The sequence below is a fragment of the Diadema antillarum genome, unplaced genomic scaffold (genome assembly GCF_040938485.1).
Source record: "Diadema antillarum isolate AM-2024a unplaced genomic scaffold, OU_Dant_1.0 seq00000126_RagTag, whole genome shotgun sequence".
NCBI classification, from domain to species: domain Eukaryota; kingdom Metazoa; phylum Echinodermata; class Echinoidea; order Diadematoida; family Diadematidae; genus Diadema; species Diadema antillarum.
The window spans coordinates 656,508-718,936 of NW_027271205.1; the positions used below are offsets into that span (position 1 = coordinate 656,508).

Here is a 62,429-nt window from a genome sequence, read left to right on the forward strand (position 1 = left end):
TTCAATACACCAACAGAAAGGTGATTCTTCAACCATTGAAGATGAAGTGTATATGGGGTCAAATTCGGGATGAAATTCCACCAATTGTTCCCTCTTCCAGCGTTTTATCGAGCCTGTAAAAAAAGGACGAGTGATCTGTATCTAACACAGCCATCTTTGCATTTAAATGAATACAAATGGACATTTCAAGAGAAACAGATGACCTTTATAACCTTATCCTAATAACGTTGCAGACACGAAAGCACGAAGAGGATCTGATGTTTATGAAAAAAAATATTTTAACAAAGTGAATTTTACCATGTAAGACCGTTTTCAAATAGGCTACTGATCGTTTCTTTGCATATTTGCTATTGTTTTGGGAGGGACAAATTTTATTTATTTCTTTTTTTAATGGGACGGAAAACCTATTCCAAATATGTTAAAAGAAATTCAGGTTTAATTTCGATTGAATTGCAATGTACATGAAATAAAATAAAATATGCTCTTCAGTGACTTACATGGCCTTCAAATCTTGGCGGAGATCAAGAACATAGCTTATCCTGTCGGATAAATGGGCATGTTTTTCATAATTACGTTATTACTCCCAATAAGCACGTCGGTGAAACATAGGGACATATATGGGCTAACCGTTCTCTTTAAAATAAAGATCAGGCTCAGAAATCAAAACTAAAAGAACAAGAAATAAGTTCAGCGGAGGAATCGTCGGAAATTGATGTCAGAAGTTTCCCCGTTCCTAGGGAATAATTTCAATTTGCCCCTGCTTCCGGCGCGTGGAGCAACACGATTTCCACTTTGACTCAAACACGAGGTAGAAAGCGCAGTATGTCTCCGGGGGCTGGGATTTGAAACCAGGAACTCTCCTTGGAAACACACGTCAGCGTGAGGCTTTAAAGTGAAGGGTTCGTACTAATGTAGAATAGCCAAACCTCTATCTAAACATAATCGTAGTGTTCAATTTTTTTTTTTTACGTGATCATCATGATGATTTTAGTAAAAATACTATACGGCAAACTGGAACGTCGGGTTAGCCCGTGGTTGTTGCAAATCTTTATGACAAAGCAGTAAGCGAAAAAAAAAGCAAATACAAATACAAATACATACTAGTATACCCCTCCTTTTGAAAACTGACAGACGATATTTTTACCCCCCCCCCCCCAAAAAAAAAAAAAAAATCGTCCACATGAGAAATGTACGAAAACTTAGAGAGTTTTCTTTAATCATGTTTACGTGATTTCATTGCAAGCCTATTCAATCACAGATTGGAGTGAGGAAGACATTAAAATGCAGAACTGTTTTTTTTTTTTTTTTGGGGGGGGGGGGGAGTGGGGGTTGACATCTGCGTAGTCCTTGCCAAAACTTTGGTCCTTCGGTGGATGTAAATAAATACTGATGACTAGCTTGCTATTTCCGGCAGTTGTCTTTTTGTTCAGTTAGTTTTCTTTTTCTTTTTTTTTTTGCGATATATGATCACACCACCTTTTTGTGAGCAATAAGTGATGATGCTGCAAGGCGAGACTTTGCCACGTTGGGAGTTGTTCTTCCATGGATTTGGATGAAGTTATCCTAGTCAAAACAGGAGCAGATGATGATACGCAAAGAAAGGAAAAATCATCACATTTCATTTGGTGGAAGCAAGACGTAGACTGATAATGATAATGCATGACTTATATTGCGCCAAATCCATTCTGTAGAGTGCTCTAGGCGCATACATACTACATATTATTACCCTGGTTACGATGCATCGATGCAATTCAGTATTGTTGCCGTGTCAAGCGCTCCGCAATACTGCAAAACCAGACAATTTCGCGTGCATGAAAGATTCGCAGAAAGTGAAATATATATAATTATACGCAAAGTGTTTGTCTCCATAATGCACCGAATGGCAGTAGCGATTCGCGAAAGTCTCGTGCCGCGAAAAAAGGATGTCGGCTCCAATTCGCGAAAGTTTCATGCTGCTGATATTTTTGGCTTCACCATGCAGAAGAGAAGTTCCTATACTCAAAGAATAACGATTAGCTTTACAACGTGATTCATGTACCGGCCTTTATAAATGAGGTCGTAATTTTCCCCCTACAAATTAAGGGGTCCCTGGATTGAGATCCAGAAAAGAAATCAAATTCCACACTCACGAGCTTTGCAGCGTGATCCGTCTATTACCGGTCTTTGTAAATTATGTGTGTTTTATTTTCTTTGCACAAGGTAAGGGGTCCCACATATGGGGGTCCAGGAAGGATATCAAATTCTAACAGGTCGATTTGAAACCTTATGAACCCGAAAAAGAAGAAAAAAAAAACAACAAACAAACACTGAGGCCATAACAATAATGAGTACAATGAATCACCGACATGAGACTTTCCATTTATTTCAACAGTTGGGTGTGGGGTGCAACACCTTTGGTAAATGTGTCTTGGGCGATAGACACTGAAGTAAAGGTCAAGAACTGTAACTTATCTCTCCTTTCAAACCAAGGAGGGGGGGGGGGGGGTAATTTGAAATAACCTCTCTTAACCTGTTCATGAGAATTAAAGAGACCCCCGTGCAAAACAATTTAGATCCGCCCCATATCACAGATACTATAGGAAATCGATCGGGGATAAGATGACATTAGATTGATGAGACCAAGGTAGTATGATGTGAACGCAGACTAAAACCTACAAAAGCCATCTGATGTAGGGGATCACCCGGTTCTTTTTGCAGATGTTAAAGGCATAATTTACCATTCGCAGATGAAACAAAAACCCAGCTTTCTTGCTTCAAAATAGTTCTAAAATGTGAGTTAGGAATAGAAACAACCAATGTAAAATTTTGAGTCAGTATGATTAATGATAAGTACTGTTAGATATACAAAATGTGAACAATAGTTATAACACAAATGTTTCGAGATCTGTGTTCGAAAAATGGGGGTACAGATAGTAATGAGTTACACATTGTGTTCGATGTTGAAGCTTGCAATTTTGTATTAAGGGATCTAGCAAACTTACATAAATTTCATCATTATAAATCGCTTCCGTCATGTACCTGCTTTGTTGAGAGACGATGAATATGACTGGAATTGAATGTGTGAAGGCATTTTTATTTCAGACTTCTAATCAGAATATTCGGAGACTGTTGTCCGTTGTAAATGAGAGTTTTTTTTTTGTGTGTGTATTGTATTTTTAGTATAAAGGTCTATTCTGAAGTCTCTTTGGTTAGTGGTATGCATGTCTTTGTTTTGTAGAGCACAGTATTATACAACATGACGTGTACATGAAAAGTATGCCTGCGGACTGTTCATTCATTTACAGTATATTACAGTATAGTATATATCTGTTTTATGAAATAGCTATGCGACAAATTGAATGTTCTTATTTTGTATTGCAGTAACTAACAATGTTGGCAAGTTTTCTCAAATAAAACGTGAGCAATGATTGCAATATCTCTGTCACTCCAACCATCTATAATGTTCGTATATAACAAATGTATAATTACCATGCACGACAATCAGTAAGGTCTACACATTCTAACTTTTTTTAAACCTCCTGCATTTATTTCAATTTCAGTTCAATTTATTATCTGTTTATTATTCATTCATGTTTTCCTGAAGAAGAAAGGTCGCACAGTCAGTTTGCTAACTGTTTTAAAATGGTGCCCTCTTGATATACATGCACACACATTGACTGACAGGTATAGAAATAACATGATACAATTAAATTCAAAAGAACGCCACGAAAAAGAGAAATAAGATATAAGAAATAAACTACAATACTGTACATGTATACATCGAAGGTAGAACAGAAGTGATAAAAGGAAGAGTAACTAAGGAATGTCTAATTTTTGTCCATCCGTGTGGAAATTCTGTTTGCTTCAAGTCAATACGCATAACGCATAAAGCTGCATTAAACAACACCTACGATAATACACAGAAAAGAAGACTGATCATTTAAAACGATATCAATCATTGATGGCAATTACTCTTTGTGACTCATGATCTATTAAATCATAACTTGAAAAACAATGCGGTTGTGCACTTATAGGTCAGTTTTTCTACCTCACAATCTCACAGTGCCTCTTCCGGCTGTGGCTGCAGTGTGCAGAGATACATCATCATGACATGTATATTGAGAGGGGGACTACATCTGCGATGAATGATGAGCGATGGTGGGAGAGACGGACATGGGTATGTGTGTGATGATCTTGTCGTATGGCAAGAGGCCCAACCTTCTCAGAAAAAGGTCGTCTGCTACTAACAGGGGCAACCCGTTGTATAAGCGTATGGATAATTGTGTAATAATTATTATGATAATGTATTAGAGTAGAGTGCAAAAAAAAGTTGATATCATTATGATTGTATCCATGTTTTGTTGAAATTTCCCTCATTAATGTGATTCAAAGTTACTTAAAATATTATGTACTCATGTAAGCGTTATCGTCATTGCTTTGTATTGCTTCAAGTGAAAATAAAATCATTTTAATTGAAAAAAGATTGAACAACTCGTAATACTCGTAATGTTGTCAGCCAATGTATATAATCAGCATTCTAAACATTTCAAAAGCTTGTTATCAATGAATTTACAAACTATGGATGCGTTTATACCCTAACAAACAATTCAAACAAAAAACTGAAGAATGTAATTTTCCTGTAAAATGAAGTGTACCATCGAAATAATGCTGATTGAAACATTTAAGTATCCATTGGGACGTTAAGACATAATTATTCACGACAAAAAACCCAGCAACTTTGTTCTTGTTCTTTTAGGGCCTATATATGGGAGAGTGAAAGGATCTAATAATTATTGCAACTTCTTCATGTATCATAATTATAACAGGCTGATGACATGAAAATTCATATCTCACGAAAAGGGAAACTGTTTCGTTATCATAAAGGAAAAAATTTGACAGAAGGTATACGGTACAAGCAATAATTCCTTGGTTGTGAATGATCCTATGGCAAGATTTGTGTGCTATGCCGTCTGCGAATAGTGTTGTCAAAGTGACAAAGAAGACCATATTACACTATCTTCCTTTGAATCCGTGAAAAAAAAAATAACGTTTTCATTTCACAAAATTGACCTGTACATAGGACTCAGGGTATGAGTGATCTATATTTATAGATTGTGGGAGAAAGAACTGCAATCTGTATCATCTATACACATTGATGACCCACGCTGATTATCCGAGACCACTACTCTTATTCCTATTACTCATCACACTAAACATTTCAAAAGCTGAATGCTATCATTAAACACAAGCATCAATACATTTATACACTAGAGTACAGCTAATTTGATATTAGTTCTATACAATATTGCTGACTTTATATGAATGCATGAATAGTTTATGAACAGTTGAAGAAACTTCTACAAAATGGCCAGACTACTATGAAACTACTATAATATGAACGCTTGAATAGTTTGAACAGTTGAAGAAACTTCAACAAAATGACCATAGCGCGACTACTATGAACAGTTATCAACAATCATAGAATGACATAATATTCGCTCAAGCGTTCCAAGTAATACAGGTACATCCGGTGTATAGATTACTATCCCCCAAATTATGCTAGACGTGCACTTGTAGATCTGCCAATTTACCTGCATTTACCTGCAAGTCGCAAGAGATGATTGAGGCATATTAGGGAAAGTTCTCCTATACTACTCTTTACGTATACCCTGGAACGCTAGTGCTGTGTAGTATTTTGTCATAAATCTGACACTTACGGGGGTATCATGTGAGAAAGTAGCTTTGGGTTCCAACGTTACAAGTTTGAATGTAAAGCAAGCCTAAATACGACAATCCCATTATGTTTCTTGTTAAAGTTCTGAATTGTTAATTCTTAATAACGTTTATGACGGTGTCCTACGTTTGGTCCTACAACGATTAAGTCCCTTGAACAGATTCGGAAATCCAGTGAAAGTTGGGCAGAAAGGCACAAGTCTGGTCCATTTCCACCGTCGGACGGCGGCCATTCCAAAGGGAAAGTCGTAACACTTGTTTGCACGGTGGATGACGTGATCTTCAGTCTCATCGCTGTCGCCCTCAACGTTGAACTCATTGTCGGTTGGGAGTTGCATCGCACGGAACTGTATCATTCCTCGCTCCTCCGGGGTCCCTTGATATCCAAAGAATTCAGGCACATACAAAAGGATATTTAGTAATAAACAATATCAAAGATGATTTATGTTAATGATCTCTTCTAGATTTCAGTAAGGCTTACTTGATTGCGTTCATCCGGTTAGCTCTTCAATCTACTGCTAGAAATCAGACACTGCGGAAAACAATATTATGGAGTGACGCATTCAAATGTACACTGTAAAGTTCGCTTCTAGAATCGAACGTGATGACACAATCAAGCTGTTTTCCATCTCAATAACTCAATCTACTTTGACAAATTTTGTACATACTAAATACTTGTACATTGTACATGTATTTTGGTCTGAATGAGAGATTTACGAAAATTGCAAAAGAGTTTTGATTCAACATGCAGAACAGCAAAACTTATCGAAAATCTAATTGATGCTTTGACAACCTCTGTTCGGAGCTTAAGCGAGTAAATTCTTATACTTGTCGGTTGTCACCATGCATGCCATATAAGTGCAGGTATTAAAGAACGCTGTTATCTTTAGTTTTGTTTTGAGACGAGTCGGAGAAAGTTTCTAGCATTGGTCAGTGGTTTTTTTTAACCACGTTTGAGTGAAATATTCAGTATAAAAGATGATACCACAAATAAACTTATTATTTTGCGTTCCTATCTCGCATGCCTATAAATCATTGTCTTCCTCCCCTGACTCGTAACGTCATCTTATAAAGTGTTACACTGCAGATAGAATCACAGTAAGGGCCTTGAGTTTCTGAGAACATCGCTTCTGTGGTTAGTATCGTGACATCTGTTCATTGACGTCATTACCTGGAGCCGTATTGTCCAAAATGCATCCAACGGCTCCCCCAAGAAACATGCTATTGCCCAGAATGATTATCAATATCTGGTCAAAAGTCTCAGAGCCTGAAAAGAGAGAGATAATATTAAAAAAAAATGAAGTAAAGAACATCATCCATAAATTCATTGCGGGTGGTCAATCCTACTTGCAGTACTACAACAACAATAATTAAAACAAAATGCCCCTCTGTCGTCACACGTCGTAACCTGTTAATTTCCAGATCTTAGAGCAACAATTTTCGTCTTTGCTGGCACGTCGCATCAAACAGTGCATGGTTGTCATAAGTCTATACCCGATTTTGAAAGTGAGAGTTCAAGCTCTTTTTCTGTCTTTTTGTAGGGTTTGATGACATCCATGCATATTTTCGCATCCTGAAAATCTAGAGATTCTTTTCTGCTGTGACTTCCTATGAATCAGATACATGTATATACCTTAGTCCAATAATATTATAGTCGTTGTTTGCATTCAATCTTTGACTCACTTCTCAGAACATTAATTGTTTGTGCGACAGTAAAAAGCTCTCCTTCCTGCCCCTAAATAAAAATTCTCTGACACAGATACTCGAATTTGTAATCATATTGGAAATAGATGAAAAAACAAAAACAAAACAAACGTGCAGCCTCTGTGTACATCTAAAATACACATACACGCTGCATACACCCTCACACACGCACACAGACTGACATGAGAACACAAATAATAGGCCTACGTACAATGAGAGATACTTAAAAATGTACTTTAAAATATGACTACATCAACAGAATATCACCTCCCCCCCCCCCCAAAAAAAAAAAAAGAAAAGAAAAGAAACAATAGAAGAAAATTGATGTGGAAATAAGAGAAGGCTGTTCGGGCTCATAGCTTGTTGCCTCGATCCCCGCAAGGTACCCGTGTCTATAGAATCGGTGTGCGCATTGACGTAAGCTGGAACGGCCATCCCGATGTAGAACGAGGTGCCGATGATGAAGAGGTTTCGGGGCGAGTTGAGGTCGACGAATTGAAGGTTGGAGAACCCGACGGCAACCACCATACCTAGAGAACCGGGTAATGAAACATTGGAATCCAGCATTTGTAGAGACACATAAATCATCTCCCATTTTTCCGTCATTTTTCAAGACTTAACCTGTTATTTATATTAATGTTGAAGATAATGGTCTGATATTCAATATAATTCTGACTCTTTTTAAGTGTATTTTAGTAGAATGTTAATACTATGGTAAAAAAAAAACACCTATTAAAATAGGCCCAAGGTGTTGCCAACTTGAGATTTAATAGTGAACGGTATATAGTATAGAGACATGAAGATGGAGCGGTAAATCTGTAACATATAGATATAATTATGATAGATGGTGTGGACGGTCATTTTGATTTGGTCTGTTGAGGAATATCGAGCTTCTCTGTACCACTTGCGGCATTTTTCGAAAAGAGAGACAGAACATCAACCCCGACGTCTACGTACTTTCGTACATCATAATAGTTTATAGCCACGTGGTCTACTATCAGATGGACTACTTCCCAGTTCGTCTAACACCACTACGACTAAACTCACTTGGTCTACTGTGAATTTCGTCTAATGTCCGTTTGGTCTACTTCTCACTTGGTCTATTGCCCAGTTTGGCTATTTATCGTTTCGTCTAATGATCAGTTAGATTTATGGTCTAATTGCAGTCTTGTCTTCTTGGACTTTTTCTCATTTTGTCTAATAAACTGCAATGTGGGTATTAGACAAGGTGGGCATAGCCCATCTGGGAGTAGACCAACTGGTAATGAGGCAAAGTAGCAATTGGACTAAATAGTCATTAGACGAACTGGTTTTAGACAAAACAGGATTAGACCATGTGGGTTGAGACTAATGGCTATGAGACAAAGTGGGAGTAGACCAAAGTGATAGATCACCCATCATAATTGTGAGCCAAGCAAAGTTTATATACAGTGCATTAGTCTCTATCATTGTCTATTGGGGATATTCCAAGGTAGGCTACTAGGACGTATTTAATTTTGTACTATAATATAATCGACAATTGTCCTTTCAAGAAATACATGTTTGGCTTCGATAGACGCATACATACACACACACACACACACACACACACTCACACACACACATTATAGGGCCTACCTAAACGATTACACTTATGTATTTAAGACTAGTGTGTCATCTAGACCATCTGCCTGTTTTAATTTGCTTCCAGGAGTAGGCACCTATTAACTCTCTTTCTAACGACGAAAGAAGTATAGTAAGTTCAGCAAGATGGTTCCACTGATTTCTTACATAGAGATCAGTAGGATGGTTCTGCCTTATGTGGTACAGGGACGAGTAATGTTGGCAATAAGTCTGGAAAGTCAGACTAACATGAGGGCTAAACGTACCCAACGTTGCAGCCAATACACCACCTATGACTGGTGCTGGCATGGAAACGATCAGAGCGCCCGCTTTCTGCCACAGCCCGAGAATGAGCAGAATGACACACATGACTTGTACTACGAATCGACTTCCGACCTGGAGTTTTAAAATCAGGGTAGAAAGAATATTGGAAGTTGACAAACGATCGATCATCGATCATCACGTATAAGCAACGTTCTACGTACCAACCACTGAGCGGGGAGGGCGCTTCAGGAATAAAAGTCGGTATGCCGATTTTTGTTATTTTCACATTTTTTTTTAAATTTCAAAATACCACAAGAAATAGCTCATTATCTCGGTAAATCGCATCAGCGAGACAAGTGTTTTGGGAGAGCTTTCCCATGTAGGCCTATTACCAGTAAAGTCGAGTTGGTGAAAGATGCATTTTAAGCCCTTGCAAGTAAGCTTACTATGTTTTACCTTTAATGCACTTGATAATCTATTTTCAGTTTAAATATATTTACCTTTGTAATACCTATGACTCCTATATTCTGACTATACGAAGTAGCACCCATCCCGGTTCCCCACAAGGCCGAGATTATACCTCCGACACCTTCCATTCCTATCCCACGGTTGACCGCGTGTGGAGGAAGTGGAGGCGCGCCCGCTATTCTGGCGCATGCGTAGTAGTCGCCGATGGACTCGACGATGGAAGCGGTGCAGCCAACAATCATACCCAGAACTCCTGGCGCAGTTATCTTTGGTGGTCCCCATTGCCCTACGAAAAGAGCAGGAACGTTTCTGGTCAATTCCAGGAAAATGGGACGACGGATGTTATAGAAACGCTCCACAAAATGCAAATCATCATATTCGAAGAAAGTGATGACATGACTGGAAAAAGAAATAAACAACAAAAAGAATCTGTCAACAGTAAAGTTTAGACTTAAGACCACCGCACACTATGATTATGAATTTCGTTCGCACGACTGATTGAGTTTAGATCTGAAATAAACAAGTGTATTTATTCAGACGCTGTTGTGAATTATTTCGGATCTAAATTTGGTTAGTCGTATGACCGAAAGTCGTATAGTGTGCAAAGGCCCTTGGACATTCAGGGCTGTTGCAACCACACGTGACGATGTTAACGTTTATTCATTTTCTCTCATTCATTTGAATTTTTTCACATATCATTAGCTACTTACAATTTTTTGATGAATTACTAGCAAAGAAATGAATAAAAAGATTTCAAAAAGCCTCGTTTCGAGGTCGAAATAACCATGAAGTGAACTCACTTTAGTAAATTATCTATAGTCTATTCTCTTTCGTATTGTAGCAGTCTTACCTGGGTATGGAATGTAATACCAGGGAGTGGAAGCTAGTTGCTTGTCGTTCAGATCGGTTCTGGCCCCGTATCCACTGGACGACTCGTCGTCAGGAAACACATTCGTTACGGTTAGAATGTAGCAAAACAGCCACGATATAAGGAGCGCTGAGCACCACCTGAAGAAAAAAAAAAAAATGTTTTGGACGAAAAAATTAGCTATGGAAAAACTACTTAGAGTCAGAGTCTACAATCATTTATCAATCTAATTCAATGAATTTGCTATTGAAAAAAAAAAAAGAAAACTAGCTGAATGAGTTGCGGCTTTCCATTAAAAGCAAAGAGTTGGCTTAACAGGAAAACGACCAGGAAGAGTTTTGAGTGTCCATTGAAAGCACTGTAGACTGTATGGAAAAAAAAAATACAACGACCGACTTGTGCTCTTACTGAAATCATAATTATGTTGGAATCTGCTATCGATGCGATAGATATGAGTATTGGCCGGCAAGGCATCAGCCGAGGTGGGTTCTGTGAGAATGAAGTCTAGTTCAACGGCCGCAGGTGCTACAACGAAAGGACCCCGAAGAAGTGGATATCTGTCTCCAGGGCCCCGTTTCATGAAACTTATCAATAAGAAGTTACGATAGTAGTCATAAGCTACTGAAATCCTTGCATCTGATTGGCTGAGAGCAAATTTGTCATAGAAATGTGGCAGTTGTTACTGATAAGTTTTACGAGACGGGACCCAGGTCTCCTTCGTTGACCGGATGCCGATTGCCCTCTTGTGTACACTGGTGCCACCTAAAGAGCTCTGTCATAGGCAGTACACGTATCTTGCTTCCCAAGACTTCACACACTGAAACTGCAGCTCGTAGGGTTTGCTTTCACAGGGTCTTTGTACCTCTTCAAGAGTCTTCCCTAACCATGGTGCCCACGTTGTAACTGTCCATGCAGTAGCATATATATCTTTGGAATCCTGTCGTCTTTCATGCTGAAAACATGTCCTGTTCATCTCAGTTGGCACTCGATGATCAGGCATTGGATGGTGGGGATGCCACACTTTTCCAGAACCTTGAGGTTGGACACTCTGTCCTATCACTTGATACTACAGATCCTTCGCAGACATCGCTGGTGAAATTACTCTAGCACCTGGATGTGCCGGCGGTACGTGGTCCACGTCTCGCAGGAGTAGAGGAGAGCACTCAGGACCACAGCTTCGGGTACACGGCAATCTTGGTAGAGTGTCGGAAGCTATGGACTTACCAGCTTAGAGTCTCTTTGTCAGTTAGCCAAAGGGGCCACTCATCTCTCCAAGGGACTGCATCACCTCAGTATCCACGGATCCGGTGTTCTGCTACACAGGTAGCAAAACCTTCCCACAGTATTAATCTCTCTGTTCTTGATGATCACAGGAAGAGGATGTGGTGCATTGGCAGTATGTGACGCGCTGAGGGCTAAAACATGGCTTCAGTCTTTTCAAGATTGATCACCTGTCCGAATCGTGTGCAGTCAGCGGCAAAGCGATCATTCAAGAACTGTACGTCTTCGTGGGAGTGGGAAACCAATGCACGATCATCCGTGTATAGATAAACACACACAAGGGTGGCCTTAAACAATTTGGTTTTGTTTGTTTCATTTTCCACCCGAGAAGATGGCTGGACAGCCCATATTCAGGTGCACTATTAAATAGGTGGTATTCGATGGGATCCAGTTGGATGTGAGGTGGGACTACTTCAACGGGTTATGCACCCTGCTCTGTGCGATGGATGAGTGAATTAGCAGGATCTTTTACGTGCATGAGTTTTCACTCTCTCACACGTTGAACCTCCGTTTTTATGTCGTGTGTTTTGCTTCTCACTAGACAACTGCTAGAGAGGAAGGTATGATTACACACAACATTGCTCAGTTAGACTGGGGAATCGAATACGGTCCTTTGGATCCGGAGGCAGGCTGAGCCAACTCACCGCTCTTCCCATCAGTGCGAACCTGGATTTACATTGTGCAATCATAAAAACCTAACGAATTCTACACGAAGGCGAGGGATGCCTTTGTGTGATTGTTCATCACTCTATTCGCTGCGGATTCTAGTGTGGGGACACTAAGAAATGTTGGTAAAGGATGCCTAAGATTCCCGACTCTTCCTTAGGAGTAGAGGACATCAGGCGGTAAAGTCCTTCCCACTACTCACATATCTGGACAAGATTTTTCATCCACAATGTCCATCTTGTGCAAGATGCAAAACGTGGTACCTCGCAATGAACAGTTATGATAATGCACGAGCCGTAGCTCTTAAAAAGAAGACTGAAGAAAATCACAACAAAACCAATGACTTCCGAGGGTCCCACCGGGGATGTTTTCCCGTTGATTGGTGGGGGATACCATGACCCTTGACCCCCTCCCGCAACGGCCCCTGGAATGGCAAGGTCCTGTGGATGAGTGTGGGTGTACCATTAGTTGATAAGATGCTCGTTTCTGTATAAAGTAGCGGAGAGGGGATGTACAGAATGAGGTCACATTACAACAAAAATAATAAATGTACATTGCAACAAACAATTACAATCATAACATGGCTTCTGTGTCAAACTACGGTGACTGCGTATACCGGAAATAATTTGAAGAGCGGGAACCAGGCCACTTTGAATCTCTTCGTTTTCCCGAGCCCGAGACAGGGAACGTTAACGCGGTCTAAATACTGCGAGAAGATACCGATGAGAGCCAGCGTACTGCAAGGGAGACAAAATTTGTAAGATAGTTTAGAGGAAAGTAATGCAAAAAAAAAAAAAAAAATCGTTTCGCGTCGGAGAAGGAAAGATTAAGAATACATTCATCTCGATATAGATGCCACTGAATATTGTTGTGTATAATTATCTTGAAGCCTGTTCAAAGTAAACTGATGTAGCCTTCTTCTTTTTCTTCCCGTGCAGATACATTTTCTTTTCAATCGATTTCTCCCATATGCTACAAACTGACAGGGAGAGCCTATAGCGATTTTGAGATATTCTGCTCAATATTTTGAAATGTCATATTCGTTTCTGCATTACAATGATATACTGAAACTACATTCGTATATAGGTTTGCGTGGGTACCTATAGCCCCCTGTAAGTTCTAGCAGTTGGATGTTGGATGTATTCGTTATACATAACTCTCAAAGGAAATACATTCCCATCCCACATGTTGTGTATAATGATCTTCTAATGCTGGAAAGGCACAAACGTAATTATGTGACAAAATAGTCTATGCCCACTCACAATTTGAAAAGCTAATGAAGATATGTTTTTAGACCCTTAACTTTTTGTCAGGATCATTACAAACTCTTCGTACGGGTCACTCTCTTTGTATCCTCCCACACCAATATCAATGTGTTACGTATATCTAAACGTATATATATATATATATATATATACATATTATGTATATATAAATCTGTGTGTGTGCGTGTGTGTGTGTGTGTGTGTGTGTGTGTGATATGACTTGCTGCATGGTATGCCATTAAGCTAACTCACAGCCCAGCTATGCCCCAGTGCTGGCTCGCGTTAGAAGACACCATGTCGAACAGCGACATTCCGATCAAAGCTATCGTAGGAGCGATAGTCAGTGGTCCGATGAAGCGCAGAAACAGGCTGGTGATGCCCGCGAAGCCGACGACGATCTCGAAAATGGAGGCGACAAGGACAGCCCCACTCAGCTGCCATTGAAAACACGCAATAATGCAAAACAGCTTCAGCAATTATGATATTATGAAGATACTGTGGTTATCAAAATCATCATGATTATTACAAAGGTACACCTACTTCTGTCATTGGACAGATAAAATCCGAAATCTGACCGTGAGTATAAAAAAAAGAATATTTGACTTAACTTGGTAGTAAAATAGGCTGAGTGTGGCTGAGTTTTGCAACCCTGGTCGCGGCAGGTAACTGAAATGAAAACATAACTTTGTATTTCCCGGTATGTATACATAATTTATCTTTATTAGTTTGTTGATTATCGTTTATCCTTCGTACTTTGTAATGCATATATGCTTATGATGGAATTCTTGCTTTATCTTGTGTTATGTTTTGTTGAAAAAGATGAGAATGAAATAAATGAATTGAATTGAATGCATGCGTGTAGTTAATAAGCACTGAGCAGCGAGTTATTTTCCCTTCTTCTGGATAAGAAAAACATAGAAATACAATAAGTACACACTTACAAATTTTGATGACCCGATCGATCCTCAAAAGAAAAAAAAAATCTCTCTTAAAAATTGGTTGCCCTACGGCTTACATCTACATACGTATATAATTACGCTTTTAAAAAAACATTTTTTTCTTGCACAATATTACATGTGTGTGTGCGTGTGAACGACAAGTGTGCGCGTGCGTGAGCTTATTTCCTTATAGAGACAATATAATAACTATTTTTTTTATCTTTCATTTTTTTTATTTCCATCCTTTCACAAAAACAATAATAATCATTGTACATAATCATACATAACAAAAACCAAAACAGACAAAAAAGAGGGAAAAATAGCAGGTGCACACAAGTTTGTGGTTTTTTTTTTTAAATTTCACATATAACATATTGAATTATGCTATCCATATCACATACCAAAGAAAAGTAACAGCCAGAATGTCATGTCAAGGAGGCATGCAGATTTATCCACTTCCTTTCAAATTTACATAGTTGTCTATTTTGAAAACCAATTTGCTTCTCAGTCACATATATAATTTTTAGCTTTGACCAGAACAGTTCAAATGTTGGCAAAATACCCAAATGTCTACATGCATATATCATCTGTTTGGCTATAACCATACAGTGATTCAAAAGGGGCCTATATAATAATATAATAAAATAATTATTTGCCAAACTTGCCTCCTGCATGCGGGCTCGGAACTCCATTCTCGCTTCCTCTGAAAATTCGGAGGAATTGGTAGCATTAGCTGGAGAATGAAATGGTAAGAACATAACGTGAGTGTGTTGATTCATTTCTTATTTTTTTAAAGCTTCATAAGACAAGCCTGATATACTCGTATAGCTGGTGATGGGTGCATGGAAGGCAACGACAGCAATGACTACAATGAGTCTTCTGATGAAAAATAATTATATCAAGATTCAGTATTTACATTATCCCTATAGTAGGATTATATATATGTGTGGTTTTTTTTTAAAGAAACCATCTTTTTGGAGCTTTTTTGTAATGCGCTGAAGCGTGTTTTCTTCTATTTTTATTTTATTATTTTTTGTGTTTGTCAGCCGATGAAACCCGGAAGTGGCACCAGAAATATTTTTTGCCCCCCCCCCTTTTGTGGAATTCCTGGATCCGCCCTTCTGAATATCCTTGCTTCTCACATTTTGATTGCAACTTGTCCTGATATTCAACCAAAAGTGTACACCAGGGCCCCGTTTCATAAAACTTGTTATCAGTGGCAAGTTGTGATAGTTGTTACAAGCTATACTGAAATCCTTGCATCTGATTGGATGAGAGGAAACTTGTCATAGAAAAGTGGCAGTTGTCACTGATAACAAGTTTTATGAAACAGGACCCAAATCGTTGAATTTCAATTCTAAAACGCAAAACTTTGGCACATATTCGTTCTCACCTACATGAACCACCGGGCATTCCCCGCGTAGGTTCATCAGAGAGAAGGCGGGAAGAAGAAAGGCAAACGAAGGACCTTGAACGATAGGAAGTCTACGGGAAACAGACAGGAGGAAAAGGTGTTATGTCGGTCACTCTGGTAGCAAGGTATGCAGTACAAGACGTATGTGCTGCAGCTACTAGAGGGGTCATACAGGGTTAATATTATAGCTTCAAAACACATCGAGAGGGCTATATTTCCAATGCAGACAATACTTGTTTTGGAAGAACAATTATGATATATTATGTAATACTACTTGTCTGGGAAGAACAATTATGATATATTATTATTCATAACAAAATATACCTGGTACATGTGCATAGCCGGTCGGACGGCATATTCCCGAAGCGAATGGAAAAGTTTTTACTAAATAACACACTCAAAAACATATCTTTATATGCATGCACACCCGAGGAAAACGTTGTACTGAAGAAATCGCGCGTCTTTACCCCGTGTCAGTTTGCCAATTACGAGACGAATTACATTACGTAAATTTACAACTACAGTTGTATCATGGAGACGTTCATGTCTCAGATATGGGATGTGCATCAATGGTTCCATATTGTTGTCAGTTCCGACGCGCCACCCATCTTATCTGAACGATTTTAATGATTTTACCTCATTTTTTATTTCTATTTTATGATAGCCATATTGCTTTTGAACTTTGTCCTTTGATGTTATGTCTCTTCTGACGATTTTGTTCTTTGACAAGCACCTGGATCCAAACGTCGTCTGCAAGAAGGTCTGGAGACCAGCAACTACGAACTGCGTGGATACCAGCTTAGAGATGATGTCAAGGTTGCCATGGATACAGAGGTAAGGGGCAAAGATGAGAGGCACTGTGAAGAAAGTGCTGAAATCTGAGAGGAAATGCTGGAAGAAGCAGTTTAAAAAGGAACATAGAAAGGGAAAAAGAGGGGAATTAAGAAAAGATTGAAAGGGAGTGTGACAGAGAGAGAGAGAGAGAGAGAGGAAAGATGACTTTAAATCATACATAAAAATATTACTTTAGAAACAATACCATCTGATATGATACACGAGAAAATTCTTAACACGGAAAAAAAAGACCGAAAAAGGAGCCATGGGTTTGGTAGTGTCAGCAATACGTCTGCGCCTTTTATGGCCCTTCCTTATCAGCTTATGGCACCATAAAATGAGTGAGTGGAAATGTAAGGCTTTTCTTTCATCCTTACGACAAATTCACCTCCATGTTCAAGTGAGTTCAATTAAAGCAGAATAAACGGAGTAAAGTGAAAGAAATAACAATATTCCCAATATAGCAAAATTTTATTGTGATCGCCCAACATCGCCTTCTTGTATTTTGATATCTTATGAAATCATTCGTTTCATCAATGATTTTGCATCTATCACTCCCTTAATATACAAAGTCGTCTTTGCGAGATTGTTGAAATTCTAGAACAGTCGTTGAGTGAGATTTGTTCTTCTCTGATTTCCGTAATCAAAGCTATCTAAAGTTGGATGAAGTGTGCAAGTAAAAGGGATCGAGCCTGTCTTGTGAGGTCATGACCTTCTTACTTCGTCTCATTTGCATATTGGATTGTGACTTATATTGATATTTTGTGGCGACATGTTAAAGGGATATGCGCTGCAAAATTAATGGCCTGATTATCATTTATGTGTGCCCAAAGAATATCCAAATAATATGCCATTTATTTCATAACAATCTCCCTAATATTTTTCTTAAGATTGCTTGAATACGCACAGAAAAACAAACAAACAAACAAACAAACAAAACAAAGTACTTTAGTACTTTATCATTGATCATGTTGATTGACAGATGTCACAGGCAGAATCTTGGTTTGGATTGTTTGTGTGTGTGTGTGTGTGTGTGTATGTGTGTGTGTGTGTGTGTGTGTGTATGTGTGTGTGTGTATGTGTATATGTGTGTATGTGTATGTGTGTGTGAGAGTATCCGAGTATAATCTGAGGACAAGTAGTATATAATCATTATAAAACATATGACACGTAAGTAAATATTCTTTTTGACACAAGAATGGGGATCATGGTATTATGAATCAACACAGATCAACATACATTTGCATTGCATAATCCATTTAAACTTTGAAGAACTACATTTTTGTTTTTCATATTTCTAAATGTCTGCATTTGTCTGTAGCCTATAATGATATTGCTCGCAAAGTATAGGACCGTGATAAGCTTTTCATATTGTTGTTGTTGCTGTTTAGATGTTTAGATTGTTGTTGCTGTTTAGATTAGACATTTAGAAATATGAAAAACAAAAATGTAGTTCTTTGTGTCAACAAGTTTATGTAATACCCACTGTTCTGAAACTTTTTCACAATGGCTGAGTCAAATAGTGTGAATGATATGAATAATGGAATCGTTGTTATGTCTGCTTATGCACAAGACAAAGAGGATGTACCCGTACATGCCACAAATAGCGAAGAGGGTAAGAACCCTGATATAATTAGTTTTTTGAACTCACAAGCTCACGAACTGATACTTGATTCTGATGTAAACGACACCAGTCGTCAAACACCACCTACAGAATACCACATTGAAGACGACATAATTTCATTATCTCATTCTAATCCAAACCAATTTTTTATTTCGCACTTTAACATAAGGAGTATAAACAAAAACTTTGATCAATTCAATATGTTCGTGAATCAAGTTAAATTTGATAGTCAGGTTATCGGAATCAGTGAAACCTGGTTAAATGAAACATCACCTTCTTCGCTATTTACCATTGATGGCTTCACACTTTTGACAAAAAACAGGGCAGGTAAAAAAGGCGGCGGAGTTGGGCTTTACGTCACTCAGAATTTGAATTATGAACTCTTAGACGAATTCAGTTTAATGTCTGAAGTTATTGAGAGTATTTTCATTGAAATTAGGGTTCCAAATAGAAAAAGTATTGTTGTCGGTGAAATATACAGACCTCCAAATACAAGCCCCACTGAATTTATTGAATCTTTATCCGTACTTTTAGCTGATAAATATTTGGAGAATAAAAGTTGTTTCATCATGGGTGACTTCAATTTCAACCTTTTAGACTGTCATACCAACTCCGCATGCCAAGATTTCCTCAATGTGATGTTATCCGAGTCCTTTTCACCTCTTATAAAGAAGCCCACTCGAATTTCAGATGTCACAGCAACTCTAATTGACAACATTTTTGTTAATAGTTCTCTTTCCAATATCACGTTTGGTGTAATAGTGTCTGATGTATCCGATCATTTTCCGATTTTCGCTGTTCTGCCCAATGTTAACATAAGTAATGCCTCTTTTTATTCGCCCAATTCTGGTTTTCGAGAAATGTCAGAAACTAATCTTAATAGACTTAGGGAGAGACTAGGATCCGTTAATTGGTCAATTGTTAATAACCAAAGTGATGCAAATTTAGCTTTTGAACACTTTTCACAAATATTATCATCCGCATTCAATTCCATTATACCCGTTAAGCCATTTACTCGTTTAAACCGTAAAAAGGTTCCAAAGAAACCATGGATTACGAAATCTCTCCTGAGGTCTATTAACCGTAAAAATGCTCTTTTCTACAAATACCGAAGTGATCCTAACAGTCGAACTCGGTCTCGGTATGTGCATTATCGCAACGTTCTTACATCATCCATACGTTTAGCCAAACGAATGCATTTTTCAAAGCAATTTATCAAGCATAAAAATGACATCAAGAGTACGTGGAAGGTGATAAATGAAGCGCTGAACACTAAAAATAACATCGAACCACCTAGGCATATTATTAATAATGATAAGTACATTGAAGATGAAGCTGATGTGGCAGAAGTATTCAATGAATACTTTGTAAGCATAGGACCTAATCTTGCCAGCAGTATTCCGCATTCAAATACTGATTTTTATTACTTTCTAAAAGACCAGAATCAGCAGTCTCTTTTTTTTGAACCTGTCATTGAAGAAGAAATCAAAGATATCGTGCAAAACTTTAACACTAAGAAAAGCTCTGGATGTGATGGAATCACCAATTTTCTCCTTAAAAACATCATTAATGAAATAGTTATACCATTAACACACATTTTTAATTTATCGTTATCTACTGGCATAGTTCCACAAAAAATGAAAATAGCTAAAGTAGTACCAATTTTTAAAAAAGGACAAAAAGAATCTGTGACAAATTATCGCCCTATATCTTTGTTAACTTCATTTTCAAAACTTCTTGAAAGGTTGGTATATACGCGCACACACAAATTTCTCGAAAAGTGTGAAGTTTTTTGTAACTCCCAGTTTGGTTTTAGGAAAAACCACAGTACGACCCATGCCTTACTCACTTTTATCCATAAAGTTGCTCATGCTATAGATGATGTCTCCCACACTATTGGAGTTTTTCTTGATTTTTCGAAGGCCTTCGACACAATTGACCACGATATTTTGATTTACAAGCTACGACATTATGGTATACGTGGGAAGGCTTTGGACTGGTTTCGAGATTATTTATCAAACAGAAAACAATTTGTGAGTATAAATGGCCGTGATTCTCAGTTAAAGTTAATTTCATGTGGTGTTCCACAGGGCTCCTTACTAGGCCCACTATTGTTCATTTTGTACATTAACGATCTTCCTAGTTCCTCGCCAATTCTTTCCTTTATATGTTTTGCTGACGACTCCAATCTGTTTTTTACACACAGAGATCCTTATACTCTTGTTAACACAGTGAATAAAGAACTTAAATCTGTGCAATCTTGGATATACGCCAACAAATTGTCACTTAATATTGATAAAACTCATTGTATGCTTTTTAGCAATAGTCTTAAAACCCTTCCTTTTCATATTAAGTTTAATGAAACTGAATTAAATCAAGTCAGTAGTATAAAATTTTTAGGGCTTTTTATTGATAGTGATTTATCTTGGAAATCCCACGTTAGTTATTTAAGTAATATTCTTTCTAAAAATACGGGTGTTCTTAATAAACTTAAGAGTGTTTTTCCAAGTCAAATTCTGCTTAATCTTTATTCTACTTTGATTACTCCGTACCTTAATTATGGTATTCTTGTGTGGGGGAATGCAACTAGAAATCTTCTTGATATACTGTTCCGTATTCAAAAACGTGCCATCAGAAATATCAACCATGTCGGATATTTGTCCCACACGAATGATTTATTTTTGAAAAATAAAATACTGAAAATATCAGATCTGTTCAGTTACAACGTCGGCATATTTATGTACAAATTTTCTGCCAACGAGTTACCGGATGTTTTTACTAGCATGTTCAGAAAAAACTATTTGATTCACAATTATCCTACCCGCCAAAGTGACGCATTTCACCTTCCACGTACTCGAACAATTTTTGCTAAAAAAACGATAATGTATACGGGCCCTAGATACTGGAATGACCTCTCCCCCGAAATAACAAGCTGCTCGTCTTTATATTCCTTTAAACGTAAATTAAAAGAGTTTTTATTGAGTGCATATTTTGCAGACACTGAACAGTCGTAATGTCTTATGTAATACTGTGGTATGTTATTGTCCAATCAAACATTTTGTCAACACGTTACAGATTCCATTTAGGGTCTTGCCATGGGGCTCTCTGAATTCATCATTAGCAATTCCACACTCTACTTCGTTTCCCTCTCTTCCTCTTTCCCTCTGCCCCTCTCTAACCTTCTATGCAGAGCTTGACGGCAGGCACCAAATGGCTTAATAGTTGTACATGAGCTTACTTCGTTCCTTCGGGTGTTCGCGTTCGCGTCGGGTGGTCGCGTTACCCGACATTTCGGAGATTAGGTGCCCTAATATACGAAGGGTCGGGTAAGGAGGGGTAAAATATTCAAAATTTAATACAGATAATCCTTGACAGAAGGCTGATCGTTTAACGCGACTATACGTAAAAAAATGTCATTCAAGTGACGAAGTATCGGGTTAATCAGGGACGGCGAAACCAGTGAATAAATCAAAGCAAAAGACATCAAACAGGCCACAAAATAGCACAAAAATGGCACTAACAAATATTAAAAAGAGTATAAAATATCCTCAGAAACATAATTTTATGGCTAAATAAAACAAAAGCATTACAGGATGGAGAATATGAATATCTAAACTTCCGATCAAAACAGCAAATCTATAAGCGTTACCATGAAGAGTTTTATTGCAAAACGCGCTAACTCCATTCTTGTTTATTTGATTGATTGGTTGATTGATTGATTGATTGATTGATTGATTCATTCATTCATTCATTCATTTATTGTCCACTCTGGAAATTCTTTGTACATTGGATATCACAGCAAAATAAACATTAATTACATAGCAGGTATACCACAGATATGTCACAGAATACAAATGAAACTAACTCATACTAACATATACAATATATATAATATATATATATATATATATATATATATATATATATATAGCATATGCAGGGCTCGCTCCACACTAACTTTTATTTTTTGGTGGCTCGAAAGTAAATTCTGGTGGCCTGAAAAAAAAAAATCAAGAAAAACTAAATCGGTCCTACTAAACATATAGAAAAAGAAATATTAGGTATTACTGAAGTGATACAGGTACCCATGGCATGTCTGAAATAAATGAATAAAAAAATCAATCATCTTACCGTTATTCTGAGTTCTAAGATTTAGCAAATGGGCTTATAGATTGTAAAAGTTGAAGCCTATATTAAGTGGTCAAAACTTACATTTGAAATGATAAAGTGGGAGCATTGCAGATATCGGTAAACATTTGACATTTTGTTTTGGCATTGTAAAGAGCCGAAAGTTACCGTTAATCATTTAAAAAAAATGTAAAAGCAAACAAATGAAATTTCATTTTAGCATCATACGGAGCTGAATATTACCGTTATTCATTTCCAAATTTAAGAGCAAACATCCGACATTTATTTCATTATCGTACGGAGCCGAATGTTACTGCTGTCCACTTCCGAAAGTGAAATGAATCATCTGACGATTATTTTAGCATCTTACAAAACCGAATGTTACTGTTTTTCATTTTTGAACGTCAAGGCAGACATCAGACATTTATTTTACCATCAAACACCGCTGAATGTTACTTTTATTCATTTCGAAATGTAATAGCAAATATCCGACATTTATTTTAGCATCGTATGGAGAAGAATATTACCGCCATTTACTTCCGAATAAAACGTCGAAGCAAACATTCGACATTCATTTGAGCATCTTCCAGAGCCGAAAGCTATCTTTGTTCATTTCCAAACGCAAAATCAAATATTTAACATTAATTTTAGCATCCTACGGAGCTGAATCTTACCGTTATTCATTTCCAAAAGTATAAGCAAGCATCCGACATTTATTTTAGTATCATAACGGAGTGGAATATTACCGTTATTCATTTCCAAAATTAAAAGCAAGCATCTGACATTTATTTTGGCATCTTACGGAGCCGATTGTTACCGCTGTCCATTTCCAAAAGTAAAAGGCAAACATATCCGACTTTTTTTTTTTTGATGGCCCGATTGGGACACCAAAATCTTCATTTCTCAAATTTTGGTGGCCCGACGTGCTTTTTTGGTGGCCCCGGGCCACCGTGAATGTTGAGCCCTGGTATATGTACCATAACACCATAATACATTAACCCGATCCACATTTACAACTAAACTATCAATATATATCACTTTTATACAAGGATTATTCAACACATAAATATATTCATTATACTATGGTTTCCTGCATCATCATTATATTCACCAAACAGTATATCACCTACATATCCCAATGTATATGTTTTTTCCTAAAGCCTTCGAATCAATCACAAGTCCCCAAATCAATCGCAACTTGCATTGAAGCTCACATAAAACTTGCGATTGATTCCTATCACAAGTCTTTATAAGACAGGCCCCAGATCGTTGTATGTAATCCACGAGTCATCGAGACAACTAAAATTTTCGCCGCTCGTACTGTACATTATGAATGGCCGTCCATTGAAACCTGCATTATCACTTTATCGCAAGCGAGCGTATCGCTTTGCCATAGTTATGCACGGCGAGCATTACGTGCTGCTAGCCTTGTATACAAACGCTTGTGATAATTTTTTCAGAGTAAAAACATAGGAACACAATCGCGTATTCGGAGATAAAACACGCGAACGTTCGTAAATTTGCATTGGCCTTTTCTCGAAGATTCGGGTAAGCTGTACCCGATACTTCGTAAATAATAGGGGTCTAATTCTCAAATGCTCCACCCGACCCTTCGTATATTAGGGCATATAATCTACGAAAGGTCGTGTATCGCGACCACCCGACCCGAACGCGATCACCCGATGAAACGAAGTAAGCCTTGTACATGTTACTTTTTGTGTCTTACTGATCATATCCTGGTGAAAGTTTTAATGCAACAATAGTTTATAGTATATACACCAAAGTAGGCTGTATAATAATGATGGCTCGGTCACAGTAAGTTCATATTAATGTATAGTTTGTTTGTTTTTCTTCTACTTCTTTTTCTTCTTCTTTTTTATTACATAAAATTTGGCAACCTTACATCATCATCCTGGTCTTCTATCCGTTCTCCGTTTCTTTTTCACAAACACTGATTACTCGGGGCTTACAGCCAAACAAGCTAGCTTTCATGTAGGTCCCGTCATACTTCTCTTTGATCAACCCCATTTCGATTTCGATTTTGACCAGTTATCATTACATGTAATTACTGTGTTATCACCATGTATATTGTTTGTTTTCTGCACATTGTTCACAAGGTAAAAGAACTTGTCTGGTTTCTGTTGTAATGTTCATAAATGAGAAGTATGAAAATAAAATGAATTGAAAAAATGAATTGAATTGAATTGAAAATTTTACGTGCATCATTCGTCAGGTGTGATAAATGTTCATGACGTCCGTGTAAAGATGTGCCCTACTTTGCAATGTATTGTTATGTTGTGAGTTCACCAGGTACGGATGGTCTCGTTTCCATATAGAACCCGTGTTTCTATCGATCAAAAAAAAAACAACAACCACACACACACAAACAAAACAAAACACGCCCCTATCTCAAAAGATTAACTTGATAGTGCACGTACAGTGTGCATTCCTTTGCAAAGAAAGCCTGTTGTTTGAGCACGTTCGTACAAACATTGAACCTGCAAGCACGTTACTGGTATATGACATTGTGTAGTTGTTTCATTCTATTTCATTCACCCGTCTCTCAGTTTTTCACAAGCAAAATGTTACAAAGAAAATACATATAAAAGCATGATGAAATTAAAAGGGTACATTTCTCGACCAGTTAAAAGTTTGTCTGAAAAGAATGAATGACATCTTATAAGCACAGCAGTGAAGATTTGATCAAAATCGTTTAAAATAGTAATGAGATTAAAGTGTGTGATTATTATTTTATAGAGGGTTATTATTGTGTTTGTTTGTACCGACGATTTCTGTAAGTTTTTTTTTTTGCCATCTGTTTCTAATGATATTAGGTACCCATGTATGGAATAATAGGCCTACATGTACACTGTATTTGCAAGTTCACATACCTACATGCACTTGGATCAAATGATTTTTTTTTTTTTGGTTGCTATTATTCTGGTCCGCAGAGTTTATTGTTTTTTGTGAGTTTATAAGATAATAATTACAGTTTTAGTTCAGTGTATTTGTAAGCATCAGTCTATTGGATTATATATCCGAAGTGTTGACTGCAAAAGTAAGATTTAATGCATGTATTTCATTTCAGAGTTTTATATTGATATACCCGTAACTCTGTTAAGAACATAGTATTTTTTGAATTAGGGATACAGTATAAGTGATATGTTGAGTGTTACAGTCGAGTGTATATTTGTGGCACAAGCATTTGCAAGTTCATCCAGGTGTTGACTGCAAATGTAAAACTGGGCTGTGGGTCGGAGGCCAGGGCAAGCCACATCGGAATGGGGTTTGAGGAAGAGTAAGTGGTACAGAAGTGACTAATGTCTTGGTATGAACAAACAACATGGTATGACTTGCTATCAAAAAACATGATCTTTGTCAATCAATAGTAAATTCAAGTCATTATTTTTTTAAATTGTATTTATTTTTATTGGGGGTGGAGATGGATTTTTTGAGGAAATTTCACTGCAGTGGTGAAATGCTCTATACATGTACAGTAGTACGCAAAATGGTATGTGCTGAAACAGACATACATGTACGCGCGTACACACGCACACACACACACACGCATATGTAAACACACGAATACAGTATATGATTTGGACCATGCAGCACGCACGTGTGTGTAGACCCTATGTTTGATCATATTTGCACATTGGAGGCAGCTCTGATGGTATTTGGCAACGAAAATAGTATACACTGTACAATTTACAACCAAATTAATGCAGTTATTACTTCTGTAGACGAATGATAGTCTATGTCATTGGATGGAACCAAAGATGACCATATAGTACAATTGTATTTTGAATATGTTTTATAGGGAATCCTATACATGCAATTACCCCACGGGGGAATAAAAGAAGAAAGGCGAATGACTTATTGGCTTTACAAATTGTACAACATACCAATATCATTTTCAATGTAGGCCCTCTCCACTCATTGACTACTCTGAATCACATCTCCATGCCCTTTTTCTCCCTCCCCCATTTTGGGCTTTCATTCAGTAAGGTTCGATTTATTTAGCCTCTTGGACCCTCACAACATGGAATGCACAAAACCTGGTGCAATTTGTAAACTATTTATGCACGTGTAATCATGTTGCATGTATGCATAGGCCTAAAACGGTCGACCTTGTCTGAGCGTCGGTGGAAATAAAGTAATTAGAAATATTCTTTATTTTTATGGTTTGTGAAACTGGAATTCATGTGCCTAATTGGAAACTATAGCTTTCCTCCCTGACACCACGAATCAAGCAGAGACTCCAACTTTTCCGCTTTCGATGGGAGATCTCCCGCCGAAAGCCCATTTTTGCAAAATCTCCGTTCTCCCGCTTGAAATGATTTCTTACTTAGTGTCATCGAAAAATAAGCCTTAGATAGCAAGAGATAACATCTAGAACCCTAGAGGTGGACCCCGGCCACAAGGAACTTCGCGCTTCGAGCACATCAAGTTAGAGTCTCCCGTTTGCTAGGGGTTCCGGGCGGGAGAATCTCCAGATCAGAAGGTGCTTGGGGTTGGAGTCTCTGCGAATGACGATTCTCGAAGCTTGTACATGTATTGTACATGTGCAGCAGTCAGTGCAGAATAGCAGGGTGTACAATGTACAGTCTACTACATTGTGCCGTCGGAACTTGACAGGTCAATGAACTTCTGGTCTTAGCGATGAGGCACAGACACAATGTGCTCGTGTGTGGGGCTTGTGTGTGTGTGTGTGTGTGTGTGTGCCCGTTTGTGCGTGTTACCCCAATGGATGATTATAAGCAAGTTGAAACTGGAGGCAGAAACCTGGTGAGGATTAGTAGGCGGGTTGGGTGCACAGAACGAGCTCTGTGGTTGGGCGGCTGTCTGTAAATCTTCGTAATAAAGTCGTAACGTACGTGTGTGTGTGTGAATGTGTGTGTGTGTGTGTTTGTTGTCACCGCCGTCTCCTTTGGCCGAACACCAAGGCGCAGGCACGTGTGTGCGATAACCGGCCAAGGAGGTATGAGAGAACCAGGCGGTGAAGGTCATTCGCTCGTCTGGAGTACAAACTATAGTACAACTACATGTATACATCAGCATATCAGCAAAGAAGTACAGCTGTTGTACCAGAACACACTGCTTGTGTACCGATTCATACACTTCTGTTGTATCATAATTATGAATCTCACATTTGTTTCAAACTTTTGCTTCTAAGTCAGTGCAATGATGAATAAAGAGAGAAGATCGAGACAGAGTTGCTAGAGAGTAGGGAGAGGGATTTGGATATTGTTATAGGCTATATTTCATAAAATTAGGTTTTCTCTAGCAACCGCTGAAAACTGTGGTCTTGATTCACATAAACAAGGAATCTTTCCTGTATTTAAATTCTATATAATTCTATAATTCTATATATATATATATATATATATATATATATATATATATATGTGTGTGTGTGTGTGTGTGTGTGTGTTATCTCTAAATACATATACATAGAATCTATACAATAATGTATAGGGTCTAATTATGCATAATTGTATGTATAAGAAAGATAAATGTGTTGCTTGAAGGATTGCATGGTGCAGTACATGAGGGAGAGAGGTAATTTGCGGTGACACCATGAGTGTAGTCCTTTTCCGGATCTTTGCATGGCAGAATAGCCCAGAAAGAGGAGTGGGGTTATAAGGAGGGCAAAAAGTGAAGAGTTGGGGACAGCAATGATGGGCTAGAAGTTGTAGTTGCACTGGTGGAGACGGTAAGAAAGGGTTCAACGTTGTGAGGAAGAATAGAGTGAGGATCAACAATCGAGTAAAGATGTTTGGACATCGTTGGGAGAGGAAGATGAAATAGCAGGGAAGAGGGAGGATTTGAATAACTTTGGAAAATCATGGAAATAGGGGAAAGAGGTGAAGATTCATCGAACCAAAGAGAAAAATGAAGTCAGCGAACAATGTGGAATGTGGAATCAAACGGAGAAAAGATGAATACATCCGTGAAGGAAAGGTAAGTCGAGGAGAGATGAGACTATAGTTGAGGGGGGGGGGGAGAAAACTAAGAGGATCAAGAAGACGAAAAAGAAGAATAAAAGTTGAGAACATGAAGCGTAAAGGGGAGGAAACTTGAGTAGATCCTAGAAATAAATGCTTCAGAGAGAAAATTGTGGAGAGGATAATTCATGGCAGTGAAATCCTGAAGAGGTTCCTGTAGGAGGGAAAGGGAAAGAATAAATAGGCCTACAAGTGTAGTCTTGAGGGGAGAAGGCAAGAGAAATATAAACCTGAAAGAAACATGTGAATTGATATGTTGGTCCTCAAAAGGACCGTTGGGTTGTATGGATTGGAAGCAAAACAATTTTACATGATTTCACTCTCTATACCCAGTCATTGGGCTACAGTGAGAAAGCGAAAGCTCCAAAGCAGTTGTAATACACTGTAATTTGTACAGTACGGGCTGCAGATGTGCATAAAAAGACATGAATAATACAACATTCCTGTATTGCACCAATTGTGGATACCTAGTTATTGTACTGTACTATGCTGTACGTAGTATCTCTTTCTGGTACCAAGGTCCAAGGAGGTATACCTCCTAGCTAGTACAGTAGTGTATCAAGTACACTGGAGTACAATATTGTAAACTAAAACTAGTAGTGCCTTCGCAGTCAGCTGCGTTCATCAAGTATCGACAAAATGCCTCCCCCTTTTTATAATTTTTGGGGACAATTTGCGAAGCCCTAAACACAACGGTTCTCGTTTATAGTCGGATCCCAAGATCCCATCGGCATCGTATCGGACTTGCGTTGATACATACGCTAAATTGCACGCACGGGACTACGGCGCTGCAGTAACAAACCGATAATTTCTATAAAAGTCGGGTTAGTTTTTGCCCTCCAAAATAGAATGATATGTAGAGCATATCAACATTGTTCGTTGCCGAAACATGCTGAAACATACTCAGAGAACACACACGCACACAGTACATGTAGGCGTACATGAACCAGCATACGACTGTGCAGCGCACCAAACGCGAACAGCTCGTCAGACTGGATGGACGAAAGTCGAAATGCCAACTGCAGCATGTAACAAGCTTGCAGCGCATAACACACAGCGCGGGTACGGTACCTGTTTGCTATGCGTGTATCAATGCAACACAGTAGCTTCTATGGGAAGCATCGTATACCACGGCGTTGGGTTACGTACTTCCACGGCGGATAGTACGGATGGATAGCGAGTGGAGCTCCGCTGTAAGTGATCACCCCTACGGTGGCGCTCTTCAATAAGCTTCAAAATTTGTGGATTGACCGTTAGAAAACTCCTGAATTCAGTAAATAGTATGCCTACATTTTACGTATTTTAAATTACTTAACATTACTCATACTGATTAAGATTTTCACAGTGGTGATTTTAATCCTTAACTCACACTTTGGAACCTGATACAAAAGGAAAACTTGTACTGAACCAAAGGAAAACTGGCACTTTAATATATGTATTTCATTTCAGAGTTTTATTGGTATACCCGTAACTCTGTTAAGAACATCGTATTTTTTAAATTAGGGATGTAAGTGATATGGTGAGTGTTCAAGTCGAGTGTACATACTATTTCCGGCAAAAGCATTTGCAAGTTCATCAAGGTGTTGATGCAAAAGTAAGATTTAATACATGTATTTCATTTCAGAGTTGTATTTGATATACCCGTAATTCTGTAAAGAACATCGTATTATATTGAATTATAGTAATGATAACAATAGTTTAAGTGATATGTTTATGATATATGATATGTGATATATTGAGTGTTCAAGTCGAGTGTACATAATCTATTTCTGGCACAAGCATTTGCAAGTTCATCCAGGTGTTGACTGCAAAACCCCTAAGAATTAATACATGTATTTCATTTCAAATACATTTTTTTTCATTTCAGAGTTTTATTTGATATACCCGTAACTATGTTACGAACATGGTATATGTTTTGAATTAGGGATATAAACGATATGTTGAGTGTTCAAGTTGAGTGTAAATAATGTGTTTTTGGCACATGCATTTGCAAGTACATGTTCATGTATTAGATACTTGTGTAAAGAGGAAAGAGGAAAGTATGTTGATTATGGTTTATTTGTTGTTGTTGCTGTTGTTGTTGTTGTTGTTAACATTATCTATCGGCGGTGGTTATAGGGGTCACACGGGTAAATATTTCCCCATAGGGACGTTTGTCAAAATTCAGAATTCAACAAATTCTGGAAAATAGCTGGGAAAATGAGGTGTTTCATCGTCATTAACTTGAAAAAGTGAGGTATACCCTTTCATCCATCAAATTTCCAAGGGGGATTTTTCAGCTCAAACTCTGTTCAATGGTTCGCAAAGCAAGACTACGAGTTCTCTGTACATGCACCTTATCAAATATGTGTGGCGCCCCGACGAAATGAGTCATAAGTCGCACGGGGAGTCAGGCCCCTGGGAGCAACTTTTTTCACAGGGGTGCTGAACCCCTGACCCACCCGTTCGGTTGCAGGACCATATTAGCAGCGTTTCAGTATTGGGGGGGGGGGATGCATAGGCCATACAAGCACTGTCAACATTTTTTTTTTTCGGGGGGGGGGGGTGGGGGGACAGTGGGAGGTGAAGGGAGGGATAGAGACATTGAAGCGAGGGCGAAAAAAGCCCTCTGCCACACAAGGAAACTTCTGCATTTTTAGTGAAATTCAACAATCTTGTAAACACTTTATGTGGTAAATTTTGAAATTCTCCAATCAAAACAGAAAGAAAACTATGTTCATGGATAAAATGTTTTTGAACATGGTATTTGTTATCTCTTGATCCATGTGTGAGCCTTCACTTTGTAAAAGTCCATAGAAGGGGACCTAAAGGGGGAGGGTGTGAGGAAGATTTTGAATTTTCAGACCTGAAATTCAGCGTTCTGGTGCACACTTTTGGTGAAATTTTTAAAGAAGTATGAAAAATAAATAATCACAGAAATGTGAATGACCATTAAATCGGGGTATATAATCAGCTATTGTTCCGCGTGTGGGTCATCACTGTTTAATAATTATATTGAACTTGATGAGGCAGGGATGGGATGGGTAGCCCCCTCCAACACGATGGAGCTTTTGCATTTTTAGAATTGAAATACAATGTACAAAGATCTGATGCAAACTCTCGGTGGAATATCCCAATTTTTTTATCAGAGAAGTGTGTGTGGGTCTTTTCACTTTGTATAAGTCCATAGACGGGGACCTAAAGGGGAGGGTGTGGGAGGGGGATACCCCCTCCCACTTGAGGGAGATTTTGAATTTTCAGACCTGAAATTCAGCGTCCTTGTGCATACTTTTGGTGAAATTTTTAAAGAAGTATGAAACATGAATAATCACAGAAATCAGAATGACCATTAAATCGGGGTATACCGGGTGTCCCAAAAAAAAGCGGAACGGTGGATTTTCAGTACCTTGCGTTCTAAAAGTGATATATTTTTTGACATCATTAGAAAGAGCATCTTCCGCAAAAGACCATGATGCCAAAATTATTAAATTTGGTTGAGCACTTTTTATTCTACGCCAATTTCTGTAAATGCAGTCATTTTCAATTTTTTGCTACTTATGAGATAATAATTTGGGCGCGACACGCGTTCCATACGGTGAATTGTGTTAGCTCGTTGATCCATGTCAACAAAAGATAACGCTTTCATATTGGGAGCGCGCGCACACACACACACACACACACACACTGTTTTTTTTTTTCCTGGCCCGTGCCCAATGTGAAAGCTGTATCTTTTGGTGACATGGATCACCGAGCTTACACAATATTCACCGTATGGATCGCGTGTCGCACTCAAATTATTATCTCATAAGTCGCAAAAATCTGGCGAAATTTGACAATCACTGCATTTTCAGAAATTGGTGTGGAATAAAAAGTACTGAACCAAATTAAATGATTTTGGTATCATAGTATTCTGCGGAAGATGCTCTTTTTAATGATGTCAAAAGATATATAACTTTTAGACCGCAAGGTGCTGAAAATTCACCGTTCCGCTTTTTTTGGGACACCCGGTATAGTCAGCTCTTGATCCGCGTGTGCGTCATCACTGTGTAATAAATATATGGCAGTTGATGAGGCAGGGATGGGATGGGTAGCCCCCTCCAACACGATGGAGCTTTTGCATTTTTAGAATTGAAATACAATGTACAACGATATGATGCACTCTCGTTGTGGAATATCCCAAAATCTTTATAAGAGAAGTGTGTGTGGGTCTTTCACTTTGTGTAAGTCCATAGAAGGGGACCTAAAGGGGGAGGGTGTGGGAGGGGATATCACCCTCCAACTCGAAGGAGATTTTGAATTTTCAGACCTGAAATTCAGCGTTCTGGTGTGCACTTTTGGTGAAATTTTTAAAGAAGTATGAAAAATAAATAATCACAGAAATGTGAATGACCATTAAATCGGGGTATATAATCAGCTATTGTTCCGCGTGTGGGTCATCACTGTTTAATAATTGTATTGAACTTGATGAGGCGGGGATGGGATGGGTAGCCCTCTCCAACACGATGGAGCTTTTGCATTTTTAGAATTGAAATACAATGTACAAAGATCTGATGCAAACTCTTGGTGGAATATCCCAAATTTTTTATCAGAGAAGTGTGTGTGGGTCTTTTCACTTTGTATAAGTCCATAGAAGGAGACCTAAAGGGGAGGATGTGGGAGGGGGATACCCCCTCCCACTTGAGGGAGATTTTGAATTTTCAGACCTGAAATTCAGCGTCCTTGTGCATACTTTTGGTGAAATTTTTAAAGAAGTATGAAAAATGAATAATCACAGAAATCAGAATGACCATTAAATCGGGGTATATAATCAGCTCTTGATCCGCGTGTGCGTCATCACTGCGTAATAAATATATGGCAGTTGATGAGGCAGGGATGGGAGAGGTAGCCCTCTCCCACACAACGGAGCTTTTGCATTTTTAGAATTGAAATACAATGTGCAACGATCTGATGCACACTCTTGGTGGAATATCCTGAAATTTGTATCAGACGATAGTAAGTCATCTATGGAGGGAGACGAAGCGAGGGAAGGATGTGATGTGAGGATTTATCCCCCTCCTGCATGAGAGAGCTTTTGCATCTTTATGATTGCAATTCAAAGATCTGGAATTTCTGGCGCACACTTCTGGTGGAATTTGTAAATATCTAACATAGCCACAATCAATGCATGGGTGGAGGCTAATATACAGTAGCATATGGGGGAGGGTTTTGGAAGGGGGTGTCCCTTACCCCTCCCATTCGAGAGAGCCTTCGGATTTTGAGGATTGAAATGAAAATATATTGTTTATACTCAATTATAGTAATTTATGATGGAATATTTGAAAAAAAAATGTCAAATAAAGAAGCATGAAGCTACTAAATGTAGTGGGGGAATAAAAGTAAACTGAAAGAAGACATCCCCCTTTCGAAATTAAGGAACTTTTGGTGACAGATCTGGTGCGCACTTTTTGATGAAATATTCTGAAAGTGTCAATCTCATAAGTCTATACTAAGTGTATGGAAGTTGGCCTAACGGGGTAGAGTGTGGGAGGGGGTATCCCTCCCACGCTAGGGACATTTTCCATTTTCAGAATTGAAATTAAACAAAATGGTGCACTTTTGGTGAAATATGTGGACAGTTAGCAAGATTGTGGGGATTTTTTTTTTGGGGGGGGGGGCGGGGTAGGGGGATGGAGAGGGTGGGGGTAAAGTGATGTGTTTGCACAACCCCTACCCAATATTTTTATGCGAGGATTGATGCCATTTAATACAAGGAAACTGTGGCATTTTTGGAGTTCATGTGTCATTATCTCGTAAACAAATTTTTGATGGAATTTGGGAAATTATCAATACCTGAAGTGTACTGCTACAAAGTATATGGAGGGGAACTAAGCGGGGAAATGGTTAAGGCCTAAATGAAAGGAGGATATTATTCCCACACAAGGGAACTTTTACATTTTTTGAACTGAAATGACAGATCTTTTTATGACTTTGATGAAATAATCATTCGGAAATATGTCAATCTAAAAATATGTACTAAATCCATGGGAAAGGATAAAAGGGGGCGGGCTATCCCCCTCCCACGCGAGAGAGATATTGTATTTTCAGAATTGAACTGCAACAATTCCTTGCATAGTTTCGGTACAATATTTGGACAGTTTTCCATCAAAAAAGCAAGAAAATCTCTGACATCCCGAAAATTATGGGGGGGGGGGGGTAATATTATGGCAACTGCCTCGCACCCCTGCATACGAGGGAGCTTTTGAATACTCTAGAATAGACAGGAAAATATCGTGGGAAGGGGTATTTCCCTGTAACACGACGGAGATTTCGCATTTTCAGAATTGACTGGTGCACACTTTGGGTAAAAGATTGGGATAGTTTCAACAACAACAAAAATCCTCATCTTGGAAATGTTTGCTCCCCCGCCACCTCCATCGACGCTCCCATGGAGGGGGTACCCTCCCCCTAAATGAAGGAACTTCTGTATTTTTAGAATTGAAATTCAGTAATCTAGTGAGCCTTTCAGGTAGCATATTTGAAAAAAAAATTTCAACAAAAAAGTAAGAAAAGTAAATATCCAGGGACAATTGGAATGCTTAAATAGTGCTGTCTGCGTTTATATAAGCTTGTTCTGTGTGGGAGGGGGCCACGCGCCTCCCACTCTATGGAGATTCTGCATTTTCAGAAATGAAATTCAGTGATTTGATGCACACTTTGGGTGGGATATTTGGACAGTTTTCTATAAAAAAGAAACAAACAATTTTCCCTGTAAAAAAGATAAAAGTTGGGGGTGCGGAAGCACCCCCAACTTTTATTTTTCATAGGGGTGCTACGCCCCCCTGCTCCAAAAAGTCAGGGGTGCTGCAGCACCCCAGCACCCCCGGCTCCCAGGGGCTTGCGGGGAGTTTTCCCGTAATGAGCCGAAAATGAAGGGGAAGCACTGCTCTGGTCGAATTTTTTTATTACGGATTTTGATTCCTTGATGTTTTATCTGTTTGTACAGAAAATTTCAGCGTGTAAGAATGAGTACAAGTGTCCCAAATCACAGTTTTTCTGAGACAATTTTTTTCGGTTACATTTTTTTCGAACGCTCGCCTTTGCGTTGCGTTTCGCACCTATTGTTCTTGCCCGATCGAGACTCCGCCTCCGTTGCTAGGGTGTATGCTAATGAGGCATTGCTCTTGACCCCATTGAAGACAAAACAAAGCATGATGCGCGCGGCGGCGTCGGCGGCCAAGCGGCGAGGGCTTTAGAATATTACGCAATAATAGTGAGCTGACCAAGGCTATCGATTGCATGACCAGCGAGTTTCGTTTTATACATGCCCTCCATTTCATGAAGTGGTGATTGATGTGACGCACAAATCGCGCTGAATAAAATAATTCCATCGAACGATCACGCAAAATTTATGATACTTTATCTATGAGCCAATACAATGATCATATATCGAACTTGAAACCTCTTTATGCGAGTGTGTACTTTTACAACGGTTTTTAATTGGCCTCATTAATGAATTCATTCAAATAATCATAACTTTCTTTCCCTGGTATGTGACTTGCTGTTTAAAGTTCATCTCTGGAGATATAGTAGGGCCTAAGTTGTCAATTAAATGTATTATCGTTTTTATAAAGTCGACAATTCGTGTGATAATTCGCCAAATGTATGTAATGCGTACTATTATTTCCCTGGTTAATAAAACTTATTGCCCTATTTCTTATGATGGTTTGGGCCGTGACGGCATGGAGAGAAATCGGAAGACAAACATTATTAACGCCCAAATAGGTCGTGTTCCCTTTTGAGGATATTCTGACTCTTGTCATCTGTGTATTTTTTAGAAGTAGGACCTAATTGAGAAAGGGACAGAAAGCTGTGTCGCTACTCAAAAGTGTGTTTTTTCATTTTGTTTTGTTTTTTGATCAGAATGTGTGTAATGATAGCTGTTTTTCGTGTATTGCGTGTAGCTGACATGTGAGAGGTCAAGTCTGCAAAGAATTTGGCTAACAGCTTTGCGAAGTAGCAGCGCTAATTGCCCATTGAATTGCGTATTCTGAGGAATTTCGAATGAAAGAACTCGGACGACACTGTTCACGCCTTGTATCCGAATAAACCCCGCATCAACGAAGCCTTAAACAATGAAAGGTAAACTTCCTGCTATCAAGGGGTGGATAATCACGCAACCAGTATTCTTTCGTCGCCATTGATAGCAGAATCAGTGACGGAATGGAGTAACAGTGTTGGAGGATCGGCATTATGTCTGCTAATTTGCAAAAGAATTTTTCAGTCCCCTTTTGTCTTCAGAACCACAGTCAGGGACGCTAACTTACTCTATCTCCTACAAGCTGTCGTTACTATCTTAAAACGTGAATTTTATGAAAGGTTAAAAGTGATCGCGGAATCAGTTCTTCTGCGTGACACATGCAGGCTTTTATAATAGCATACCAAGCTTAAATCGTTTACCTGTATAGAAAGGGCAGGGATACACACTTATCGCAATCATCCGGATTTGAGAGTGATACACCGTCTACTACTTTTCTTCATCTTTCCCCCAACAAAGACCATGGTAATTCAAAACAGACAAACAAACAAACTAACTAACTAACAAACCAGCAGTTGCATTATATCAGAACGTATACAAATTTTTGTGTTTCATGTATGTATCATCTCTTGATGTATAGTAGCGTATCCGGGCACTTACCCCCTGGGCAACTACCCTCCTAATAATTACCACCCGGATAATTACCCCCAGGTCTATTCCCCCTTAGGGCAACAACCCCCCGGACAACTACCCTCCTAGGGCAATCACCCTCCAGGGCCATTACCCCCTAGGACAACTACCACCCGGTCATCTACCCTCCTAGGGCAATTACCCCCAAGGGCAATTACCCTTAGGTCATCTACCCCCCGGATAACTACCCCCTGGGTAACTACCCCCTGGATGACTACCCCCCGGATAGCTACCCCCCAGATAACTACCACCCGGATAACTACCCCCTGGATAACTACCCCCGGAGAACTACCCCCTGGGTAACTACCCCCCGGATAACTACCCCCAGGATAACTACCACCCGGATAACTACCCCCCGGAGAACTACCCCCCGGAGAACTACCACCCGGATTACTACCCCCCCCCCCATAACCATACCCCGACCCCCACCCCCGCCCTCTCCTGATACCTACTGGACAACCCTCCCTCCCCGCCCCCCGAAAGAAGTACCACCCTTTGTAATTTTTCCATAAGTTCATAACACCATATCAGAAGATGCACCTTTCTCTTACACTGTCATCATTTACTCTTTTGGCTTGTCATTTTCTACCGTTATAACACATTAGAAGATAAACATAAGAAAAGGAGAGTTGATTTCACTGCAATTCATATTTCCTTAACATTAGCGAGGGACCCTTCGACATAAAGCCATAATTTCTGATAGGATCCGGGCACGGTTTTATGAAGTCAGTCCTGACAAGCTGTCAGTTCCACACAATTACCAATCGTTGTAGGTCGATCAAAGCAGGTCCATGGTAACAAGTCGGTGACTCGAGCTTATCAATCAAGCAGAACCCATGGTTTTATTGAAATTATTAGAGACTAACAAGATGTCATAACTGGCAACTTCTATCAAACGGTGCCCTAATCTGTCATAAGAGTAAGATTACAGCTTGTTTTACATACAAGTAGAATTGTGCTAGTTTTCAAGTTAAATGTTCTCGACACTTTAAGGGGAAATCCAGTTCATATATAAGTTAGTCTGAGTAGAAAGAGTAAAATATTACGAGTTTAACGGTATTTCTTTTTTTTTTACAAAACACCCCTAGTTGTTAACGAAGTCTTTTGTCCTGCACCCTCTTTTTTAATAGATCTATAGAGAGTTGTAGTTGACAGAATCCTTTTTACATTATATGGCTGCTCTGTTTTATCCCGGCCATTTCAAGAGTATTTTTTTTTCACAAAAACTTGAATCCTTCTTGGAATAACATGCTCTTTAATATTTCGTAAGGGATTTCTAATTTTCTCACCCAAAAGATATTTAAAACCTGAAGTTAGGTCTCGACCAAAACCAGACGATATGTAGTGAAAAAATGTTGTTGTTTTTTTCAATTCAAATAGCAAACGTTGTTCGAAAATAACAATAAGAAACGTAATTTTCTGGAGGAGAGTTATTGTAAGAGGGGTGACTGTTTGGAGCCTAATTTTAATAAGGAGTAATTGTCAAGGGAGGTAATGCTCTGCGGTGATCATACCAAGGAGGTGACAATCTCTTCCCACATTCTTGATATACTAGTTGTTAATGCCCAATGATGCAGTAGGGCAATTCTGAAATGAGCGTTAACGGTATAACAGTAAAATAGTTACAAAATTGATGAAACAATGCAAAGAGAGAAAATTAAGACAGAGACGAAGAACACAAATAAAGATACAGTGCACTCCCATTACAACGAACACGGTTATAACGAAATTTCGTTATAACGAAGCAAAACTTCTGGTCCCCAAATTATCGCCATTAAAGTCTATGGTACACAATTCGCTTATAACGAAGACGGTTATAACAAAATTTTCGTTATCACGAAGTATTTTCTGAGCACCACTGACAAAGAAAAATAAAGGAAATGTGCTCCGTTTTAACGAAATGCGGATCGCATTCGAAAATGCGTAGCGGAACAAGCATTTTTAAAGCGTCTCTGCATAAGCGAACGCATCATTGAATGTTCACTCCGTGTATCACGCACAGTTTCCGAGGGGAACTTGCATTATTGTAATACAATAATCTGAATTCAGATAAGGTTAGTTTCATTGTTCCGAAGTCCTTTAATACAAAACACAGATTCTGATACAACTAAATGTCCGTAATAGTTCGGAAATGAAATATTAAGCACATTTTGGCGTTATTCCATAACAAAGGTTCGTTAATCCGATAATCAAATATGGTCGTTATTCTCATTCTTATACGGTTCGTTAGTCCGAACATGATAGGAATTCAAAACGTTCGTTAATCGGAACATTACAAAAATATCGTTAATGCATGGTGAAAAAAGGAGAGTACACTAACAAAACTTAAGAACTGCAATCCTTATAATCGTCTTAAGATAAATAAATCTTCGAAATAACTAACCTTTCTCATTTTTTTTTTCATTAACAAAATTTCTTCGGAATAACGAACCTTATTTCATTTTCGGATGAAAAAGCCTTCGGAACAAAGGACTTTCTGAATAGTGAACCTTTCTCACTTTTTGATTTATAAACCTTCAAAATGACGAACCTCATTTCATTTTCAGATCAACGAACCTTCGGAAAATGAACAATATATTATTTTGATCTAAATCATGAACTTTCGGAATAATGATTCTTCAGAAATGCGAACCTTCAGATAAACAAACCATCGGAATCCCGGGAATGGCAAAACTTCGGAATAAGGAGCCTTCGGAGTAACGTACTTTTATAGTAAGAAAAGAACTTTTGGAATAGCGAACTGTAACCAAATCCTACACCGTCATTTTCTCCACATGTGTGACAACACAAACAACTTTATGCTCTTTTAAAAATGTAATATTTAAACGAAATTAAAAAGGTATTCTCCCATCTCACATAGCTTTCCAGCGTATGAGGATTCAACAAACAAAATTTTTTATGCGTGGTTTCCTTCTTTTCCTTATACATTGCATATTATATTTGTTCGGTTATAATGAAATTTCGTTAAAACGAAAAAAAAAAACCAACAAACAAACAAAAAACTGCCGGTCCTGAGCATTTCGTTTTAACGGGAGTGCATTGCACATGAACACACACGAGATAAATCCCTTGTAATGAGAGAAAGAGGAAAGGTGAGTAATGAATGACAGGAATAGACTACCTTCACGGTGGACAGAGAAAAGCGAGAGGGAAGAGGAAGATGATGGGTCAAAACCAGGGCACGTGAGGCATGAGATATAAGCTCCTCAAAATAAAGAAGTGTTACATGGAGTTGTTGTAAACCATTGTGGCTAAAAAAATATTGCAAAAAGTATAACTCATTCTGAAGTGTAACATTTCTTCAAAATGTCTTTAATTCAATGGTAAAGGCATTCAAACTTAAAGGGACTGTACAGTACTGGTTGAGGTGGGATTCATGTTTTGAACATTCTTCGGTGAGATAGTGAGAAACATCTCATGAAATATGAAAGAGCATGTAATTTTTAAAAGGATTCAACGTTTATTTGATGAAAATTGGTGTTCAAATGGCTGATATCCAAAAAAAAGTGATAATAATAAAAGGCGACATGCCCCACCTTTATTAGGATCTCTTTGTTTCACCTTGTTTTTGGATATCTCAGCCATTTCAAAACCGATTTTCATCAAATAAACTTTTGATACCCCTTAGAATTGCATGATATTTGACATCTCATAGAGTGCTTTCTGAATATCTCGCAAAACGTTAAAAGCAAAATTCTCACCTCGACCAGAACTGTACATACCCTTTAAAACTTCTTTTATACTATACTATCAAGAGAAATCCGAAATTTCGGAACAGTAAAAGAATATACAGATTTAGCGAAAATAGTTTTGGTGAAAGGCATTGACATTTACTGGATTACCGGGTAGGATATGAAGGGACAGCTTCGTGTTTTATGAACATAGAGTCAGAATAGTAGAGCAGATAAGCCGAAAAATTGTGCAAAATTTGACTAAAGCATGAAACTTTCACCAGTGTTAGTACATGTTACGAGATTCATTTTAAGATCGGGAGGTAAGTCTGAATTGACCTCTGATGACCTCCAAAGGTCAATGACCTCAAAATTTGATAAAAATTGATATTTTGCGTCATTGATTAATGTTAAATATGGTAATGATGTACTAAAACTCATTTTCGTTACAGTGAAATTGTCTTCATGTTCCATAGAACCCTGACAGGTTTCTACCTTTGACCTCTGATGACCTCCAGAGGTCAATGACCTCAAAATTTGATAGAAAATGACATTTTGCGTCATTGATTAATGTTGAATATGGTAATGATGTACTAAAAACTCATTTTTGTTACATTGGAATTGTCTTCATGTTCCATAGATCCTTGACAGGTTTCTACCTTTGACCTCTAATGACCTCCAGAGGTCAATTATTGACCTCAAATTATCAGAATGTTGATATTTGGTGCAATTGGTTGATGATAAACATAACGCTGTCCTAAAAATTAATTTGTGTTACAACTGAATCTTTTTCCTATTCCTCAGATCAAGGGAAATTATTTACGCGTCTCTGCCTTTCTGAGGACTGTGACAGGTCAATGACCTCAAAATATCAAAATATTGATATTTGATGTATAGTCAATGGCTAACTGTTTGCCTGGTGTGCAATCATGCATTATGCTATTAGCATATACTCCATTGTATAAGAAGTGTCTTCTCATTCCACAGAACATTGGTCATTACCCTGAGTATATCCAACTTTGACCTCTAAGGACAATGTGAGGTCAGACTTTTAGAATATCACTAAAAATTTGTGTAGGATTGCAAATATTGATGTTTGGCTTCATTGGTTTAATCCTAAATGTTTAATCATGTACAAATCACGCCTTGACGTTATAATCAAAGTATGTATGCACATTCCACTTTAAAGCATTGGTTCATAGTAACAGGTCTGAGGAATGTGAGCGGTCAATTATTTCAGAAATGAAGCTTACGTGTCTTCAGTGATGGCAGTGACCTCAAATATAATATTTGTTTGGGTAAGTTATGCAGACTATAGCTTGCATGAAATTATATGCAACATTATCCAATTTGCACTGGACAAAATTTGTACGCTTAAACATGGAAGGTGGGGAGAGGAGTACCATATTTTGGGTTGATGCTTAATAGTTTGTGAACAGGCATATGGCAAAGTCCCTTGAACTGGATGAAAGGGTGACAGATGCTAACCAGAAAACAACAGGCCCACCTCATCAGCGATGTACGTCACGAGTCAAACAACCCGACTCGTACAGCCCATGAGTTACGCAGCCCACGAGTCATACATCCCGTGACCTAAACACTAGATAAACAAGGTCAATGAGCTCGGCATCAAATATAATAGGCCCACAAGCTGTGCGGTCCGCGAGCTCGACACTCGAGGAAAACAAAGCCCACGAGATTAATATATGTATTACATCAGAAAGCTTAATCTATTCAGTGTAGGTCTTGTGGACCTCCCCCTCCCCCCCCCCCCCTCCATGTGTCGGATTCCGTATCCGGGCACTTACCCCCTGGGCAACTACCCTCCAGATAACTACCACCCGGATAATTACCCCCCAGGTCTATTCCCCCTTAGGGCAACTACCCCCCGGACAATTACCCTCCTAGGGTAATCACCCTCCAGGGCCATAACCCCCTAGGACAACTACCACCCGGTCATCTACCCTCCTAGGGCAACTACCCCCAAGGGCAATTACCCCTAGGACATCTACCCCCTGGATATCTACCCCCTGGGTAACTACCCCCTGGATGACTACCCCCGGATAACTACCCCCCAGATAACTACCACCCGGATAACTACCCCCTGGATAACTACCCCCCGGATAACTACCCCCCGAAGAACTACCCCCTGGGTAACTACCCCCTCGGATAACTACCCCCCGGATAACTACCCCCGGATAACTACCCCCAGGATAACTACCACCCGGATAATTACTCCCCGGATAACTACCCCCAGGATAACTACCACCCGGATAACTACCCCCCCCCCTAACCATACCCCGAACCCCCCCCCCCCGCCCCCTCCTGATACGTACCTACTGGACAACCCTCCCTCCCCGCCCCCCGAAAGTTACCACCCGTTGTAATTTTTCTATAAGTTCATAACACCATATCAGAAGATGCACCTTTCTCTTACACTGTCATCATTTACTCTTTTGGCTAGTCATTTTCTACCGTTATAACACATTAGAAGATAAACATAAGAAAAGGAGAGTTGATTTCACTGCAATTCATATTTCCTTAACATTAGCGAGGGATCCTTCGATATAAAGCCATACTTTCTGATAGGATCCGGGCACGGTTTTATGAAGTCAGTCCTGACAAGCTGTCAGTTCCACACAATTACCAATCGTTGTAGGTCGATCAAAGCAGGTCCATGGTAACAAGTCAGTGACTCGAGCTTATCAATCAAGCAGAACCCATGGTTTTATTGAAATTGTTAGAGACTAACAAGATGTCATAACTGGCAACTTTTATCAAACGGTGCCCTAATCTGTCATAAGAGTAAAATTACAGCTTGTTTTACATACAAGTAGAATTGTGCTAGTTTTCAAATTAAATGTTCTCGACACTTTAAGAGGAAATCCAGTTCAAATATAAGTTAGTGTCATTAGAAAGAGTAAAATATTACGAGTTTAACGGTATTTCTTTTTTTTTCATAAAACACCCCTAGTTGTTAACGAAGTCTTTTGTCACAAAAACTTGAATCCTTCTTGGAATAACATGCTCCTTAATATTTCGTAAGGGGTTTCTAATTATCTCACCCAAAAGATGTTTAAAACCTGAAGTTAGGTCTCGACCAAAACCAGACGATATGATTTTTTTTTTCAATTCAAATAGCAAACGTTGTTCGAAAATAACAATGAGAGACGTACTTTTCTGGGGGAGAGTTATTGTAAGAGGGGTGATTGTTTGGAGCCAAATTTTAATAAGGAGTAATTGTCAAGGGAGGTAATGCTCTGCGGTGATCATACCAAGGAGGTGACAATCTCTTCCCACATCCTTGATATACTAGTTGTTGATGCCCAATAATGCAGTAGGGCAATTCTGAAATGAGCGTTAACGGTATAACAGTAAAATAGTTACAAAATTGATGAAACAATACAAAGAAAGCACATTAAGACAGAGACGAAATACACAAATAAAGATACAGTGCACTCCCGTTACAACGAACACGGTTATAACGAAATTTCGTTATAACGAAGCAAAACTTCTGGTCCCAAAATCATCGCCATTAAAGTCTATGGTACAAAATTCGCTTATAACGGAGACGGTTATAACAAAATTTTCGTTATCACGAAGTCTTTTCTGAGCGCCACTGACAAAGAAAAACAAAAGAAATGTGCTCCGTTATAACGAAATGCGGATCGCATTCGAAAATGCATAGCGGAACAAGCATTTTTAAAGCGTCTCTGCATGAGCGAACGCATCATTGAAAGTTCACTCCCGTGTATCACGCACAGTTTCCGAGAGGAACTTGCGTTATTGTAATCCAATAATCTGAATTCAGATAAGGTTTGTTTCATTGTTCCGAAGTCCTTTCATACAAAACACACAGATTCTGATACAACTAAATGTCCGTTAGTTCGGAAATGAAAGAGGGTTTGTTATTAAGCACATTTTGGCGTTATTCCAAAGGTTCGATAATCCGATAATAAAATATGGTCCTTATTCTTATTCTTATACTTTTCGTTAGTCCGAAAATGAAAGGAATTCAAAACGTTCGTTAATCGGAACATTACAAAAAGTATCGTTAATCAATGGTGGAAAAAGGAGAGTACACTAACAAAGCTTAAGAATTGCAATTCTTATAATCGTCTTAAGATAAATAAATCTTCGAAATAACAAACCTTTCTCATTTTTTTTTCATCAACAAAATTTCTTCGGAATAACGAACCTTATTTCATTTTCGGATGAAAAAGCCTTCGGAACAACGGACTTTCTGAATAGTGAACCTTTCTCTTTTTTTGATTTATAAACCTTCAGAATGACGAACCTCATTTCATTTTCAGATCAACGAACCTTCGGAAAATGAACAATATATTATTTTGATCTAAATTATGAACTCTCGGAATAATGATTCTGCGGAAATGCGAACCTTCACATAAACAAACCATCGGAATCCCGGGGATGGCGAAACTTCGGAATAAGGAGCCTTCGGAGTAACGTACTTTAGTAAGAAAAGAACCTTTGGAATAGCGAACTGTAACCAAATCGTACACCGTCATTTTCTACACATGTGTGACAACACAAACAACTTTATGCTCTTTTTAAAATGTAATATTTAAACGAAATTAAAAAGGTAATCTCCCATTTCACATAGCTTTCCAGCGTATGATGAGGATTCAACAAACATAATTTTTTATGCGTGGTTTCCTTCTTTTCGTTATACATTGCATATTATATTTGTTCGGTTATAACGAAATTTCGTTAAAACGAAAAAAAAAAATGCCGGTCCTGAGCATTTCGTTTTAACGGGAGTGCACTGCACATGAACACACACGAGATAAATCCCTTGTAATGAGAGAAAGAGGAAAGGTGAGTTATGAATGACAGGAATAGACTACCTTCACGGTGGACAGAGAAAAGCGAGAGGGAAGAGGAAGATGATGGGTCAAAACCAGGGCACGTGAGGCATGAGATATAAGCGCCTCAAAATAAAGAAGTGTTACATGGAGTTGTGGTAAACGATAGACGATTGTGGTAAAAAAAAATATAGTGCAAAAAGTTTAACTCATTCTGAAGTGTAACATTTCTTCAAAATGTCTTTAGTTCAATGGTAAAGGCATTCAAACTTAAAACTTTTTTATACTATCACTATCAAGAGAAATTCAAGATTTCGGAACAGTAAAAGAAAATACAGATTTAGCGAAAATAGTTTTGGTTAAAGGCATTGACATTTACTGTATTACCGGGTAGGATATGAAGGGACAGCTTCGTTTTTTTATGAACATAGAGTCAAAATACAGAGGGAGAAATTAAGCTTGTACACAAATCGTCCTAAATGCAAACGATACAAATCGTAAATCCTTAAGATGTTGTTTTCATAAGATGATGTATCAGTGTGACATCTCCGTGATTCCTGGCAAATAATACAAAGAACTTCGTTTCCTGTAGTAATGATATTCTTTTTATTAAAAGTAAGATTGGGGGTGGGGGCAATGACCCGGGAGGTAGTTACCCAGGGGGTAATTGGCGTGGTGCACTGTCCTGGGGGTAATTTTCCTCTTGATAGTTATAGGGGAGGGGGGAGTTGTAGGCCTACTTATCCGGGGTAATCATCCATGGGAAGTTATCGGAGGGGGTAGTTATCGGGTGGAAGTTATCTGGGGTCTAGTTTTCGGAGGAGGGGGTAATTAACCTGGGGATAATTATCCTGGTGGTAATTATCTGGGGGGGGGGGTAGTTATCCGGGGGGTAATTATCCGGGGGGTAATTATCCGAGGGGTAATTATCCGAGGGGTAATTATCCGGGGGTAGTTATCCGGGGGGTAGTTATCCTGGAGGTAGTTACCCAGGGGGTAGTTCTCCGCGGGGTAGTTACCCAGGGGGTAGTTCTCCGGGGGGTAGTTATCCAGGGGGTAGTTCTCCGGGGGGTAGTTATCCAGGGGGTAGTTATCCGAGGGGGTAGTTATCCAGGGGTAGTTATCCGAGGGGTAGTTATCCAGGGGGTAGTTTTCCTCAGGGGGAATCGCCCTAGGGGGTGATTGCCCTAGGAGGGTAGTTGTCCTGGGGGTAGTTGTCCTAGGGGGTAATTACCCTGGAGGGTAATTGCCATTGGAGGGTAGTTGTCCGGGGGGTAGTTGACCTAGGGGGGAATTGTCCTGGGGGGTAATTATCCGGGTGGTAGTTATCCGGAGGGTGGTTTTCCAGGGGGTAGTGTTCCTAGAACCGTCGGATTCGTATGGGCCTGGTTTGCCTAAGTGTCAAGCTCATGGGCAATGCTACCTAGTTTCCAGCTGGCGGGCCTGTGTTGGTCAGTGTCAAGCTCGTGGGCTGTACGGTTCCGGTGAATGACTCATGGTCCAGGAGCATACAGTGACGTCATGGACCATTTGGAAGGCGACATACTGTGAGGCATAACATGCATTCCACATGAAGCAACCCTGTGTCTTGCAACTTGCTATTGTCATCCAATTAAGTTTGGGTCATTACGTCAGGCAATTTTGGGCATTTTTTCAATGACCTGTTTAGGAACCTCAATTCCAAATAGGAGTGGAACTACTATTTACTCTAATTGTCTTCTTTATGCTCGATACTCCTTAACACTTGGGCCTGGCCAAGAGTTTTGCCCCCATGCCCAAATATTGGTTGTTTCCAATATGCCGCCATCCGGTTTGCATCATATGTGTGAATCAGGGTACGCTGGCAGCGGGTAATATCACCTGCATGATCCGGTTAAGACTCTCTGCCAGCAAGTGGTGATTCAGTGTAACCTGCTGAAATTGGTCTAGATCTATACCCTCGATCTCTTTTAAGACAGGGCAGCATCTGCGTCTTCAGTGAAGCACGCGATCGGCACACAGATCTCCTCCACGACTAAACTGGATAGACATCCTGTAGTCAGACCAGCGTTCTTATAGGTCCACAGCCACTGTATGCGATCATCAGAGTCTTCCAATGGCAATATCTAAACAGTTTGGGTGAAGGCAAGCTTTTGTCTCTATGATGAGTGCATTGCACATAGAGTACAGGATGCACGAGCTGATAAGAAAGGTTCTTTTTGAATCGCGGGATATTCTACACTCCTTTATCAGGCAGAGGTTCTGAATTATCAGGTCGTGCTCAGTCTGCACACAGTGAGCTGAACACCATATCAAGTATACGTGTGTAATGATTGTGTGTAATGATATGGGAAAAATGCATGGAAAAATCAAAATACATGTTTATGTATTTTACGTGGAATCAGTTCCTGTTCCGAAAATGCGAGGCTGTATTGCAGGTGGCCTATTGAAGGTGGCCTTCAATTTGTTTTTCAGAGTATATTGGCATGTTTAACAGACTGTAACTCACAAATATGCCTCTTGAAATGTTTTGAAAAACTTCTGCTTGCTTTTACATGAGCGGATGATTATCAGTTGTTTTTTCTGCTTTTTCATTTTGTGTGAAACAAAGTATTGTTTCTCTTCAAAAGATAGCGTGCCAATTAATCTGCACTTACTGTTAGTGCTCTATCGGCCCTATAAGACATTCAAACCCACCTTCAGCCTAGACATCCGTAGACGTTGTGGTGTCGAGCGGGATCTGAACATCTCCCATGAAGCGAGACTTCTCTTTTCTTTTCTTTTCCCCACTAACAATGTGAAACAAAGATATCCGTAGGCATTGTAGTATGTAGTCGTGGTAGAGCGAGACTTCTCTTTTCTTTTCTTTTCCCCACTAACAAACAAGTTTTCAATAGCAGGAAACATAATAGAGGTATTCGCACATACTGTTTACATTTCCCATCACATGCATTTTAGCGTGCCAATTAATCTGCACTTACTGTTAGTGCTCTATCGGCCCTATAAGACACTCAAACCCACCTTCAGCCTAGACATCCGTAGACGTTGTGGTGTCGAGCGGGATCTGAACATCTCTCATGAAGCGAGACTTCTCTTGTCTTTTCTTTTCCCCACTAACAATGTGAAACAAAGATATCCGTAGGCATTGTAGTATGTAGTCGTGGTAGAGCGAGACTTCTCTTTTCTTTTCTTTTCCCCACTAACAAACAAGTTTAGCAAGAAACATAATAGAGGTATTCGCACATACTGTTTATATTTCCCATCACATGCATTTTAGCGTGCCAATTAATCTGCACTTACTGTTAGTGCTCTATCGGCCCTATAAGACATTCAAACCCACCTTCAGCCTAGACATCCGTAGACGTTGTGGTGTCGAGCGGGATCTGAACATCTCTCATGAAGCGAGACTTCTCTTGTCTTTTCTTTTCCCCACTAACAATGTGAAACAAAGATATCCGTAGGCATTGTAGTATGTAGTCGTGGTAGAGCGAGACTTCTCTTTTCTTTTCTTTTCCCCACTAACAAACAAGTTTAGCAGGAAACATAATAGAGGTATTCGCACATACTGTTTACATTTCCCATCACATGCATTTTAGCGTGCCAATTAATCTGCACTTACTGTTAGTGCTCTATCGGCCCTATAAGATATTCAAACCCACCTTCAGCCTAGACATCCGTAGACGTTGTGGTGTCGAGCGGGATCTGAACATCTTTCATGAAGCGAGACTTCTCTTTTCTTTTATTTTTCCCCACTAACAATGTGAAACAAAGATATCCGTAGGCATTGTAGTATGTAGTCGTGGTAGAGCGAGACTTCTCTTTTCTTTTCTTTTCCCCACTAACAAACAAGTATAGCAGGAAACATAATAGAGGCATTCGCACATACTGTTTACATTTCCCATCACATGCATTTTAACATCGGAATTTTCATGTACACATTTTGCCTGGAAAAGAATTACCAAGAACTTTTCAACACAATACATGTTCAAAAGAAGCCATTTGGTTCATATATAATTTACTCGACAGAGTGACTTATAGGGGCCTACTTATCACTGTCCACGTACTCGAACAGTTTTTGCTAAATAAACAAGCGGATGTTCACAAGACTGCAAGGAGTAGAATGATTTGCCCCTTAACATGTCAGACTACTACATCTCTTGAAATATCTTCAAACGTAAATTAAAGTCATTCCTCTTAAATGATTACTCTCGGTCGACGAATGAGGTCCTCGTCTGCATGTCATTGTCGATCTCGTCAGTGTGACTGCATGGGCCGTCCGTTGAGCGGTCTGCCGTCACGCTGTCAGTAGGCCTATTCTCTTCGTCACCATCACTCTCCACTTTGTATCAGTCTGACAGGGCGCTTCAACATCTCCGATGACACCAGTTGACTATTTGGAGTTTGTAATTGCACTCCAAATTGGCGTAAACCAAAGTTTTGTGCTATCGTAGCTCCTAGTTTTTCCTAATGTCCTGCTGCTCGCCGGTTCAGTCATGACAGTCAGATCCTCATCACATTCACAGCGTAGGTCGATGGTGCATTCGGCGTCGATAAAGATTAGTTGGTTGACTTGGAGGGGGGGGGGGCATGATGTACCAAGAAAGGGGAACTCCTGACTTTATCTCTGTGGTCTCCAACTATTCTCAAAGTTCCTCAAACTTCCAAAATACTCTGCAGCCTTTGCTTCACTACATAGTGTGAAGCCGCTCCCACTGTGCTTGCCACTCTAACTGATTTCTCGGCTGAGACATGTTTTTTTATAACTAATTTACTAACAAACTTCCTTTCCCTAAAGCATTTCATTGGCTCAATCTTACATTGGGGTGTGGCGTTCACTGGAAATTAATTTCTTACCGGTCAAATGTTCAATTTGCTCCTCCTATTCGTTTCTGTGAAAACTCAATTTTCTATGATTCATCTCAATTTCTGATTAACTCGCCCACTGTCTTTTAGTTTCTTCATTCACTTGTTCTCTGTAACCACTGGTAAAGACTTTATTGTTTCTTGGATATCAAAATGATAAACCAAATGAATATTAGTGTCCTTATGGCAACCAACGTCATCGTTGTTCTGGGTCATTATCCCTGAATTTGTCTTTGGAGTTCCTGTTTGACCCACTCCACTAAACAATAAATGCTAAAATAGAGGGATAAATTCTGGCAGGAGGGCCACCTTCCAGCTCAGAGGGTCATTTATGTTTGGGGATCAGAGGGCAAAAACAAGTCATCACGTCATTCCCCGTAATTTGGCGTGGGGCTTTGGGGATGGAGAGTGCTGACCACTAGCGGGGAAAGTAGCCAACATCAAACTCATAAATTCCTATGACCATAGACTTTTCTTGGAAGAGGTGGTTTTGACACACACACACAAAAGAAAGGAAATAGCTGGAAGGAACATAAACGGTTTCATAAGGGCTTTTTACACTTGTAAATTTTTGCTTAGTCCCGTACCAAAGGTGGGGCTAAGGGCTAAGGGGGGGGTGGGGGGGGGGGGGCTTAGCCCCACCGCTTGTACGGGACTATCCTTAGCCCACTGTTTACACTAGTTTTTGCGAAAGTGGGCTAGCCCCACCGATAATCCCGTACTATCTGGCCCTGCAAAATAGCAGGGTTAGCACCGCAATTGCGGTGCCAAGCAAGTGAGTGTAAACAGAACGAAAAAATAATCCGGGGCTAAGCAACGGAGACGAAGTCCGACCCCCACTGACCAATCAGAAACGAGGTAATCAAGTGCTGCCGGTGCGTGCGTGTACGTGTACAGTGCACAGCGTAATCATGAATATTAATGTGGTTTGGAAAGTCCGGGGCTAAGAAATACGAGTGTAAAAAGGTCAGTTTTCTCCTTAGCCCCGGACAAGAGATAGTACGGGACTGATTGGCCAGTGTAAAAAGCTGAAACAATTGATACGGGACTAACGATAGTCCTGGGTCAGAGAAAGTCCGGGTTAAGAAACACAAGTGTAAAAAGGGCTAGGAAAAGGACTGCAGTGTTGTTTTCCTTTACTCTCTATCCTATTCTATTCTATTCTATTATATTTTATTCTTTATTATAAACACGTGCTAGTAGCCATCTGGGCTACAATTGTGTTTGTTTTGTACATCCTCTAAAGGTCACCAGAGGTCAGAGGTAGAGCCTTATCTGTGCTTTTTGGAATATGAAGACAATTTCTTGTAAAACAGGTATATGCTTGTTTTGTACATCTTAACCGTGTTTATCATTAACTAATGACACTACAGATCAATATTATGATATTTTGAGGTCATTGACCTCTAAAAGGTCACCAGAGGTCAGAGTTAGAAACCTGTCTTTGCTCTTTGGAATATGAAGACAGTTTCATTGCAAAACAGATATGCTTGTTTTGCACATCTTAACCATGTTTATCATTAACTAATAACATCACAGATCAATATTATGGTATTTTAAAGGTCATTGACCTCTAAAGGTCATCAGAGGTCAAAGGTAGAAACCTGTCAATGCCCTGTGGAATCAGAAGATTTGTAGTACAAATGCATATTTAGTACAGCGTAACCAAGATCTAAGCCTGTCATTCACAAATGCCTCCAAACATCAATATTCTGATATTTAAAGTTCATTGACCGCTGGAGGTCATCAGAGGTCAAATCAGACTTACCTCCCGATCTTAAAATGAATCTTATGGTATGTACTAACACTGGTGAAAGTTTCATACTTTAGTCAAATTTTGCACAATTCTCGTGATTTTGAGGGCTTAACCGCTCTACTAGAATACAGAGGGAGAAATTAAGCTTGTACATAAATCGTCCTAAATGCAAACGATACAAATCGTAAATCCTAAAGATGTTGTTTTCATAAGATGATGTCTCAGTATGGCATCTCCGTGATTCCTGGCAAATAATACAAAGAACTTCGTTTTCTGTAGTAATGATATCCTTTTTATTAAAAGTAAGAGTCGGGGTGGGGGTGGGGGCAGTGACCCGGGAGGAAGTTACCCAGGGAGTAATTGACGTGGTGCACTGTCCTGGGGGTAATTTTCCTCTTGATAGTTATAGGGAGGGGAAGTTGTAGGCCTACTTATCCGGGGTAATCATCCATGGGGAGTTATCGGAGGGGGTAGTTATCGGGTGGAAGTTATCTGGGGTCTAGTTATCGGAGGAGGGGGTAATTAATCTGGGGATAATTATCCTGGTGGTAATTATCGGGGGGGGGGGGTAGTTATCCGGAGGGTAATTATCCGGGGGTAATAATCCGGGGGTAATTATCCGGGGGTAGTTATCCGAGGGGTAGTTATCCGGGGGGTAGTTATCCTGGGGGTAGTTACCAGGGGGTAGTTCTCCTGGGGGTAGTTACCCAGGGGGTAGTTTTCCAGGGGGTAGCTATCCAGGGGGTAGTTTTCCGGGGGGTAATTATCCAGGGGGTAGTTATCCGCGGGGGTAGTTATCCAGGGGTAGTTATCCGAGGGGTAATTATCCAGGGGGTAGATTTCCTAAGGGGGAATTGCCCTGGGGGTGATTGCCCTAGGAGGGTAGTTGTCCTGGGGGTAGTTGTCCCAGGGGGTAATTACCCTGGAGGGTAATTGCCCTTGGAGGGTAGTTGTCCGGGGGGTAGTTGCCCTAGGGGGGGAATTGTCCTGGGGGGTAATTATCCGGGTGGTAGTTATCCGGAGGGTGGTTTTTCAGGGGGTACTGTTCCTAGACCCGTATAGTAGGCATTTGTTGTCGTTTTTACAGCGTTTCCTAATAAATGCCTATAGCGAAAACCCAACACAATTTTTATCAAGGAGGGAAGGGAACTTAAATTTAAATATAACATAGTTTACAGAAATCAGACATGTAAATATGGCAATCATATACATCCGCACGGCCGATTGTAATCTCTTACTTTGATTATCAAACGTGATCGCCTCAAAAGAATTTTGACTACGATTACAGAGGTATCATCTACAAGACATAACTGATGGTTTACAGAAGTGATCATCAATTCAGTAAGGATTAGTCAAGTCATGAATTCACTTTACCCATCATGTCTAATCGAACCACGACATTGTTTGGGTAACCGTGCCTTTTTATTCTCATAGTTCAAACTAATTCATGACATAATCAAAACAAATAATTCTTTATATAATTTCTCAAAATACTCGAAAGATGGCCTAGGTCAAAACTTTCTACAAAGATTGCGTACGGCAATCTTTACTAGCCTAAACAAGTTTTCTAGAGCTATCAGTTCCCCCTATGACGATGACTTCGATTGCGTTTTGAACTTGCATCGAACTACTTTCAAAACAGCTATTACCTTTATAGTTCAATTAATAAACCAGTCTTTTGAATTCATAACCAACATTCGTAATCGTAACCATACAGTAACATAATACTGCATGTCAATAAAAGTTGGAAAATGTAAATGCTATGTCAGTAGCGCAGAATAAATGAGTAACGATTATCTTCATACATTCTAATTCCTAAGTGATGTCGCTGCGAAAATGGTTTGACGACTGCTTCAAGCAAATAAAATAAAAAGGAATGGGATTTACTTCTAATGATAGTGCCACGCCGTACAATGCATTTCACTGTATTTGGTAACGTTTCGTTACGTTTCTGTGCGCTTTACGTACGGAAAATAAAAGGCAGATTGATGCTATTAACATGCTAACACACAACGCATTCAAAATGTTTTTGTTTTTTTTAAATAAAAATACACAGTGTACAATATAATGCTTTAGTATACGTTTTGAAACTTTGAATTTGCGAGTCCTTTATAAAGTTATAAGCAGGGTTATTACATTATCAAGCAAAAATTAAAGTATTTAGGGATTCGGATTTGCGCAGAAGACTAACAGTGCTATATATGGCGATCGTTCGCAACAGAGACAATCCTCTTCATTAGATATACAATGTAATTCTGTCTTCATGAATTGAAAGAGAAACGAAAAGAAGTCAACTTTTTAACTTCATTTAGCTTCTCACCAACTGAACTTAATTTGATCTGCCATGCATGACATCGCTGTGTGTTCTATTAATTCTATTGAATTATTTGATCGGCGTGCTTGTTTTTTATGCAGAATATCACAAGTAAGTTTAATTCATTGAAGTTCATAATGTTTGTACATATGGCGTGTTCGTTGTTTTGTATTTTCATTTTCATAATATAGGCCCTATCATTTGTCCATTATCTGATTCTGACCACGAAAATATGGCGAATGTTCAAATGCGGAGCATGTACTGGAAAAATGTAATGTCTCCTGCCATTATAGACAAACTAAATTCTAGTCTATCCCCGCTTTAAATGGAAATGAAAAAAAACAAACGAAGTTCGACTTTCAGTAGATTTCAACTGTTTTGTATAGTGCCTGATTCATGTAATGGACACAATTCTTCAGCACATAAGCAATCACACAACTTTCGGGAATAGATGTATGTCTTAATGATTGTATCTCATGGAAGAAAACTCGTCTCCTTGCCTGAATTTTAGCTTCTTCCTGTTCAAGCCTGAAAGAAATAGTTGAACATCAATCGCAATCACTATATAAGAGAGGCACATCCTTAAAAGTAAGCACAGGAGTACTGAGACACACTACGAAATAAAAACGGGCCTTTTATCACTATTGACAACGCATGACATTGAAATGTGTTTTTTTATCCTTGGGGGAGGGGGGGTTAATACAATGGATTATTCTGAAGGTTCGTTAATCACACAAGGAAACATGGTTCGCTATTAGCTTAGGTTCGTTAACAAGAAAATTAAATGCGGTTCCTTTCCGGTGGTTCCTTTACCCGAAAGTAATCAAGCAATCATTTTTTCTAATAAGGTTAGTGAATATAAAACGAAGTGAAGAAGGCCTAAGTATTAATTCCGAATATTTGTCAGTATTATTATCTATACTCCAAACTCCAACTGCAAAAGTGATGTAAAAAAAAAAATCAGCTTAAGCTACAAGTTAATGTTTTTTTTATATGCTATGGTATTACAGAAGTGACTGAGAATAAGAAGTATATTTATGATACAATCATTGTAAACCCAACGTGAAGCTGTCAAGCCTACATCAACCTTTGCTTCTGATATACGTATAATATGTGCAGCATTGGCAAGCGTGATAAGCGATGATTACTGTGCACGCAACGCCTATAAAGGAAATGTGCCTAATATGGCGGGAATTCAGAATGTTACGGCTGTATACAGCTGCAGCAGAACAGACGCGAAAGCAGTCTTTGATGCTCTGCAACATTACGACCATGTGCGTAATTTGAGGGTTTTTAGTACACGCAAAGAACACGATCTCAAAAGACGACTATCGTTAATTAACGTCATTGACTTTTTCTACCGATGCTGTCTTTTGAACCCCGCCTACAATAGGTTCTCAGGTTCTATTTAGGTATTGGTACTTGCTAAACGCATCCTCTTTAGTTTCCATTGACAACAACATGGGAGGAGAATGGAAGCGATGAACGCCCTCGCTAAAAGACGCTTTTCGTAAGACGCATTGCGTGCCCGCTTACAATAGGTTCTCAGGCTCTATATTTAGGTATTGGTAGTTGCTAAACGCATCCTCTTTAGTTTCCATTGACAACAACATGGGAGGAGAATGGAAGCGATCAACGCCCTCGCTAAAAGACGCTTCTCGTAAGACGCATTGCGTGCCTTTTTTTCTTTCTACTGTTTCCTATTGTTTGTGAGTTAAAAACTTGCGGCAAACCACAACGCAGCCGACACGCAACGCGTACCGACTCATTCATGCGGCGGCAACGGCACGGACACAAACGCGCCGAAGTTTACATTCGGGCTGATGCCGTATTGGTCAGATTTGTTAATGATAGACCTGTCCTGCGATTGGTTAATTATCTTACATACCCAAGCTATCGCCTTATACGGTAGTACGTGCGATGGAGCGTAAACGCCGTCGCTAAGCGGGACTGTTGTATTGTTTCGTCCCGTGAAAGAAACAGGTTGTGAGCTTGAACATAGCCTGAACTTTGAGAACGATTTTCTCCGTTATTTAGAAAATGGACTGACGTCATGAACATAGTTGATATTCGTTTTAATGATCTATAGGGATGTCGAAATGAGTTGTATTACATATCAGTGTAAAGCTTAGAGTCTGTAGAATTCACATATAGGCATAACTACGATTTCATTTTTTGCGACTTTTGACTCATTCCGACGGAGCGCATCACATATAGTAACTTCAAATTCCATGAAAAAAGCTCTCATCTTCCAACCAAAATGCAGTTTCCAGAGGAATTCACACTCAATATCAGCAGCTATTCAGTTTTTCTTCCGAACTACCTTTTCGGATTTTTGATTAATTTTTGTTCTTCACTTTTTCAGTATCGTTGGTACGATTTTGTGGTGCGGTCAGGGATATTCCATTATATTTACAGGTGTGAGCCCTACAGAGCTGACTTGAGCTCGGTAATAAAATCCTCACCACTGAGTACATCGACTCTCTGGTTTTTGCCTCATTTAATGGCGCAGTATTTTACAGTCAAAAGAAATCTATTTTTTTGTTATTTTTTTGTACAGGGGCTCCATCAAAATTGTGAGATGATGACTTCGTCAACTCACTCAGCTCATATTCATTTCAACTCTTGGTAATGTTTGGCGAAAATGAACGAAAATTTACGTTTCCATAACTTTCTTAGTTTTTAGTCGACATTGTCACATTTTCACAGCTGTGCTTTTTAAATTCTATTTTTCCCTTCAGAATTGCTCTTTACTTGGTCTGTTTAATCATACTGCGAGAATAAACGTTTATTTGATCAATGGAGTTTGTAGAAGAGTTTTGTTTGAGTTACCTGAAATGCCAACACAAGCGTGCTGTACCACGGAGGTCGATCGTTGATCCCGTATATCACTAGGCGTCTGCTATCGACGATCACATTGGCACGATCTCTCCCGTCATCTTCCTCGACGTCGAGTGTGTTGTCCGATGACGGGCAGAATTGGTCTTCTAGTTCCTCGAGCATTATCTCTTCCTTATCTCTTTCCAATGATGACGACATTGCGATTGCGATCAGACTGTGAAGTTTCCACTGACGGGAGGACTTTCCAAGTTACAATGGCTTTCTTGTATGGAAAATCACGAAGACCTATGTGCAAACATTAAATGAGTTTATCCGGGGTTACGAGACACTGTAAATCAACTAAGAATGATATTGCCAGGTAGTTCTCATTAATTACACGCAGAAGCTCGAAGATCAATGCAGTCAACTCAAGCAGTGCGAACAACATCCCATGCCAGCAAACATCGGTCTGACGAGTACGATAGCTGACGGAGTAAATGTGATCCGCTATAACAATCAGGAGTGATCGTGTTCTGATGATGACAAGACAAATTTCCGATTCCTTTGCTTTAATTGGGTACTTCACACGATTGTAAAATCGCTCCTCTGCGCAGATGTAAAGGATTTAAGAAGATCAAAGGGATGGTACAGTATTAGTGGAGATGAGAATTGGGTTTTTAACTTTTTACGAGATACCAAGAAAAACACTTATGATATAGTACAGAACATACCAGTTTACGAGGAATTCAAAGTTTATATGATGAAAAAACAACAACACCATTATCTGATACAACATTTCAGTCGACAATTTAGAAAGCGTTGTGATAAGGATTAAAATCTAAATCAACCTTTGTTTATAAGTTGCCATTTATACTTTGGCAGTCCACATTGCACTATCACTTTTTCATTCGCACAACAGGTACCTTCACTGGGAGTCAACGAAAAAAAAAATGCAATCAGTTTATACCGCTTCTGTGCATCTTGGACTTCAGAAGCAACCCATAGCTTATACACCATTGCTCATTAAAACAAATACCATAAAAATGAACAATGACTTGTTGAGGGCAATATAAAATGAGATTTTTTCTATTTTGATTATGCCAGCTTATCCCTGTCGTTTCATTCAATTGCTAATGTTTTCCAACACTGCACCATTGACTGACTCCCGTAAACGTTCAAATAACCAAGCGTGAATTTGCATCAGTTGATTCAAATTTCGATATCAGGGGGAAAAATTGTTCAATATGAACAACGAACGTACTGAGAACATTATGAGTAAATTTGCTGAAGGGATGTGTCTCGTATACATAAAAAACCCTAATATACTCACTGGTCATTAAGCGTTTTCCGTTTTCATTGCACATGTGTATATACTGTCTTGGAATACATTTCAAAATTTAAACAAATAAACAAACAAACAAACACGCGAACAAACGAGAAAGCAATGCTGGAACCAAACTATATGAAGTGCTTCAAGAGTGACCACAAAACCTCAAGTTTCGTTGGCATGCGACCGCTCGAATTAATTTCCCTTCGAGTCCTATTTAATCAATGTTTGAGACACAAGTAATACAGTAATTTGCGACAGTTTTAGTTACGTTTGTTGCTAATGTTACCACCTTCTTCATGACATTGTAAATGATATAGAAGCCCGGAAAGCTTACATCTAAAATGCAACTATAAGAAGGAACTAAACCCGCAATATGTTCATCAATTTTCATGAAAAGTCTAGAATAAACGCCAGTCACAAAGCAAATGGATTGCATTTTCTTTTTTTATTTTGTACAAGTTTTCAAGCTCCACTCATTTTTGCTATACATTGTAAACAGGGCATTAGGCTTTGTTCTGGTTTACACTATTGCATTTATTTTGTTTTTCTTTATGATAGTTGTCATCATATTTGATAATACTGTACCTACTAATTTGCACACAATGAATTGAGGCTCTCTTGGCGTGATGCTCTTAGACGTTAATTCAGTTTGAATTTTATCATTATTTTGGGCAAAGTTCTGTCTTGAAACACTAAAGGCTGAACAAACCCTGGCTAAATATTATTTCTGTAAAGTCTTCTACATTCTACTGACTATGAGTTTCCTCATTGCAATATCTGTATAGCTTCATTACAGACGTTTTTGCCTTCATTATACACACAAACACATTGTAAATTTGAATCGTCTCAAATTACATGAGATCACCATGAATTGTCTCATTTTCGCTAGACGTGTTCTCTGCAGCATAACCTCGTTTAAGCATAAACTTGTCCTGTTATAACAAAGACATATTAATGTAAGATTTAATTGCTAATGAACTTCACCATGCCTTCTACGTGAACTCATAAGAAACTGTATCACTCGTAATCGTACCCTTCGTCAGAGAGATACGTCTGTCTTGAAAATGCTAATTATGCATGATCTTTCAAATCAAATATATAAATAAACACGATCGCGAACATTTAAAAAAAATCATGTTTATCTGATCAGTTTACAAGGGATTTGAACAGATTTCCCAAACCTCCCTGCATGGTTAAATATAGAGATGGAATTGAGCTATAGTATTGCACGATATATAACTTCCCTAATCTTTATCCGATTTTGGTCAAGTTTCACTGTTGTGCTTGTCAAATTTTCCTTATTTTTTAGGCCAACTTTGAACTACAGTAATCCGGATTTGCCTTTCAACTGGTCTGTGTGTTTATGCTTTGGCTATTAAAGTTAACTTGAATAGGATAATGAGTTTTGCTTGAGTTACCTGAAGAAAAAACAACACACAATCGTGCTGGACCACGGAGGATTTTATTGATCCCGTATAACATAGGCGTCTGCTATAGACGATCACATCGGCACGAGCTCTTTCGTCATCTTCTTCGACGTCGATGGTGTTGTCCGATGACGGGTAGCTTCTGTCTTCAGTTCATCGAGCACTATCTCTTCCGTACCTCTCACCAATGATGCCAACATTGTGACGAAGTCTCAAACGACGGGGATGACTTTCCAATTTACAACAGTTATTTTTTTCTTATTAAGGAAAATCACGGAGGTCAATATGTATTCAAAGACTGAATTAGTTCATAGGGTTATACGAGACGCTGTAAAGCAGCAGCATAATATCGTCACGGCAGGCAATTCCCATTAAAGCACACGCAGAAGCTTGAAGATCTATACAATCAACTCAAGCAGTGATGACCTCCATCCAAGAGTCCAGTAGTTGACGAAGTAAATGTCACCTGCTATACAGTACAGTACCTCAAAAGCAGCCAGAAGTCGGGAGTGGCCGATTCTCTGATGACATGGCATTTTTTTTACTCTGTTTTAATTTGATACATAGCACGAGTCCAAAATGTACTTGTGCGGAGATACCAAGGATTTGAAGAGAGGAGGCAGAGACGTCCTGGTATTTCGAAAAAAAAAAGCAGTTTAAAAGTTTCCTTTCCCCTCACCACCGTGATCACGGACGAGTGTGACGAATATCAACGCGAATAATGGCCCCAGAAATTTGATTCCTTTCGGATCTGATAAGAATGCATTGAAGATAACGAGAAATGGCAGGGTTTACCTCGTTGATTGACCCTTCTTATGGTACAAATTGAAATCCGATCTGTTTTCCCAAGTACTTCTCTGCGTACATCTGTCCCGCTAGACTGCTAGATGATTATGAAAAGACAAAATGCAGCACGTACCACGTTATTTGCCCTGTAGAGGTCACGTATATTTGTGTGCAAAGCCGATATTTTAGCCAAATGCGAGTAATCAAGTGAAATATCAAAATAGGCTACACCTCCAATATCAGACACTATGATCGAGAGACGCGTCTTTTTTCGAATAGACTTGTCAAATATCATTTATTCTTAAATTTTCCAACAAGAAACATTCTCCAGAATAAATCAACCTTACACTGGCCTTGTCATTGAAAAAGTATCACCGCATCACCATTAAACTCTTAAAAAGTGTGTCTTCTTGTGTATTTGCTAAAGAGTACCAAGAAGGTTTTTGAGGACGGACGTTCAAGACGATCATACAAACAGACAATATAAGAATAAAGATAATACTGACGATGTTGTGGAAGATCAACGTGACAAGCACTTCCAGTAGAGTATTAACTGAATTCACCCAAATTCCATGTAATAATAAAGCCATATAATATGACGTCTGTAGAATACTAATTTACTAAATTTTTTCATTTTCCCCATTCTTGTAGCGGTGCACAAGAGAGCAAAATAAAGATGTGATGACATCTATATTATCTTTATTATAATAAAATTGTTTTTGCACTAGATTTAAGATCATCCTTCTAAATACCGTACACATCAACCGTCAACCAGAGTTATCTGGTTATAGTTCAACAGGAACTTTCTAAGTTATAGAAAATCTTTCTTCTAAAGGTAATACATAAAATCCTTCACCAAGGAAATGAAGCGAAGCATAATGTGTCAACTTACACTTTATCTAAATACTGACTTCTAAATGTATTGAACATTTTTAGTAGATAGGCCCTAACTGACTTAAAACCAAAATGAGAATTACAAGTTATGATTCCATTGTTGGATTTTATCATGTGCAAGCAAAAGCTCTTGTTTTTTGAACAGCTTCAGATTTCAGTTAGAATATCACGCAGAGAAAATAGTATATAATATTTTTACGTTGAGGTGTCAACATCATAATATAATATTCATGATTGCCTCTACAGTATGTTATACTCTATAGAGCAAATAGACGAGGTATTGGAAGACTCTGAGTATAGCTTT

The 62,429-nt window shown here is 39.0% G+C and overlaps 1 protein-coding gene across 1 annotated transcript; it reads right to left on the reverse strand.

Moving 5' to 3' along the window:
• Window positions 1–5,822: 5,822 nt before the first annotated feature.
• On the reverse strand, window positions 5,823–57,907 carry LOC139727334 (solute carrier family 23 member 1-like). The gene is made up of 14 exons (XM_071638290.1): window positions 57,701–57,907; window positions 16,916–17,073; window positions 16,162–16,253; window positions 15,434–15,501; window positions 14,083–14,264; window positions 13,182–13,302; window positions 12,544–12,565; window positions 11,721–11,811; window positions 10,601–10,758; window positions 9,783–10,036; window positions 9,285–9,414; window positions 7,803–7,946; window positions 6,884–6,979; window positions 5,823–6,088 (listed from the first exon to the last, which is right to left on the reverse strand). The coding sequence occupies exons 1-14, from the start codon at window positions 57,905–57,907 to the stop codon at window positions 5,823–5,825; spliced, it is 1,989 nt and encodes a 662-aa protein (XP_071494391.1).
• Window positions 57,908–62,429: the final 4,522 nt, after the last annotated feature.

Coding starts and splice junctions, on each gene's coding strand:
- LOC139727334 (XM_071638290.1), bottom strand. CDS start 57,907: ATGTCGTCATCATTGGAAAGAGATAAGGAAGAGATAATGCTCGAGGAA. Junction 11,812..12,543: donor TCGCACTGATGGGAAGAGCG/GTGAGTTGGCTC, acceptor CACTCTACCAAG/ATTGCCGTGTACCCGAAGCT. Junction 10,759..11,720: donor CGGCACATCCAGGTGCTAGA/GTAATTTCACCA, acceptor TTTTTTCTTCAG/GTGGTGCTCAGCGCTCCTTA.